Source organism: Mastomys coucha, unplaced genomic scaffold (assembly GCF_008632895.1).
Source record: "Mastomys coucha isolate ucsf_1 unplaced genomic scaffold, UCSF_Mcou_1 pScaffold22, whole genome shotgun sequence".
NCBI classification, from domain to species: domain Eukaryota; kingdom Metazoa; phylum Chordata; class Mammalia; order Rodentia; family Muridae; genus Mastomys; species Mastomys coucha.
In genome coordinates, this window is record NW_022196905.1 from 128,458,928 (window position 1) to 128,509,604 (window position 50,677).

General features: G+C 48.0%; 4 protein-coding genes across 8 annotated transcripts in view; all 4 read right to left on the minus strand.

The window, feature by feature from the left end:
* The window catches only part of Lat2 (linker for activation of T cells family member 2), a 16,182-nt gene extending 10,837 nt beyond the window's left edge, over positions 1-5,345 (minus strand). For all 3 annotated transcript variants that reach the window (XM_031338154.1, XM_031338153.1, XM_031338152.1), the window contains exon 1: positions 5,199-5,345. The gene's annotated coding sequence lies outside the window, so the exon portion shown is untranslated. The remainder of the gene's footprint in view (positions 1-5,198) is intronic.
* A 4,588-nt stretch (positions 5,346-9,933) lies between these two features.
* Positions 9,934-11,563, minus strand: LOC116068511. Its single transcript, XM_031338158.1, has one exon. The coding sequence runs from the start codon at positions 11,545-11,547 to the stop codon at positions 10,618-10,620; it is 930 nt and encodes a 309-aa protein (XP_031194018.1). The 5' UTR covers positions 11,548-11,563; the 3' UTR covers positions 9,934-10,617.
* Eif4h (eukaryotic translation initiation factor 4H) lies at positions 9,934-29,841 on the minus strand. Of its 2 annotated transcripts, XM_031338156.1 has the most exons (7): positions 29,548-29,841; positions 18,362-18,549; positions 15,830-15,894; positions 15,646-15,742; positions 14,728-14,787; positions 12,155-12,292; positions 9,934-11,704 (listed from the first exon to the last, which is right to left on the minus strand). In XM_031338156.1, the coding sequence occupies exons 1-7, from the start codon at positions 29,604-29,606 to the stop codon at positions 11,565-11,567; spliced, it is 747 nt and encodes a 248-aa protein (XP_031194016.1). In that variant the 5' UTR covers positions 29,607-29,841; the 3' UTR covers positions 9,934-11,564. The 2 variants fall into 2 exon arrangements, with proteins under 2 accessions (XP_031194016.1, XP_031194017.1); XM_031338157.1 differs by lacking the exon at positions 14,728-14,787 and having other exon boundaries at positions 29,548-29,840.
* An 18,295-nt stretch (positions 29,842-48,136) lies between these two features.
* Limk1 (LIM domain kinase 1) overlaps positions 48,137-50,677 on the minus strand; it is a 33,109-nt gene continuing 30,568 nt past the window's right edge. For both annotated transcript variants that reach the window (XM_031338159.1, XM_031338160.1), the window contains 3 exons: positions 50,000-50,055; positions 49,587-49,744; positions 48,137-49,478 (listed from right to left, as the gene is read on the minus strand). In XM_031338159.1, coding sequence (XP_031194019.1) covers positions 49,316-49,478; positions 49,587-49,744; positions 50,000-50,055 — 377 coding nt within the window. In that variant the 3' untranslated portion in view covers positions 48,137-49,315. The remainder of the gene's footprint in view (positions 49,479-49,586; positions 49,745-49,999; positions 50,056-50,677) is intronic.

Consider the following 50,677-nt stretch of genomic DNA (forward strand, 5'->3'; position numbering starts at 1 on the left):
ACCACGTGTACACACACACACACACACACACACACACACACACACACACACACACACCCCTCTACCCCTACTCATCTTGTTGCTGTATGCCAATGAACTCATCCTCAGTGGTGCTCCTCTCTGCCCCCAGGAAGACTTAGGTATCTCCTTTTCTCCAGCACCCAAGAACCCAGATCCTAGCGGCAGTGGTGGAGCATGCCTTTTTGTTTGTTTTTCGAGACAGGATTTCTCTGTATAGAACGGCACAGCTAGCGCTAATTCCTGCCCTTGGGAGACAGAGGCAGCTTGAGCTCTGAGTTCAAGGACTGAGTTTCGGGACAGCCAGGGATACACAGAGAAATGTGGTCTCAAACACACAAGCAACAAGAGAACCAAGGATTCTGCCTGTGGTGAGAGCTGGAGGAAGCCAGACAGTGAGGATTCCTCTCAGAGGATGTAACCCTGAGACAGTACACATCAGGGACAGGTCCCCAGCTGTGGCACAGGACTCGAGGACCTTCAGAGTGAGGCTGGCCTTTGGGAGACAAAGAGGTAGGCCTGTGGAGAGGGATATTGAGAGGGATGTCTGGTGTGAGGAGGCTGTGAACCTTAACCCAGGGCTACATCCAAGGCTGTGATTGCCCCAGCCTTGCTGAAGCCCGGTGGTCTGGTGAAGGAGTGGAGGCACAGCTCTCTCTAATGGGCTTATGAAACAGACTATGGCGACTATGAGAAGACTCGGCGCCCTAGCACAGGCAAGGGAAACGGTTGAGGAAACCAGTCCTGTGTAAGGCACACGTGGAATGCGAATAAGTCTGTCTGCACATGGTCCTACCTCAAGCTAGAGAAGGTGTGGCTCAGTGGTAGAGCCCCTTTCTAGAATCTCCCAGGGAGGGGCTGGGGGCGTGGCTCAGTGGTAGAGCCCCTGCCTAGAATCCCCCAGGGAGGGACTGGGGGCGTGGCTCAGTGGTAGAGCCCCTGCCTAGAATCCCCCAGGGAGGGGCTGGGGGCGTGGCTCAGTGGCCTTTGCTTAGGACATTGACTCTGTCTATCAAATAAACTCATGCTGGAGGGCAGTGGTGGCGCACGCCTTTAATCCCAGCACTTGGAAGGCAGAGGCAGGTTGGATCTCTGAGTTCGAGGCCATCCTGGTCTACAGAGTGAGATCCAGGACAGCCAGGGATACACAGAGAAACCCTGTCTCAAACAAAACAAAACAAAACAAAACAAAGCAAAAAGCAGCAACAACAACAACAAAAAAGAAAGAAATGAAATGAAAAGAAAGGAAAGGAAAAGAAACTGATAAACTGAGCATATGGCACATGCGTGTGACGCTAGCACAGTGGTTCTCAACCTGTGGGTCGCGAGCCCTCTGGTCTCAGACGTCCTACATAACAGATATTTATTACAGTTCATAACAGTAGCACAATTACAGTTGTGAAGTAACAGTGAAAATAATTTCATGGTTAGGCATCACCACAACACAAGGAACTGTATTAAAGGGTCACAGCACTAGGAAGACAGAACCACTGCCCTAGGACTTCAAGAAACAGAGCCAGGGGACTGGGAGGTTAAGACTAATTCTGGGTACAAAGCACAACCCCATTTATGTATGTATGCATGTATGTATGCATGTATGTATGCATGTATGTATGCATGTATGTATGCATGTATGTATGTATCTATGTATGTATCTATATATGCATGTATGTATGCATGTATGTATGCATGTATGTGTATTTATGTATGTATCTATATATATGTATGTATGTATGTATCTATGTATGTATGTATCTATCTATCTATGTATGTATCTATCTATGTATGTATCTATCTATGTATGTATGCATGTATGTATGTATGTATGCATGTATGTATGTATGTATGTATGTATGTATCTATCTACCTATCTATATCTTTTTAAGGGAGAGAAGGATGTATGTATTATATAGAGAGGTGGGCAGGAAGGAGGAAGAGGAGGAGATGTGAGCAAGTGATAGAGATGGCAGAAAAAGGAGAGGAGAATCAGTTCACGCTGTCTCGCTCCCATATCCTGTAATCCCAACAATGTGAGGCAGAGACAGATCAGGGGTTCGAGACACTGTCTCAATGGGGGGGAAACAAGAGCAGGAGGAGACTTGGGCATAACACATGGGGGAGCAGGGACTTGCCCACCTCAGCCCACGAATGACCACTAGAGTAAGCTTGGCATTCAAGGCCACGGGAGCTGCCTGCTGAGCATGGTTTCCTCTCCCAGGCCACCTCATGCCTTTGGAAGGAGGACCCTTCTCCAACCAAGAGACCTGGGCTATCAGAGTCCACTTGTTACTAGATCTGTTGTCCAGGGATAAGCAGGACTCCAGAAGGCCTCAGACCTGGGACAGAGTTGGGCAGGGTGTCTATACCCTCTGACCGACCACATAGCAGAGTCTGTCACGAGGCCTGTCATGGAGATGATGAATGTGGCATAGGGTTAGCCGTGTGGGTTGCTTCCATGACTCTTGTCATAGTCATAGTCGCAGTTCTTAGCCATGGGACATGGGGAGGGACTGTCAGCGGCCTGCAGCAAAGACTCAGGGGATACATTATTCTGCCAGGTGACATCTAGAGGCACATGTGTGGATCCCCTCTACTGACCCCAATAGAGTCTGAGGGGTTACATCTTAATAAAGGGCTGTGGGGACTAATGAAGTAGATATGGCTGACCCAGTGGAACAGGCCAGGAATCCTAGCTGCTCAAGAGGCTGAAGCAGGAATATTGTGAATTCCAAGGTCAATCCAATGAGACTCTGCCTCAAAACATAAAGAGGCCCAGGGGCATACTTGGGCATTTGCTTAGAATCCCTCAGTGATGGACTAGGATGTGGCTTAGTGGTAGAGCACCTGCCTAACATCTATCAGTATGCGGCTGTGGGCATGACTCAACAGTAGAGCACCAGCCTGCCTAGAATCACTCAGTAAGGAATATACCCATGCTTAACTAGCAAGGAAGGGCAAAGCATTGGGTTCCATTCCCAGCATGAGGGAAGAAGCTGGGGGACGGGGTGCTGGAGAGATGGCTCAGAGGTCAAGAGCACACACTGCTCTCTCGGGGGACCTAGGTTTGATTCTCAGCACCCGTGTGGCAGCTCACAACCATCTCTAACTCCAGTTCCAGGGGACCCAACCCTCTCCCAGGCTTTGTGTGCACCAGGCATGAATGTGATACACCTATGTCTATGCAAGCAAAACACTCATATGCATACATTATGGCTTGGAGATAGGGAGTCACTGTATAGTCCTGGTGGGTCTGAAACTCACTGTGTAGACCAGGCTGGCCTGGAATTCCCAGAGAATGACCTGCATCGGCCTCCTAGGTGATAGGATTATAGGGTTGTAGCATTAGGTTCCGACTTACATAAATATTTTAAATTAAAAAAAAAATGTTGCTGGAGGAGGGAGGGGGGGAGAAAACACTTCTTCAATGGTAAGATGCCCACGCTCCTGTAGGTAACCCCTCACTGACATCCTGTAAGGAAACCTAATGAAACTCATTGAGCCACTACCCTACCCCACCCCCACTGAGAGAATAACGTGAAATCAGAAGGGATTAGTTGAGAAGAGAGCACAGACCAGGGGAATTGGGAAGGATAAGAGAGGTAATTTGGGGGTGAATATGATCAAGATGCATATTGTATGGAAATGTCACAAGCCTATTAGTATGCATAATTAATACATAGTGATAAAAAAGATTGAATGGGGGGGTTGGTAAGATAGCTCGCAAATAAAAGGAGCTTGCTACCAAGTCTGATGATCTGAGTTCGATCCCCAGGGCCTGTATGGTGATGAGAAGTAACTCTTGCAAGTTATTCTCTGACCTACACTGTGCCAGACATATGGTAATTAAAATGTATTAAAATAATTAAAATATCAGAAAAAAAAAGAGCAGGTGACTGCATGGGGTACTTCCTGGACAGGGTCTGGGGCTTGCTTCTCAGTTGGGGGTCCCTCTGAGCCCAAGTGTCTTCTTCCCAGGGAGCAAAGAGGTTCAGAGAGGTGCATACTGTGTCACAAAGAAACATTGGGAAAGATGGAAACCCAGAGCAAGACAGGTGAATTCATTCCCTCCATCCCATCTGATGCTCGCTCTGCTCTGAGGGACAGCAGGCAGGCTGAGGGTGAGGGGAACAGAGCTGGGCCTGCAAGAGGGGCCGCCCAGCAGTCTCAGAAGGCCCCAAGGGGCCAGGCTGGGCTAGCTGTGGGTGTTGGGGGCCTGCCACAGCTCTGTGGCTCCATGGGCCAAAATAGCTCAAAGGGAAGTGGGCAGTTTTCATATGAACAAGGCTTGCTTCTGAGGGCTGCATCTGAGCTTCTAACCTCAAAGGCCCTTAGTGAGTGATCACTCACCCTTCAGGGAACAGAGGCTGTGAGGGTCTGCTTGGATGAGCCACACAACCCATCTCACACCTGGGATGGCTGTATTCCTGGGGGCGCTACTCTGAGGTCTTAGCCGAATAACCTTTCTGTGGTTTGATCCTTTGAGGCCGGGCCTCACAACGGAGTACCGCCTGGCCTTGAACTCACCGTACCCTCACTTCAGCATTCCTAATGCTGTGATGACAGGAGTAATACTCAGCCTGACTAAATAACCTGGGCCTTCGGCCTTCAAATAAGATGGACAGAAGACTCTGAAGAAACCTACTGGAGGGCCAGGGAGACTGTTCATGTACATATGTGAGTATGGCTATGTATAGAGGCCTGGCAGGCCCTGTCCCTGGCCAACCTGGGCCACCCGTTCAGAGCCAGAACCAAGGAGCCCACCAGCGTTACGAGGGTTATTCGTCAGAAGGTACAAGCTGGCTTGGGCCTGGATAGACTTCTGGGAGTAGCAACTTCCTCCTGGCTGGGACAGGGGCTGGTCACAGTTCCCCAAAGCATCCCATGTCGATCCACAGGCCTGTGGCATTAGCCAACCCTCCGAGGATGGAAAAACCTCACATCTCTGGCTTTTGACTGGCCCTCCCCAGTCATTAGTAGTGACAGAACCCCCTAGGGGCTTAGGAAGCCAACGATAGATAAGTAGGTGCCTGGAGCCCGAGACAGGCTTTCCTTGAGGACCACAGCACCAAGCCAGGGTGGGAGGAAGGTGTCTCGGCTTCCACTCAGTCTATTGCTAAGGGTTTTCTGGGGTGTATCACAAAAGATACCCACTCAGCTGAGCACCCCTGGAAAAGGCTTACCTGAGAGTGAGGGCTCCTCACCATGGCCACTTCATCCTGTGCTGCACACCTGCCCAAGCTGATGCCAACACCACAGACTCTGGTGAGCAGCAGTCAAGGCAGTTGGCTTCCTGTCACTACTGAATCATCCCTCTACATCCGCCTTGGCCAGACTACTAGGGTGGTTAATGACAAAGGGGGTGGAGCAGAGACAGAAAAAGATACAGAGATACAAAGCGAAGTAAGAGCTGGGCATGGTGATGCATGTCGTCAAATGCCTGCACCTGGGAAGCAGAAGCAGGCAGAGCTCTGAGTTTGAGGCCAGCCTGGTCTACATAAGCCAGGACAGTTACAGTGAGATAGTGAGATCCTGTCTCAAAAAAAAAAAAAAAAAAAAAAAAAAAAAAAACTCACCGGGTAATGGCACTTTCCATCAAGCTTGACAACTTGAGTTCTATCACCAAGAACCACGTAGTAGGAGATAACTGATAGTGGCTAGTTGTCCTCTGATGCACATGTACATACATACATGCATGTGCAGCATGCATGTGCACACACCCATGGGGGTGGAGAGGCAGTAAAAAAAGAAAACAGAAACAAACATAGGGGAAATGGGAAGTGAGAGATAGGCAGGCAAAGACCAAAAGCCCAGCACACACAGCATATGCCCAGCACAGAGCATGGAGAAGGGAGGCATACAGTGAGTGACGCGAAGAGAGTCAACCCCAGAGTTCGTATGGACACACAGATGTGGAGAGGACAGATGGAAAGTTTGGAGGGATGTGTACACGCTCGCGAGTGTGCCACAGTTCAGACACTAGAGGTGGGGACACACACAGAGATGTGCAGGTCAGGACAGGATCAGAAAGACAGAGCCAGGTAATGTAGACGGACACTGACAACCACAAGCAAGAGGAAGCTGCAGTCTTTCCATCATCCACAAACATCTGAGAGTGGGGATCAGAGAGACAGGGACTAGAACACTAGAACCCCATAGAACAAATACTAACAGGCAGATAAAAGAGATGAGGGACAGAGGAGACAGGGAGAAAGATGGGCATGAAGATGGCAGATGGAACAAAGGACCACTGTGCCAGAGACAGCTGGATAGACAAGCTCCCTCTGTGTGTGTGTGTTTGTGGGTAGCAGTGGTGGGTGAATGTAGAGGCCAGAAGTCAGTCTTGGTGTCTTCCACTTTTTAGTTTGAGATAGTTTCTGTGTGGCCCTGGCTATCTTGAGACTCACTCTGTAGACCAGGGGGGCCTTGAACTCTGAGATCTATGCTGGCTGTCATCTACTTTTTAAAAACAAAAGTGTCTTTATTAGATTTATTTTTGTATGCATGTATGGGCATACATGCCACGGAGCAATGTGGAAATCAGAAGATAACTTGGAGTTGTTTTTTTTTTTTTTTTTTTTTTTTTTTTGAGACAGGGTTTCTCTGTGTAGCCCTGGCTGTCCTGGAACTCATTCTGTAGACCAGGCTGGCCTCGAACTCAGAAATCTCCCTGCCTCTGGCTCCCAAGTGTTGGGATTAAAGGCGTGTGCCACCACCGCCTGGCCTGGAGTTGGTTCTTATCCCACTATGTGGGTCCCAGAGATAGAACTCCCAATTGTCTGTCTTGGTGGAAAGCACCTCTACCCACTGGACCATCTTGCCACCTCATGGTTTTAATTTTTCTGTCTTTGGGTTTCACTATGTAGTCCTGGCTGGTCTGGTAACTCAGAGATTTACCTGCTTCTTCCCAGGTGTTGGGACCATACCTAGCTTCCACCTTAATTGTTCCCTTTTGGCCTGAGACTCACCAAGTGTTCGTGCCCAGCTTCACGGAGTGCTAGGGATCCAAGCTTAGGTTCCTCAGGCTTTTGAGAGCTTTAGTAACTGAGCCTGCCCTCCTTCCCCAGCCAAGGCTACTTCTCAGTTGGCATTCTCATTGCCTAAGGCTCAGGGGGGCTCCAAGTCGTGGGAAGGAAGGACATCAGCAGGCACCCTTACCCCAGGTGACCAGGACCAACCACCTGCTCAATGCACCCTGGAACTCAGACAAGGTCAACACACACATTCTACCTGCTGGGGACATCAAGGCAGGAGGCAAGATGATCCTACCATGCAATCTGCTTTGTGTTTAGTATAGCAGTAGCCCTGGGCTCCATTAGTCTGGGTGTTTCTTCCAGTCTTTGTGCCCCAAGCCTGCTGCTGCCACCTTGTGGTGAAGCAAAGTAGCACAGGCACTGGAACTATTAACAGGAGACTCTGATCATTGAAATCACACACACACACATCCAATAGCACCCCTCTCTCTCTCATCCAATAGTACCGACTAGAACAGAAGGCTGGGGATAAGTTGGTGCTTGCTTAGGTCCCATTTCTGATACAGAACAGCTAGATGTGGAGGCCCATCCCTATAGTGTTCAAATTTTTCATTTTTAGACTGCCTCTTGGCTATGTAGTCCAGGATGGGCCTTGACCTTGCAACTCTTCTGTCTCAGTCCCTGGAATAGCTAGAATTACTGAAGTACTTGAAGTGTCTTGCAAGCATGTATGTCTGCACAACATTTGTGTGCCTGGGAGGGCATCAGACCTCCAGAACTGAACAAAGCTACACTGCTGTGAACTACTGTGTAGGTTCTGGAAGGTCAGCAAATGCTTTTAACTGATGAGCCAGATCTCAAACCCCGAACCATGGTTTGTTTTTCTGAGACAGGGTTTCTGTGTAGCCCAGGCTGTCCTTGATCCCAGAGCTCTGCCTGCCTCTGCCTCAGAGCACTGGGATTAAAGACATGTGTCTCCACCACACACAGCTTTGGTAGTGAGTTTATTCTTAATTTTAATAGTATAATATACGAGACTTCTGTTCTGGGGGTCTGATCTTCTCCTTCTGACTCCCTCCAGAGGGACAAGCTGGGATAGCCACTGCTCTGCTAATCACTGCATCTCCCAGGGAATCCAAACTAGGGTTCAACAGAATACCACAGCCACCTATCACAGTAAGCATCTGCCTTTATGAGTTGTTATTGGATGTTTGATAGCTGAGGATGCAGGGAATTTAGATGTGGCAAGATTGGAGTTTGCTGTAGTTAAAAACAAAACAAAACCTTTGTTTTCCTTGAGAAACATGTGCAAGCCCATTTCTGGGGACTGAATGCAGGCATGCAGCAAGTGTCCTTACTCACTAAGCCATCTTGCTGTTCTGTCTTCAATTCTGTGTGTCACCTTCATGAAACAGCTGTTTTTTTTTTTTTTGGTATTTTCGAGACAGGGTTTCTCTGTATAGCTCTGGCTGTCTTGGAACTCAGAAATCCACCTGCCTCTGCCTCCCAAGTGCTGGGATTAAAGGCATGCACCACCACCACCTGGCTTGAAAAGGGTTCTTGACCAGGGTTCAAATCCTAGTATCCATGTGAGAACTCACAACCAGCTGTTAACTCTAGCTCTGGGAGATCAAATACCTCACTACTTCACGAGTAAGACATGCACATGGTGCATATACACCTTATATAGGCAAATAGCTCAGGCACACTAAATCCCGGGGCCAGAGAGATGGCTGCTCTCGCAGAGGACTTGGGTTGGATCCCAAGCATCCACAGACACTTCACAACTTTGACTCCAGTTCCTTCCTTCAGTCTTTGCCAGCCCTGAGTGCATGTGGCTGGTGCGTGTGCGCACACACACCACCCAAAGTCAGCTCTAGGATACCCAACATCATCTAGCCACCACGGGCACCCAAAATAATACAAAGATGAATCCTACCCCTGAAGTCATCAATATCCAGACTCTGGAGAGACAATCTGGCTTAACAGAAAGGATCCCAAAGGAAGAACATTTCAGGACGCAGTTTTCTATGAAGTCAGTCTTAAGAACACCACAGAGGCTGGCATGTGGTGGAGTTGTAGTTTTCATGCAGCATACAGGCCTTTTGTTCAATCCACAGGACCAAACAAAACAAAACATGAAATCCCACAAAAGCGGAGAAACCAGGAGCCAATTGTCTGAACTCATCTACATTGTTGATGTACATAGTCTAAACACTGAAAAAGACCCTTTGCATTTAGACATTCTTGCTAGGGCCACAGCGGTAGTAAACTGACCTTATACATTTCTCCCCCACTTTAGAGGTGTGTTATCACTATGTAGGCCACTCTAGTCTTGAACTCAAGAGCTCTGCATGCCTGCCTCCTGCATGCTGGGAATGAAGGTGTGCCATATGCTCAACACGAACGTTTTATGTATAAGGGTGTTTTACCTGCACAGGTACTCATAGGCATGAATGGGGGCACCAGACTTCCTGGACTGGAGTTACAAATGCTTGTAAACTGCCACGTGGGTGCTGGAAACTGAATCTGGGTTCTCTGGAAGAGCAATTGGTACCCTTAACTACTGAACCATCTCTAGCTCCTCAAAGACCCTCTTACCCAAGCTCTAGTATCTTTCTGCCTCCATCTCCCGAGTGCTGGGACTATGGGTATGCACCACATTTTACATGGATGCTAGAGGTGCTTACATAGTAAACACTTGTCCTAGTGCTGAGATGACCAGATAAGCTCCACCTTCTTCTTCAGGTTCTAAGAGTCAGTATTCTGCAAACTAGGCCATGTAACACACCATGGATTACAACTCAGTGGCACATGTTTTTTGTAGCAGGATCATGGTTTGACCATCCGATGGTCAACGTGCCACCCGAACTATTTCTAAATGCTTTTCAGTAGCACCCCCAAAGTTCAAAATTCATAAGTGGCCAAAAAGACAAGCAGTAAGTGTTATGTAAGGTTCTCTTTTATTTAAAAGATCATTCACAAAATACCATATCCATAGACTCACTTTCTGTCATAGAACTGAATGTGTTAAGTGTTTGGAATTCCATTCTTACAGTCAGCTGGGCGCCCAGCAGTGTGGATGGACGTGCCTGTTGTGTCTTTTCCGCATTGGAGATGGATTAGATCGTCTGAAAGCATCAGCTTTGATTACAACCACGCAATGCATGTCTGTCTTAAGTTAGGTGTTGGTGTTACACAAATGGTTCTTATCTCAGAAGCAGAGAAGATGGCAGGCGAGGGAAGGAGCGAGAGTTCTGTAAATTGCCGAGACCTTGCGACAAAGACAATCCCGAGCCAAGGGGTAGGCTGGCAGGAAGCTGCTAGCTAACAAGCAAGCTGAGCGAGCACCTCTCAGCCCCTTTCCCCAAGGCTCTAGTGGCTGGCTGACCCCTACCTGCTCCAACTGGAACAGACGGGAGAGTGGGTGCCAGATCATTATTCACTGTTCACACACAGCTGTTCAAGCTAAAAGCAAAGCCTGACTGATCCCCTTGCTCTCAATGAGTGCTCAACACTGTCTGTGGAGCAGGGGTCTGCCCCACAGAGGAGCAGCCAGCCTAGAGGATTCTAGACACCTAGGTCCTGAGGGTCCAACAGCTGTGCAACCGATCAGAAGTGCCAGACTCTAGGCCTTGAGCTGTGGTGGGGAGCAGCCTCTTGGGCTAAGCGCCCTGGAGCAGACAGACACAAGGGAAAGAGCAGACTCAGTGCAAGCACAGCTGCCCGGTGCAGCTCCAGCACCACCCCTGCTTCCTACAGGCCTCAGCTGCAGGAAGCGGATTGAGCTGCAGCGGGTTGCACCCCCAAGGGACCTCCACGGCCCAGGAAGAGCAGGGAATGAGCTTCCACTTGGTCTTAAGAGCGAGCAGGAGCAAAGCCATGTGACCACTGGCACCCAGGTCGCTGCCAGTGCAGAATGTCCAGATTCCCCTGCACCTCTGGCCTGCCTCACTGTTTGACAGAAGCCTGCTATGCCTGAACAGGCTGCTGGGGAGGTGACAGACCCCCAAACACAGCATCCTCTCAGGACCAGCAGGCAGTTTCCTTGTTCTAAAGCAAGGTGCCTCCAATTCTGCATGCCCATCCCAGCTGCATACCAACAAGTCACCACCAGCCACCTAGTGGCTCCAGCTCTTTCCCAGAAGCCACAGCAACACAGAACTCGACATGCAGGTTGGAGAGAAGCTCTGAGAAAAAGCAGAGGACAGCACGCCTGGAGTGTGGCCAGGGCGCATAAAGGAAAGAAAGAAAGCAAAGGATGAAGCACCTCAGCCCACCTTCCACACGTGAAACGACATCCACGCCACATGGGAAGGAGCAGGGGGAGGCCAGGAGTGAGAGGGGAGAGAAAGAAAACAGAAAGAAAGCACAAAACAGGCACTAGATAGATATAGCAAAGCCAAGAATGTACTAGAAACCACTTGTTAACAGCTGACATGCACTCACAAGCTCTGTGTTTCCGCTGTAAGGAGGACAGTGCCAGGTGGGAATGGGGCCTGCAGGGCAACCGGCTGCCACCAGGCTGTGGTCTTGCTCCAGCTCCCCCACGCCCCATTCCCTCCCAACCTAAGCTCATTCTTGCTCCTTCTGAACCACTTCCTCTCTGGGCCTGGCTCCCCCGAAGATGGCTGAGTTGGGGTTGGCTACTTGATTGAGGGGGGTTGCCACTGTCCGAGGTTTAAGCTGCAGCCGCGGTCTCTGTGCTCGTTCCTCTGGAGACAGAAAATAACACAGGTTATATAAAATGGGCTCTGTGCCTTTATGACAGGATTTCATTTAGCCCAGGCTGGCCTCAAACTTGTTATGTAGCTGAAGATAACACGGAACTCTGGATCCTCCTGCCTTTACTTAGATCTCTCCAAGTACCAAGATTATGGGCCATTACGATCTAACCTCAAAATTGCCTTACAAATTTGATGACTGACAATCGAGGCCAGTCTACTACTCAAGACTAAGATTGCCGGGCGGTGGTGGCGCACGCCTTTAATCCCAGCACTTGGGAGGCAGAGGTAGGTGGAGTTCAAGGCCAGTCTGGTCTACAGAGTCATTTCCAGGACAGCCAGGGCTATACAGAGAAACCCTGTCTCTAAAAAGACTAAGATCAATGCAGACCATGGAGGGTTTAAAGGAAGTAGACAGTGAGTCCCAAGACACTGCCATACCTTCTGTGGGTTCTCTGAAGTCCATGTTGGAGCCACGCAGAGGAGGGCCATCTCGAAAGCGACTCCCCATTGGAGGGCCTGCTCGCCGGTCCCCAGGGCGACTGCCCCCCCTACCCCCTAAGAAGTCATCCCTGTAGCCTAGGAAAGAAGACAGAGTCAAAAACTGTTTACACCGTCACATCAACAGAGATGCACAATGTTCTATGAATTGATTCTTCAATGTAATGTTTGCCTAGTATCTGGAATCTTCAAAATTAAAGTGTACTAAAACCCCCTGCATTTGCGGGGTGATAACACATTTGAGAACTGAACCCAGGCCTTATGCCAGGAAAGCAATCTGTTGTTACGCCATGCCCAGACCCTCACTGGGGGATTCAAGGCAACCACTCCATTCCACTTGTCTTTGCCGCGGTGTGGAGCACACAGTATCAGAGAGGGTGCTCCAGAGCTTATAAACTGCAGCTTATTCAAGAGATGCTGAATTCTGAGCAAACAGAAGGCTTTTCTTAGAGACAGGACTGCTGTCAGATTTGAGACTAGCCAAGATGACATAGGAAGACTGCATTAAAAACTAAAAACATAGGCTGGTGAGATGGCTCAGTGGGTAAGAGCACTGACTGTTCTTCTGAAAGTCTTGAGTTCAAATCCCAACAACCACATGGTGGCTCACAACTACCCATAATGAAATCTGATGCCCTCTTCTAGTGGTCTGAAGACAGCTACAGTGTACTCATTTATAATAATAAATCTAAAAAAACAAAACAAAACTAAACAAAAAAACCCTAAAAACAAAAAAAAACAAAAAATGGTGGTGGTGGCCAGGCTAGAGATGACCTAGCCATCCATTCACCCATCCATCCATCCATTAAGAGCCTGTTATTCTCAGGACTTGCATTCAGTGTCCAGTCCCACAACACACACCAGGTGTCTTCGTAGCTGTCACCTCCAGCTCCAGGGATAAAGATGGTCGCCATGGGCTCGGTGTCATGAGCTTACAATCCCCTAACTGGGGAGACAAGACAGCGGGTCTCTAGGGCTTGTTGGCTCAGCAAGGAAAGGTGCTTGCTGCCAAGCCTGCCAACCTAACGATAATGCCTGCTTCCTACATACTGTAAAGACATTTCCTCTGAAAACTGTCACCTTACATACACATATGCACACACACAGGCTTATGTATATAGGGGAAATGCCTTTAATCCCAGTGCTCAGGAGGAAGATGAACTGTGTTTGGGGCCAGCCTGGGCTATAGTGTGTTCCAGGCAAGCAAAAGATAGATACACGATGGGCTCTTGTCTAAACAAAACAAAACAAAACAAAACAAAACCCAGAATAGTACATATATAGGGCCCAGGCGTCTGCATCCTTTATTTGCATCCCTTTGCAAAGTGGAAATTTTACTCCAACTTACTGCTTTCCAAGTTGTTTTAGGTCAGGGCCTTATTACGTGACTCAAACTGACAGCCCCTGAGATCTTCCACGCCAGTCCTCTGAGCACTGGGATTATAGCTGATAGGTCACTGTAGGACGCCCTGACACTTGAGGAAGCCAAGCACACAACCGGTATACAGATACATAGCAGATGAACACTCACACCCCTAACCCTTCCGCACAGTGGGAAGGTTATGCAGGGACAGCTCATTTGTGGACTTGCAGGCAGCATACCACGAACACCCCTATCTTCAGGGTCAGGGCCAGCACGGGCTGTTGTTCCTGTGGAGAGGTCTGTGTGGTGTGGACTTAGGACCTCTCCACAGGAGCTGCTGCTCGGCTCCTAGTCCTATACTCCTAGCTGCACTGGCATTTTCATCTCTTAAAAAAAAAAAAAAAAAAAAAATCCATTATTCCTTTAGAATACTGTCAGAATCCTCAAGTCAAATCCACACAAGGGTTTTAGAGGGCAACAGTCCTGGCAGTGACTCTGGGACCCAAGGGTGGGAAGACAAGGGTTCCCTCTGCATTCTTGGCTGAAACAAGGTAACTAGGCAAGGCTCTGGCCCTGTCTCCAGGGCCTGAGGCCCTAACACTCCAGGAGCTGCTTCCCTGCCTGGGCTGACCGAGACACACGCTGCACATTCCAGTCAGAGACCAGCTTAGACATAAAACTCCAGACTCACTGCGTGCTATTGTACTTTTATGAATAAGTTCATTTCTGACTGCTACAGGACTTTGCCTTTGCATGCCTAGGTTGGCTGAGGAGGGAATGCTCAAGCAGAGCCTATCTACCCTGAAGTGAAGGAAGCAGAGCTCCATGCCCTTAAAGAGAAACCCCGGCTACCAGAACCCACAGCACTGAGGGCCCTGGGCCCTGAGCCTCTCTGCTATGCTACTTCTAGAAGCACTGCTGATTCTTTTTGTACCACACGTGAAACACAAGAATTGTCCAGGATATAGTCCGAGCAACAGGCTCCAGGGAAAGGGGGGCCTGGCCAGGCCTCTCTCCCCAGTCCTGAGGCGCAGTGTATGCCGGGAGAACTTTTAGAGTCTCACTGGTGGAAAGAATGAAAAGCTGTCTAGGTTGAACACTCCTGAGAGACAAGGGAACGAGGGAAGAGGGGAATGTCAAATACTGATACCAGAGTTGAAGTCATCCCGGGAATCCCATCCACCTCTAGATTCTCGAGAGCCACCCATTCCTGAGGATACACACACACAAAGAGATAAAGTTGAGGTCTGTGCTCATTATTCTTTTCTCATCATGACACAAACTTAATAATTTAACAAGATGGAACCTCAATTGAGAAATTGGCCTGACATGTCCCCTGTGAGCACGTCTAAGGGGACATCTTTTTGATTAATGACATGTGAGGGCCCAGAAAATAGTGGGTAATGCCACCTGTGGGCAGGCGAGCCTGGGTTGTCTAAGGAAGCAAACTGAGCATGCCAGGGAGCAGCATTCCCCAATGTTCTCTGCTTCAGATCCTGCCTTAGCTTCCCTAGATGACGGGCTGTAGCGTTCTTCCTCAAGATGCTTTTAGTCACAAGAGAAACCTATCTAGGACAAGGCCATGTTGTTGTGTGTGCTGGACACTTTCATGTCAACAAGCCAGAGTCACGAGAGGAAGGAACCACAATTATAAAAATGCCTCCGTAAGACTGGGCTGCAGGGCATTTTCTTCATTAGTGATTAATGTGGATGGGTCCATCCCTAGGCTAGTGGTCTGTGGTTCTATTTGAAAGCAAGCTGAGCAAGCCATGGGGAGCAAGCCAGTGAGCAGCACCCCTCCATGGCCTCTGCATCAGCTCCTGCCCAGACGTCCTTCAATGTGAACAGTGATGCCAATGTCAGCCAAGTCAGCCCTTTCTTGCAGGCTACTTTTAGTCATGATGTCTCAGCACAGCGAGAACCCCTAAGCCACTGCACAAACAGGACAGAACCTGAGCTCTCAGGGACCTAGCAGGGCTCTGAGTCAATGCTCAGTAAATGATGTGCAGGGGTGGCAAGCAGTGTGTGCACATGGCAAGTTCCATCCAGTTTTAAAACAGCTAATCACCTCTGTCATCAGGTCCGCCTTTCCTGAATCCAAAGCCACCTTTATCTTGTTTTCTGCCTTCTGCAATGTCCACACGAAGTGACCGGTCACCCAAGAGCTGAGGACAAGAAGAAGACAGTTTATGGGTCAACTGGAACACATATCTCAGGCTGCTGCCTGGGCTAGGGAAGTTGCGGGTACTTACTGCACCATCGTAAGTCAGAGCCTCCTTCAGGGAATCCACCTCATCAAATTCTACATAGCAGAACCCTGGAAGAAAACAGAAGCCACCTCGTACATTTATCCTGGACTCTAGACCTGCTGGAATCTCATTAGCATCACTAAGCACCATAGCTGGTTGTGTCCCATTTGGGTGACAGTAGATCCCAGAACATGCTAGTGTACCCTCCACTCCCAACAAAGCCTAATACAACCCAGGCTGGCCCTCAAACTTGCTAAGTAACTAAGGATAACTAGAACTTCTGATCCCGCTGCCTCCACCTCCCTGCTGGGATTATAGGCACATACCACCAGGCCTGGTTTATAATGCTAGGGATAGAACCCAGAGCCGTGACTGTGCCGGGCAAGCACTCTACCAGCGAAGCCACATTCCAAGCTGGTAATTACATTCCATCAGGTAGAGAATGCTAACTCAATGGGCACTGAAATGCCTTCCTTCTTATATTACTTATTTCCCTTGCAGTGCTGGGGGTGGAGTGCAGAGCCTCATGTATATTTAGGGAAGTGCTCTGCCATAGAGCCAACCATACCCCCAGCCTTAAGATGCTTTTACTATAATTGTAAAACCTTTCTTGGACCACTGCAGAGCTGTGACCTCATTTAATGTAATCCAATTGGGAAGCAGACTCCAGATCCAAATTAATACCTAAAAAGCTTTGAAGAAAGGGTCTTCAAAATCCAGTGTCTACTAAATTCCTACTTACAAAATTTGTTCCAAAGCTAAAAAGTATCCTTAGCAAGAGGATCAAGGTCTCTATGTCAACAAGCTAGGTGTGTGCTTTTAACAACCACATCCCCCGACCCGATTCTGACCCTGCCCTTTGCTGTTGTGTCTAGGTTAACTACTGCAGAGCCACGTGCTCATCATGCTGTACCCTGTGCCCCTCCTCATAGTGTAAAGCCAGATCCCACTTGGAAGCACTAAGTGGTACCCTGCAGAGCTGTGTCAGCTGTTGCTGTTCACTACCTGTTAGAGAATACTAACCCGTGGCTGGCTGATGGGAGTCTCTGTCCCTGCATGGACTCGGTGAGGGGCAACTGGGAGAGTGATCTCCAAGTTCAAGGAGCCAACGACAGAACAGCCACATACCTTACCCTCTAAAGCTCCAACTCAACAAAATAATCCAAGATACAGACCCCAGACATCCCATACAGATGTAGTCTGAAGCTAGGCTGCGCCCATAAGCCTTATGCAAATTTGGTCTGCCAGTGCTTGTTAACATGCTGCCTGAGATCCCCTGACACCTGTGCTTCCTACCCAGTTATACACCATGCCCAGCTGCAGGTCTGAGGCAAAGCCTACGTAGAGTCGAACTCACATACTCTTGCTTCTGGCTTGGCTTCTACTCTGAGCCTCTCTTGGATGTACAGGGTAAGTTGAATGAACCCAGGACCATGTACTTGGGTCTGAGAGGCAGGCTATTCTAATCTACCTTTCCTGCCCTCGGCCCATTCGGACAACACTGTGCAGGCAGTAACTGTATGTGAAATGCACTAGCCTTCCCAAATAGGCTGCTTCCAAAGGGAGCCTGGCACCACTGAGGTTACACTCTGATTTTACCACAATTACCAGGAAGCTACCAATAAAAATGACACAGTGAGAGAGAACCCATTTTATAAAAAAGTTATTTTCAGAACTGGAGAGATGGCTCGCTAGTTAAGAGCATTTGCTGTTCTTGCGGAGGACCAGGATTTAATTCTCAGCACCCTTACAGTAATTCACAACTATCCTTCCTATCTATCTATCCTTCCTATCTATCTATCCTTCCTATCTATCTATCTATCTATCTATCTATCTATCTATCTATCTATCTATCTATCTATCTATCTATCTATCTATCCTTTCTTTCTATCTATCTATCTATCTATCTATCTATCTATCTATCTATCTATCTATCTATCTATCTATCTATCTATCTAAGATCCAGGCAGCCTAATGGGCTCACACATGGCTCCTATGCAAGCATGCAAAACATTCATATACAAATACAATGTAAATAAGTCTTAAAAAGTCATAGCTGGAGGCCGGGTGGTGGTGGCGGCGGCGGCGCACGCCTTTGATCCCAGCACTTGGGAGGCAGAGGCAGGCAGATTTCTGAGTTCGAGGCCAGCCTGGTCTACAGAATGAGTTCCAGGACAGCCAGGGCTACACACACACACACACAAAAAAGTCATTTTCAGGGATGCACCAACACATGGGTTGTATCGCCTTCTCTTCCTAAGACAGCTCCTATACCTACAGAGAAACTGCACGAAATCTGGGCAGGCAAGCCTGGTATATACCATATCCCTCTACACACTACACCAATCGCAAAACACTATTTCCCCAAGGGATCCTCAGAACGGAGTTAAAGGACAATGTTGGTTTCTGCTCTGTGGACCAAGCTAACACAGGACACTCAGCTAGAGCACTGAGCTTTTGGCTCACAGCTCATTTTCATTTATATGCTTCCCCCACCTAACCTACAGCTACCCACAATAAATACCTTAAGCTTACCTTTAAATTTGTCTGTGTCTTTGTCTCTGACTAGCCGCACACTCCGTATGCTGAGATCCTTAAAGATAGCATCTATGTCACCCTGAACTGTGTTAAAAGGGAGATTTCCTACGTAGGCTGTGTAGGGGGGCTCTGTGGGTAGCTCCTTCTGGCTTCGGGACCCATGGCCACCAGCACTGCCGCGGGACCTAAAAGGAGAGATGCAGAAGAGTTTAGGATTCCTGAACCCTAACAGTAACTCACCAATCTATGTCCTCTGTCTCACTGTCTGCCCAGTATCCTTAATTTATCAAAAGTGCCTAACACTGGTGACAGAATTAGCCACATAAACATTGCACAAGATGGTCCAAACACACCACATCACCTATGACATGGACCCCTTACTGGGCTGGAATCTGTATCTCTAATACTATATGGTAAAACTCAGGTCAATACCCTCCATACAAAATCACACAAGAAACATGGAACCACTCAGGAGCATGAAGGCAAGAGAATCAAGAGTTTGAGACTAGCCTAAGCTGCTTAAGACTCTGCTCTGGGGGTGGGAGGAGATAGGCTAAATGGTTCAGTCTAGGTACAGTATTTACCATGTATGCATGAGGACCCAAGTTTATATCTCTGGGGCTTACTGGCCATCCAACCTAGCTGAATAGTAAGTTTCAGGTTCAGTAAGAACCTGTCTCAAAGATAAGCTGAACATGACTGAGGAAGACACCTGACAGTGACCTCTGACCTAATATGTACACAAATGAACCAAAGAGAGCAAGGCATGGTGGTATATGCCAGTAACCAGGAGGCCAAAGCAAGAGCAAAGTTATCCTCAGCCATCCAGCCAGCCAGAAAACAAAACAAAACAAAACAAAAAAAAGACTAGCCAGAAGAGATGTAATATGGGTGCGCGCGTGTGTGTGTAAACAAAGCTTTTGTTTTTTTTTTAAAGATTTATTTATTTGGCTGGGCGGTAGTGGCGCATGCCTTTAATCCCAGCACTTGGGAGGCAGAGGCAGGTGATTTCTGAGTTCAAGGCCAGCCTGGTCTACAGAGTGAGTTCCAGGACAGCCAAGGATATACAGAGAAACCCTGTCTCGAAAAAAAAACCCAAAAAGATCTATTTATTTATTATATGCAAGTACACCATAGCTCTCTTAAGGCACTCCAGGAAAGGGTGACAAATCTCATTATGGATGGTTGTGAGCCACCATGTGGTTGCTGGGATCTGAACTCAGGTTCTTCAGAAAAGCAGTCAGTGCTCTTAACCACTGAGCCATCTCTCCAGCCCAACTTTGGCTGTTTTTTTTTTTTTCCCAGACAGGATCTCATTACATAGCCCTGGCTGTCCTGGAACTCATTATGTAGACTAAGATGACCTCAAACTCAAGAGATCTTGCTACTTCTGCCTTCCCAGTGTGGGAACTAAAGACCATCACTCCAGGTGGGGTGGTGTTGGCGCACGCCTTTAATCCCAGCGCTTGGGAGGCAGAGGCAGGTGGATTTCTGAGTTTGAGGCCAGCCTGGTCTACAGAGTGAGTTCCAGGACAGCCAGGGCTACACAGTGAAACCCTGTCTGGGGGTTGGGGGGGACACCATCACTCCCTCCTGGTTTTTGCTTTTATTTTAGACTTAAATTTATGTATATGAATGTTCTGCCTGCTTGTAGATAAAGTTCTACATGCATGGTAACATGGCAGTCAGGCGGGGACTGGATCCCTGGAATTGGAGGTGCAGATGGTTGAGCTACCATGTGGGTGCTGGAAAGCAAACCAGATCTTCTCTTCATGCCTTTGACATCTCCAAGTCATCTCTCTAGATGCTGTGGTCAATACATCCATGACATGGTCATTTCAAATAACAATTCATAGAATGCCCTAACAAATGCTGGGCATGGTGGCATATATATAGCTTTAATCCTAGAACTTGGGAGGCAGACAGCAGGGCTGGGTTCCAGGACAGTTTGGCCTACAGAGAGGGTTCCAAGACAGCCAGGGCTAAACAGAGAAACCCTGTCTTAAAAAAACACAAAGAGAGAGAATGAATATGTCCAAACAAAGCTGTGTGGGTGGTACATGCCTATGTTAGTCCTTGTCTTTGAGGTATAAAGGAGGATCAAATCATATTCACAGCAAGTATGATCCCATCTCAAAAAACAAAACAAAACAAAAACACTCAAAAAGGAAGTCCTGCAGCCTGACTTAGCAGCAGGACAGGTTCCTGAGGGCTTGTGTGTATGATAGCTCTGTTCATTCAACTCGTTAGTTCTACTCACAGGCTCCCATATCCTCACCCTCAGGTTTACATAGTATGCGATAGTCCCATTGGTTAAACCCCTTGACATTATTCTCATGCTCCCATCTCCCAAAGCGCCTTCTGAATATTTTCAGTAAGTCTCTTTAGGACCGGGCCATGAACACGTGATATGAGTATCTGAAAACTGCTATTTACTAAAACCCTTTAAGTATGGCGCAGCAGATGAGCAGTAGTGACAAAGTGGAGCACTCCTGCAGCCAATGTGGTGCCAGTGCCAACGGCAGGACATCTTACCACACGCTACCAACCCTTGTTATTCTGAATGACCTTCTAATAACCTATCAGGAGGTTCACCTCCCTGTAACGCTGTGTGGGTGGCACATGCAGCAAGGATATGCTAGATACAAGGATGTGACTCACCCACACCATGGCAGGATAGTACAAGCTCTCACCACAGTACTCCCAATACCGTGTGACTTTTAAGCACTGCTTATTTCTGGAAAAGTGAGCTCATGAGTACACAGGTATTATGAATAAGGTTTGCAACAGTGAATACCTATGTGGGAGCAAGACCAAGCTCAGGAGTAAGGTGGCCACAGGGGTGACCTCTCCCTAAGTCTAGGGGGCCTAAAGGGATGCAGTTAAGACAGTAGGACTCAGTTAAAGAGTTGAAGAGATAGCTCTGTGGTTAGGAGCACTGAGTTGAGTCCTGCCAGGTCCTGAGTTCAATTCCCACCGACTACATGGTGGCTCACAACCATCTGTTGTGATCCTCTTCTGTTGCAACTGAAGATACCTACAGTGTACTCATATACATAAAATGTATATGACAGTGGGACTCTTCGGGGCATGATGACCCACACCTTTAATTCCTGGTGGATCTGAGTTCAAAGCCAGCACAGTCTAAGGAGATACAGAAGTTAGGGCTATAGGGAAACCCTGCCTCAAAAAACCAAACTGATGCCGGGCAGTGGTGGCGCACGCCTTTGATCCCAGCACTTGGGAGGCAGAGGCAGGCAGATTTCTGAGTTCGAGGCCAGCCTGGTCTACAGAATGAGTTCCAGGACAGCCAGGGCTACACAGAGAAACCCTGTCAAAAAAAAAAAAGAAAGAAAGAAAGAAAGAAAGAAAGAAAGAAAGAAAGAAAGAAAGAGAGAAAAGGAAAAACCAAACTGGTGGGATTCACTTCAGAGCCACAGGAGGCAAGGGGTTACGCCTGCTTTGGGGAAGGCAAAAAGCTTAGCTGTTAGCCAAGTAGCAAGAAAGAACACCACGTGGAAGTACCACACAGCTGGCTAGGCAGGGTTCAGAGCCCAGATGAACAAGACGGCACCCTGCTCAGAGGCAGCATTGTTAACCACTCAGAAGTCCTTCCTTAGTAGGGCCTGGGCTACGTGGAAAACCTGTCTAGAGGACCTCTGCCAATTGCTTCTCTGTACATCAGTGTTTGTTTTCCTGTTCCCTGCCTGGATGATGATACACAGTATACTTCCATTTTGCCTGTTACTTTATAAATGCTTGAAATATCAGTTTCATAAATGAATTTAATTGACTATAAAACACTTCATAAATACCAAGTGCCATATAAAATTTAATAACAATCACAGAGCACTCAAGGTTTGGCTGCCACACCTGAGGTTATGATCTGAGCCAGGCACTTGGGATAACAGGGAAGAACAGAAACTGGGAATCAAGTAACCAAAGCACAGAGCCCAGCCCCTCCCCAACAAGCTCAAGCCAGGTCTGACACCCACCAGCTCCCAGGCTCTATCACACACCATCACCAAGCCACAGTTCTGTTCAATAACCCAGTGGTGATTAGGAACAGCCTAGTAATCTATGACACAAAGGGAATGTTTCAAAGTAGCGATAATTCAGAAAATCTAACCCTCAGCTGCCAAGTGTGACCCAAATCCTTTAGGCTGTCAAGTTTTTCACCCTAATCAATCAAATGGTGGACTGTCTGGAGGTCAGAGCAAGGATTTGGAAGGCCCTCTAGCAGGAATCTGGAAAAACATCACCATGTTAGAAATCCTCTACATCAGGAACCTGAGCTCAGTTTTGCAGACAGCAGACCGGGGAAGCAGACTCTAAAGGTGGCTAGCAGAGACACAGAGGTTTCAAAGAGACCAGAGGAGGAGTGACCACAGAAGAAACCAATCTGGTCCAGCACTCAGTGAAGGGCCTTTCTACCAAGCTTGAGACCATGGATGCTGCCCTGGGTACCACACACATCCAGAGAAACCAATGCAAGAAGCAGAGATTACTGGAGGCTGGATACAGTCAAGTAAATGAAGCAGAAAATCAAATTGGCCCAACTGGCCTGGTGCCACAGGTCTGTGATCCCAGCCACAGACATAGGAGGTAGAGATTTCAGATGATGCCAGCCCTGGCAAGACTGCAAGACTGTCTCACCCAAAACAAAATACTTCCAAAGTTATTAAAAAAAAAAAGGATGATGTGTGTGTTAAGGCTATAGCTCAGCAGTAGTTATTTGTGCAGTATGGACAAATCCCTAGGCTGCACCATGCCTGTAATCACAGTATTAAAGGCATATAGGAAGGACTCAGAGAATCAGGAGTTCAAGGTCATCTTTGGTTATGCACCAAATCCTAGTCAAGGTAGATAAATATGGAGACCCAGTCTCAGAATTAAAATAAATATGCCACATGTGCTGGCACATCCCGTTACTCCAGCACCAAGGAGGCAGACATAGGCAGATGGGAGTTCAGGTTTCTGTGTGTTGAGAACACAGCCGGGTCTATACAATGAGTTCCTAGCTCAACAGTCTCCTTTGCCCAAGTCTTCATTTACTCTTCTTGGTATCAAATAAACCACACACACAAACTTCTAAGACTGGGTGTTAAGCCATGCGGTGGTGGCACACACAGAGAGGCAGGTGGATTTCTTTGAGGCCAGCCTGGATGACAGCCAAGAAACCCTGATTCAAAAAACAAAAGGACTGGGTGTATGCGTGCCCACCTTCTATCCCAGCCAGGGCTACAGAGGAAGAAGGCCTGTCACAAAAAAATAGAACACACACACACACCTCTCACCTTTCTTCTCTGCCTTTCCTTAAAGACAAGCCCCCCGTTACTCTTGCTAGCCCTGTATGGGTTCTGGCGATCCACACATTCCACACTTACCACCTTACAGTCTACACTCATCCTGATGCTGGGTTTTGCACAAACCTAGACAGTACCCAAACTGGATAATGCTCACTCCACCATGCAGCTGGAGGGTTGGGGGATGGAGAGGAAGCCAGGCCTATGGCACACTCCTGCAATCCGAGAGCTTGAGTTTAGAGCAGGATGATCAGAAGCTCAAGGACTTGCTCACACCAGTCTCAGATGAATCATTTTAAGAGGGAGGTCGGGAGGAGAAAGAAGACCTGTGTCTATCAACAAGAGTAGGACCACCTCCCACTGTTGAAGGATTGGAAACCCTGCTACTAGACTGATTTCAGATATTATATACATTTTGGGGGGCACTGCACAAGAAAACGTGACATCTCCAACTATAGAACATCACTAAATTTCCAAATCCCAAATGCATCTGGGATGCATTGCTCAAGCCTTTAATCCAAGCACTTGGGAGGCAGAGGCAGACCCCTGTGAGTTTGAGGCCAGTCTACATCGTGTGTTTCAGGGCAGCCAGGGCTAAAATAAAACAACAACAAAAAAGCCCAACCAAATGTATGTTCCAGTTAACACTTTGGGAAGAATCCATTCAACTTACAGAAGTGTTCTGAATGGTACGGAGTAAGGCTAGCACTGAGAGGCCTGGTGCACCTCCCCCCATGTCCTTCCTCAGGTGTCAACGGCAGCAGCACGTTCCATGGCAGCTCTAGCGCCTGTGGCTTTCTTTTGTTTTCTGTTTCCTCTGCCGCATAGGTCCCTGTACCCCAGGCTGGCTTCAAGCTATGCGGCAGAGGAGATGCTTGTGCCTCTCCCTTCCAGTCCCGGGATTACAGACTACCCACCAGGAGATTTACCTGGTGCTGAGGATGGGACCTAGAGCTTCATACAAGCCAGGTGCACACTCCTTAATGAGCTGTACCCCAGCTCCCACACAAAAATTCCTTATCAGTTATTTGTAAGTACTCATTTATGTCACCGATAATTACACTAATTATAAAGAAAATTCAAGGCCGATGATGGAGCAGCTGGCTAAGAGCATTTGTTGCTCTTGCAGAGAACCAGGGCTCCTTTTTCAGCATCCACAGCTATGATAATGGGGTTCCAGGGAATTGGACATTTTCTTCTGATCTGACAGCAGACACATGCACATGCAGACAAATCATCCCTAACACATAAAATCAATCTAGTAGAGGCACTTGGGAGACAGAGCCAAGCAGTCACTGTGAATTGAGGCCTATCTGTTTGGTCTACATATTAAGTTTCAAGCTAGCCATGGCTACAAAATGAGATCCTTTCTCAAGAAAGTAAAAGCTGTCCTGGAGACTAGGCTGGCTTCAAACTTAAAGAGATCCACCTGCCTATGCCTTCCAAATGCAAGGTTTAAAGACATATACCACCATGCCCAGCCAAGGAATTAACTTTTTTTTTCCTCTAGGCCTTTTTGCTTGTTTTAGAGCCAGAGTCAAACTATGTTGTCCAAAGTCACTCTTCTACTTCAGAATCAAAAGTGATTAGGACAGAGAGCTCATGCCACCACATCAAGCTTAGGAATATTTAAATTTGTACTTTCAACAATCCCAAATCAGGCAGTGGCAGCACACGCCTGTAATCCCAGCACTTGGGAGGCAGAGGCAGGTGGATTTCTGAGTTTGGGGCCAGCCTGGTCTACAGAGTGAGTGTCTGGGGGGGTTGGGGGGGGGGGAACCAACCAACCAAACAAAAAACAATCCCAGTTCCTGTGGCCGAGATTAGTTCCTATCTAATTCTCCTGCTTGATGGCTTGTAATTAAGCACCCAGAAGCCTTTGTTGCAAATGTAAAATGTTACAAAAATGTTTCAAATGTAAAACCAGAGCTGGAGAGATGGCTCAGCAGTTAACAGCACTGACTGCTCTTCCAGAGGTCCTGAATTCAAATCCCAGCAACCACATGGTGATTTACAACTATCCATAGGGGGATCTGATACCCTCTCCTGATATGTGGACATATATACAGCAGCACCCATACATTAAATACATTTTAAAAATAATAAAATAAAATGTAAAACCAAGGGTTGGCGAGATAGCTCAGTGAGTAAGAGCACTAACTACTCTTCCGAAGGTCCTGAGTTCAAATCCCAGCAAACACATGGTGGCTCACAACCATCTGTAATGAGATCTGACACCCTCTTCTGGTGCGTCTGAATACGGCTGCAGTGTACCTATTTATAATAAATCTTTGGGCCTGAGCAAGCAGAGGTCCTAAAATTCAATTCCAAACAACCACACGCAGGCTCACAACCATCTGTACACTACATTGTACTCACATACATAAAATAAAAAAATAAATCTTAAAAAAAAAAAAAAGGGTAAAACCAGTACTTGTATTTTATATGGTCAATGACCAACAAAACAACCAGAAACTGTGGGCTGGAGATGGAGAGCTGAGAGGGTTATGAGTACCTCTAACAAAGGACTTTGATTCCAAGCAACCACATTTGTCTGTAATTTCCCTTCTAAGAGATCTGGTACCTTCTTTCTGACCTCTGTAGGTACACACATGATGCACAGACATACACTTTGGCAAAGTACCCATATACATAAAATTAAAAACCCAAGCTAGAACAACAACAAAAGTAGAATCCCTGAAAGACAATTTAGGAGCTGGCCTGACAGTACTCACCCACCATTCCTGGAGGAATAATGGTACTGAAGAGCAAGAGGCAAGTATCTGGCTAGCTCTGTCTACACATCCCAGGCTAGCCAGGGATCCGCAGGAGCTCCAGAGCACTGCCGAGTTTGAGGCCAACTGGGCCACATAATGAGACTGTCCTGAGGCCTTAATGAAAGCTTTTGGAGAACGTGTAACTCTGAAAGTCAGGCTTAGGCCATGGCTATTGCCCTCATGTTCTGGACCGGGGAAAAGTACCTCACACAAATGGTTAAGTACAAGATGAGCTTCCCAATCATGCTGAAGGCACCTATAAGGTTTACATATTGCACAACAGAAAGATGACTGCTCATGTGAACATTACTAGTACAGCAATTCAAAGATCAATCAAAGATATCTACTACCTCTTCTACCACACTAAATTTTCAGAGAGTGGTGAAGAGGACCTGGTTCCATACTCAGCTGAGCGGTGAGGGGAGGGAGAGAGACTAAAAAACAAAAAAATCCACCCAAAACATGTCGGCAGAGGTGGATCTGTTCTTCTGTAAGACATAAAGTAGACTCAGTGACAATCTCTTTTTCACTTGGAATACTCCTGCCTCAGGCTTCAGAGAAACCCTGTCTCAAAAAAACCAAAAAACCAAACATCCCCTCAAACACAAGAAAAAAAGAAAAAAAGGGGAGCACCTGTGTGTGCTGAGACATACCCATAACCAAAGCACCAGAGCGGCAGAGACAGGAGCGAGTTAGCTCAGGGCCATCCTACCTAGCGAGTGTGCCACAACCCAGGCCACAAAAGACCCCACCAAAAACAGAATAGAAAAGGGGGGTATGGACAGGGGGGACTCAGGAGCAGGAGGATCTCCGAGTTCCCAGCCTGGTCTACATAGCAAGTTCCAAGACAGGCAGGATTCTATAGAAACTGTCTCAAAATGCCCACACCCGAGGGCCTGAGAGATGGCTCAGCTCTTACCAAGAGCATCAGCTGTTCTACCAAAGCACATACAGGGTGGCTTATAACTCACCCCAGACATCTCTTTGGACACCAGGAAAGGAGACACATGCAGGCAAACACTCATACCAATAAATAAGTAAATAAATACAAAGAAATTGAGACATTCTTCCATGTGAACAAGCCAGCTGAAAAGCCTGGTACGGTGGTGCAGGTCTTTAAATCCAGTGCTTGAAGGTAGAGGCAGGCAGATCTGCTTTCCAAGGGCAGCCAACGCTACCTACATAGTGAGATGGTATCCCCGAAAGAGAAACAAAGCCAGCCTGAAAATTTCAGTTCAAAGAGGTAAGGGGACTTTCAAAACAGCTTTGTTAAGAGGCAGGCATTGGTGGCCTTTAATCCCAGCACTTGGGAGGCAGAGACAGGTGGATTTCTGAGTTCGAGGTCTACAGAATTAGTTCCAGGACAGCCAGGGCTATACAGAGAAACCCTATCTTGAAAAACCAAGAAAGAGTGTTAAGAATCTCAAATTAGCTTTGAGAAAACAACTGGGCAAATGGCTAACATTTTCATCTGCCTGTATTTCAAATGAGTTTACTTTCTAATGTAGTCCAGACTGTCTCAACCTCTACAGTATGAAGATTAGAGTAGGAAAAAAGAACCCGAGAATATTTACCTTTTTCAAACTAGTACAGAAAAACAACAATCCAACCCAAACTGAGCATGGCAGCTCATGCCTCTAGCCCCACCCCTGGGAAGGCAGAGGTGGGTTGAGTTTGCCTGGTCTGCATGGCTGGCCAGAATTACATACACACTGAGACCCTATCTTAAAAAAAAAAAAAATCCAACAGGATGTTAGTAAATCCCATACCTAGAAAGCTACCCCCAAGGGCATTCATGTTAACATTTCATCCAACATCTATTTGTATTTTTACTAGCAAATAAAATACTCGTGGCTACACCTTCCCCCAGCTTCCTCCTTATGAAAGCATGAACAGTACCAGGTACAAGACTGCAACCAGACAAGACCGTGACTCATTTCCAAACCTGGGAATTTAAGGGTGATCATTCTTCACTTGACAAAAGACACTTTGGGGGCAGCCACATGGAAAACCTAACACCTCAGGAGAACTACTGTGATATTTTCCGGGCAAGTCACCTTTTCGGTAGAAAAGGATAAAGGCCAAGTGTGTCCTTGACAAATAAACAAGACGATTAAATTGACTGTCCCATAAAACTCCTATAAGCGTCTTAAAAAAAAAAAAAAGCAAGTGGCTAACGTTTATTTCTATTGTTTGGCAGGAGACTGAACCCCAAGACATGCTAGACAATCGCTCTATGACTGAGCCACAACCCCAGCTGGTAACGTATTATTTAAAAGGGAACAAAATATCCGGTTGCTGGATTTTTTTTTTTTTTTTTTGGAATTATGCGCCAGAAGCTTTCTATTCATCAGTAAAGGATTTGGGAAGGTGGGAGAATTGGTTGTAGAGTCTGTTGTCTGTATTTGACCAGAATCCGAACGAAGCGAAAGCGAATTCTCCAGGTCAGAAAAAGAAACTAGGAAGAAATCAATTTCCGCCGGCCGACACGTAGTATCTGTCAATAAGGCATTATAAACGCCAGGGAGGCAGAGAGAAAGGGACACGCACACTCCCCACCACTACGGTGTTATTTGTTTTGGTTGAGGTCCGCGCTCCCTGCCTCCATCGGTGGATCCGACGGTCCCAGGATCCAGACGAGAATAGGAAGGGAAATCGCCCTTCTCGCGGCCCGCGGGGCCCGCCAGGCAGCTGGGCAGCAGGGACCCTGGAGAGGGGCAGGCCGCCGCCGCTCGCTTCCGTGCTGCAGCCCAGCCCGAAGCGCGCTGGGGGATCAAGCTGGACGCGGGCGCTGGTTTCCCCGGGAAACCCTCCGGCGTCGCTGTGGTCTAACTCTCGGACCGAGGCCCTGCCACGGGCCGCGCCGGGGCCGGCGAGGAGCCGAGGGAAGGCTGTGCGCCGCGAGGAAGCAAGAGACCGGCAGCCTAACCGTCGCCAGCCGCTCCCGGAGCGCGCCATTTCCAGGCCTCTCCTCGGGCCTGGTCAGGCCGCTTCCCGCCGCCCGTCTCGAGTGAGCGCGGCAAGGCCGTCCCCTTCGAACCTCCCAGCACTCGGCCCGGCGGAGCCGCCAGCCCGCCAAACCGCGCCCCGCCCGCCTCACCCTCTACCGCCGCCGAAGCTGCTGTAGGCCCGATCGTCGTAGGTATCGAAGTCCGCCATTTGCCGTCTCCGCTCCTTGAGGAACCAGCGGGCCAGCGAGGAAGGACCCCGCAATATAACTCCTCCTCCCCCCTCCCGCCCCGCTACCGGGGCTGTCCGCCGCGCTGCCTGATCGCAAATCGCACGCACGCATGCGCGCGCCGCCGCGCCCGGCCTTGGGCCGACGGGGCCCGCTGCTGGCCCCGGCGCGCTCTGCGGCCCACGTGGTGCGGCGGCCAGGCCCCGGAGCGCCGCGCGCACGCTCTGCCCTCCGAGGCCCATTGTGTGCTAGCTTGATGGTTTCACGCGTGGTTGCCTCTTACTGGCCCTGCCCCGCCCTACCCTGTAGTTACCTACCTCTCTGGCATGGTCTGTCACCATGCACGCTGCTTTCTAATTATCACTGGATTCAGTTTGGGTTTTGTGGAGCTCATGCTGGCCTGGAGCTGGAGCGCTGGAGCTGAGGATGACCTTGAACCCCTAGTTTTGCTGTCTCCACTTCCCAAGGGCTGGGATGATAGAGTGCCACTATGTTGGGCTCTCTGGTATCACCTGAGATTTTGCCCCACTTCTTCAGGACAAATGGTCGCTGGGTAAAAAACGAAGACAACCTGTTCTAGGTAGAGATCCCCAGAAGACCAAGAGCAGAAGGCTTGTAAGTGAGAATGGTGTGTGTGTGTACAAGATGAAGGGAAATATCTTTGTTTGGTAAATATCTGTAATCCCTACTCTAGGGAGACAGAGACTGGTCTCAGAAAGCCAAAATAAAATAAATCTCATTAAGATTAAGAAGACAGCCAGGCGGTGGTGGCGCACCCCTTTTAATCCCAGCACTTGGGAGGCAGAGACAGGTGGATTCTGAGTTCCAGGCCAGCCTGGTCTACAGAGTGAGTTCCAGGATAGCCAGGGCTACACAGAGAGACCCTGTCTTGAAAAAACAAACAAACAAAGATTAAGAAGACAAAGCAAATTGTATTCTCTGCCTGGGTATTGGGGAGGGGTGGTGAAGATGAGGGTATAGGCTGTTTGTAGGTGAACTAATAAGAGATTAGATATGTTTTACTTTTGCAGAAGTCTCTTGCTCTGAAAAAAGAAATTTTAAGGGCGGGCAGTTGAGTTCAGTGAGTGAGGATGTGTGTTACCAAGCTTGATCTGAGTTTGATCTCCAGAACTCACATGGTGGAAGGAGAGGACTGTCTTCACAGGTTACCCTCTGACCTTCACACAAGAACTGGGGTGTGATCTCTCTTTTCATGTTTTGCACTCTTTTATGCACGTGGGGACTAGGTACATAGACCGTTTTTAAAAAAAAAAAAAAAAAATCAACCAAAGACAGCTCCTAAGAAGTGACTCCTAGCCCGGCTGTGGTGGAGCACGTCTTTAATCCTAGCACTTGGGAGGCAGAGGCAGGTGGATTTCTGAGTTCAAGGCCAACCTGGTCTACAGAGTGAGTTCTAGGACAACCAGGGTTACACAGAGAAACCCTGTCTTAAAGAACCAAGAAGAAGGAGAAGAATCTCTGCACTTTACAGCACATGAACATTTTTGTACCCCTGACACATAAGGACACGACGTTAAAAAAACCAAAAAAAAAAAAAAAAAAAAAAAAAAAAAAAAAAAAAAAAAACAAAACCCAGGGGCTGGAGAGGTTAATAACTTTGTCTACTGTTCCAGAGGACTTAATTTCAATCCCTAGCACCCACATGGCAGCTTAAAATTGTAACTCAACTTCAGGGGGATCTCACAACCTCTTCTAGCTTCTGAGAGTATCAGGCACATGTGAGGTACACAGACATACATGCAGGGAAGACACCCATACATACGAAATAAAATTAACCATAAGAAGCCCAGCCAGAAGCCTGATCAGCATTCCATCTTCTCGAAGCAGCCACATGGTGAGAATGAATGATCCAGGAGCTTTCTATGGCTTCTGATGGAGATTACAATATTCTTGGATGTGCGGAGGCATAGTAGTTACAATTTAAAAGAACCCTGTAGAAGTCACCGGCCTGGGAAAGGTGGCATGAGGTTATCAGTTTGGAGGCTCGGAGGGCAACTGGTTTAGGTTTGAGGCTAGCCTGGACTACAGATTGAATTTTAGTCAGCATGGGCTACAGAGGGGAGCTCTGTCTCAACAAACTGAGGTAAATAAAGTAATAATTATTAGTGCCATGTGGATTTAATTTTCTACATATAATTGCTTAGAGCATGAGGTAGGGTGCTGGAGGCTAACTCAGGTGTTCCTCTGCTGGGGAGCAGAACACCTTGCAGGAGTGGATTTTCTCTTTTTTTTCCGTTTGGGACCTTGGGATCTGACTCATGTCCCTGTGTACACTGAACCGTCCTGCCTGTCCTCAGAGTATTTTTTTTTTCCTCCATCAATATTGGGTGTTGACGGCCGGGTGGCGGTGGCGCACGCCTTTAATCCCAGCACTTGGGAGGCAGAGGCAGGTGGATTTCTGAGTTTGAGGCCAGCCTGGTCTACAGAGTGAGTTCCAGGACAGCCAGAACTACACAGAGAAACCCTGTCTCAAAAAAAAAAAAAAAAAAAAAAATGAGTGTTGAACCAAGAACCTTAGACTTTGGGGAATATTCTACCCCTGAGGTCCATCTTCAGCCTTTTATTATTATCTTTTCTGCTTGTTTGTTATTATTTGCTTTTTCTGACCTAGGGCTGAAGCCTAGGCTGGGCTAGAACTCTAAGTAGCCAAAGACCTTGATTTTGTTTTTGTTTTTGTTTTTTGTTTTGTTTTATTTTTCAAGACAACGTTTCTCTGTGTAGCCCTGGCTGTCCTAGAACTCACTCTGTAGACCAGGCTGGCCTCAAACTCAAGAGATCCCATTTGCCTCTGCCTGCAGAGGGCTGGGGTTAAAAACATGCAGCACCACCAATGCTGGGTTGACCATGAAATTCTGATCCTCCTCCTGTCATCTCCTGAGTGCTGGAATTACAAGTACGAGCCACCACATCTAGTATTTATCTATTATTTTATCTATTACATTCATCCATTTATTGTGTGTGAGGGGGAGTAGTGCAAATGCCAAAGTGCACATATGATTAAAGGATAATTTTCAGAACTCAGGTTTTTTTTTCCTTCTTATGGTGTGCATCTGGGGGACTGAACTCAAGTCAGGCTTGGTGACAAGTGCCTTTACCTGCTTGAGCCATCTTACTGGTCTTGGCTTTTATTGTTGTTTGCTTTGTTTGTTTTGATACAGGGTTCTGTGTAGCCCTGGCTGTCCTGGAACTCATTCTGTAGACCAGGCTGGCCTTGAACTCAGAGATCTGCCTGCCTTCACCTCCCAAGTGCTGGGATTAACAGCATATGCCACCACTGGCTGGCTTATTGTATTTTAAAAAAAAAAATTGCAATTTTTATTACTTTTTAAAAATTTACTGGTGTGTGTGTGTGTGTGTGTGTGTGTGTGTGTGTGAGAGAGAGAGAGAGAGAGAGAGAGAGAGAGAGAACACAGGCCATGTATGTATGGAGGGAGGGAGAGAGAGAGAGAGAGAGAGAGAGAGAACACAGGCCATGTATGTATGGAGAGAGAGAGAGAGAGAGAGAGAGAGAGAGAGAGAGAGAGAGAGAGAGAGAGAGAACACGGGCCATGTATGTATGGAGGGCAGAGGGCAGAGGTAGCTTTCAGGAGTCCATCCTTTCACACTACTGAGACAGACTCTCTTTTTGCTGTTGTGAAGCTGCTCCAAACTAGCTAGCCTTCTCTGCCTCTCATCTCACCCCAGCAATGCTGGGATTACAGATTCGTGCCATCTGCCTTTTTACATGGATTCCAGGGATGGAACCCAGGTCATCCATCAGGTTTGGTGGAAAACGCCTTTACCCAGTGAGTCATGTCTCAGGCCCTCAGGTATAGTTTGCTTATCAGTTATTGTCTGGTGAAGCTAGCTACTATAATCTTCACTGCACAGTGATGGGTCTGCCCACACTGAACCATGCAGCCGATTCCCTATGGCCCTACGGGCTTAGGATGAAGCCCGAGAAACTCCCGTCACCTGAGGATGCTGTCCCCATGGTAACTTGTTTGTGGAGATGCTGTAAGTGAATCAACCTAACCGTGTTTCAAAGACCAAAGTGGGATGTGACGTGGTAGAGTGCAAATCAAGCATACTGGGGAAGCCTTGGGATAAGCCTGTGCCCCAGCATTCAGGAGGTGTGGTAAGATGATATGAACTTGGAGGCTAGCCTGGGCTATGTGAGACCCTGTGTCAAAGGTCATAGTGGAACAAACTACTCTGGGGTACATAGTAACTCCTGTTATTGGTCATGGTGTAGCTATTGCCTCTGAACCCCTCAAGCTCCTGAAACATGGAAATTCTGCAGGCCAGCCCTGCTTCCCAGGTTATGTTCAGTTGGAACAGCAGTCACAATTGCTGGGGAGAAAAGACTCTGGACCAGATGAGCTGCCTGTGTGTGTTTCAGGGAGCTCCAGAGATGTAGCTTTTGTGAGTCATCCATGCTGAGGAGGGAGTGGATATTTGTGACACGGCTCCTTTTAGGTCACCCCGTGCTCCATTAAGTAACCCCTCATTATAGCCAATATTCTTGGAAACTTTATTCATTTTTTTTTACGTGTATGGATATTTTGCCTGAATGCTTTGTCTGTGTGCCATGTGTGTGCAGTGACCTCAGAGGTCAGAAGAGGGTGTTGGATGCCTCAGGGCTGGAGTTACAGATATGTGTGAGCCGCCATGGGGGTCCTCTGGAAGGCATGCACTGACATGCCTCACTTTCTAGCCTGATGCAGGAGATTTCAATACCATCAGGTTCTCCTGGCTGGGCAGCAAATGATCTTAACTGATGTGCCATCTCTCCAGTTCCCTTCTAAAGCATTTTTAAAAGTTTCAATAACATTTGTGTGTGGGGGGGGGCAGGTACAGAGTTTAGACAAGGACCTGTCCTGCTCTGTCACTTTTCAGCTTATTCTCTTGAGACAAGCTCTTTCACTTCACCTGGAGCTAGGCTGTCACCAAGTCCCAGAGATCCTTCTGCCTCTGCTGCCCCTCGGGCCCCCAATGGTAGAGCTACAGGCATGCTCTGACATGCCTGGCTTTTAAGCTGGATGCAGGCGATTTGATCATCAGTCGGGTCCTCCTGACTGGACAGCAAGTGTTCTTATCCACTGGAACATTTCTCCAGCCCACTTTGTCCTTATTTTAGAGTGTGCATATAAACAGACGTTTCCTGTGAAAAGTGCTTTGGTGTTCGGCCAACAGCATTCTCTTACATCTTGTTTACCAAGTCTCTTGATTGCATTGAGAGAATGAGCAACACACACCCCGAGGCATGTGTAAGTGCTCTCTGTGGAAGATGGGGACATTCACCAGTGACTGGTTTTTCAGATTGCATTCCTGTCAATGAGCACTGCGTGAGTCTACCCCAGCAAGTGGTTCAGTTTCTTAACTCTGTGTGGCATGGCTGTGACATTACTTTTTAGTATTTATTTCTGCTGGTCTTTTTGTGTGTGTCAGAGAGAGAGAGAGAGAGAGAGAGAGAGAGAGAGAGAGAGAGAGAGAGAGAGAGAACTACAACATCCACATGGAGGTCAAAGGACAATTTATGAGAATTGGTTCTCTCCTTCTACCATGTAGGAACAAAGTTAGGTCTCCAAGCTTGGAATCAAACACTTTTCCCTGCTGAGCCTCTCACTGGTCCTTTGCAGTATTTCAAAATTCTGAAATTTTTGTATTTTGTTGGTGTAGATGCTATTTGTTAACTAAAACAATCTGAAATATGACTTATTTTATCTTCAAGACAGCCCCTTCTACAAATCTAGTGATTCACCGGGTGGTGGTGGCACACGCCTTTAATCCCAGCACTTGGGAGGCCAAGCCAGGTGAATCTCTGAGTTTGAGGCCAGCCTGGTCTATAGATCAAATTCTAGGCCAGCCAGGGATACACAGAGAAACCCTGTAGTGTTCCCAACACTCCTGAGGTAGAAAGTAGAATTAGGAGGATCAGAAGTTCAAGACCATCCTTGATTACATAGTAAATCTGAGGCTAGCCTGGGCTACATCACATCTGATTTTAAAAAACAAGCCAGGTGATGGCACATGCCTTCATCCCAGCCTTTGGGAGGCAGAGCCAGGAAGATCTCTGAGGCCTGGCTGGGAATGTCACTAAGTTGTCTAACCTTGAACTTTGTTAGTAGCTCAGGCTGGCTTCAAAAGTCCTCCCATTTCAGCCTCTCCAGTTCTGGAAGGACAGGTGTGCACAACCAGATGTGCCCAGCCCTCGACCTTCATGGGTTTACTGGGCCACTATGTGTAATGGTGGGGACCTCAGAGGCAACAATTAGGTCCAGGCTCCACCCTCAGGGTGATTCTGTGAGGCTGTGGGCCAAGAAAACCACCCATGTGCCCTATCTTAAGATCTCTGACTACATACAACAAACAACCAGCCCCCCTAACAGCAAGAAAACCACCCCAAAGCCCCCCAGACATTAAAGGGCCTCGAAGCCTGACAACTTGAGTTGATCCTTGGAACCTTCTGGGTTGGAGGAAAGTTGAGACTTCCACAACATCTCCTCTGACTGCCGCATGTGCACTGTGGCTTATGTGCTACTACTCCCATAAGCAAACAAATAAAATGTAATTAAAGACATTACATTTCTTTTTTTGTTTGTTTGTTTGTTTTTTTGAGACAGGGTTTCTCTGTGTAGCCCTGGCAGTCCTGGAACTCACTCTGTAGACCAGGCTGGCCTTGAACTCAGAAATCCACCTGCCTCTGCCTCCCAAGTGCTGGGATTAAAGGCATGCGCCACCACTGCCCGGCATTACATTTCATTTTTAAGATAAGGTCTCTTTTATGAAGACCTGGCTGTCCTGGGACTCACTAGGTAGATTGGGTTGGTCTTGAACTCACAGAGATCCACTGGCCTGGAACTCACAGAGTCACCTGTCTCTGCCTCCTGATGTTAGCCAGTTCATAAAAATGCTTGTCTTGAAAGCCTGAAGATCTGAGTTCAACCCCCTTTTTAAAAAGGGAGCTGTGGGGTGTGTGCTGTAAGCCCAGCACTGGGGAGACAAAGACAGGGGTATCCCCGGGGCCTGCCTGGCCTACTTGGTAAGACCCAGGACAGTGAGAGATCTGGTCACACAAAGTAAATGGGGACGGGGGAGATGGCTTAGTGGTTATGAGTGCCTACTGCTCTTACAGAGGACACAAACTGGGCGGCTCACAACAACCTGCAACTCTAGCTCCAGGAGATTCAGCACCTTCTTCTGGCTTCTCTATATACTGCACTTACATGTGCATACCCACAAAGAGACACATAAGTGAAAAAGAAATCTTATAATGTTTTTTTCAATTAAAAATTATTTATTTATTTACTCTATTTATATGAATACTCTACCTGCCTATACACCTTCATGCCAGAAGAGGGCATCGGATCCCATTACAGATGGTTGCGAGCCACTATGTGCTTGCTGGGGATTGAACTCAGGACCTGTGAAAGAGCATACGGTGCTCTTAACTGCTGAGCCATCTCTCTAGGCCAATTTTTATAGATTTTTTTTATTTCATGTGCATTGCTGTTTTACCTGCATTTATGATTGTATGGGGTTGTCAGATCCTAAGGAACTGGATGGGAATTGAACCCAGGTCCTCCAGCCAGTGCTTTAACCACAAAGTCATCTCTGCACCCCAAACTAAATCTTAAAAACTACAAAGGTGGATAGTCCCCAGGGAAAGACACCTGAGGCCAACTTCTAACATCCACACATATGAAGCTGCATGCACACACAGACACAATTTCAGGGGCCATTTGTAGTGACTAGGCTGCATATCTCTTTAGAGAGCAGGGATGCTGGCCATCTCAGGTCACGGAATTGGCTCTGGGTGGGATGACCTGCATTCCAGCCCTGCCCTTGTCCATCCCTTACAGGTTCCTGAGGGAGGTCAAGGTGGCAGGATATGGTGGCCTAGATTCCTTGGAACCCAAAGCTGCCATCTGAGTGGGTCAGCCAGCCTGCAGGGCACACCCTACGGGAGCTTGGAGCTATGTATTATCTGTCTAGAGGGCAGGAGAAGGATCAATAACACTTTGATCGACGGGACTTCAGACTTTTTTCTTTTTTTTTTCTTTTTCCTCTGGTCAGGGTGGACCTTCTACTCTTGATTCTTTACTTCTGCCTCCCAGGTGCTGAGGTTATGGGCCTGCACATCCATACCTGGCTTGACCCCAACATTTAAAAAAAAAACCTATTATTTATTTATGTATACACACACACGTTTTGCAGAGCACATGTGAAACTTAGAGAAAAAAACCTGAGGGAATTGATTCTCTCCTTCCACCATGTAGAAGGTGGTCTTGGCTTTTATTGTTGTGTGGTTTGTTTGTTTTGATACGGGGTTCTGTGTAGCCCTGGCTGTCCTGGAACTCAGAAATTCGCCTCTGCCTCCCAAGTGCTGGGATTAAAGGCATGCCCCACCACCGCCCTGCTCCTCTTTTTTTTTTTCTTTAGCTTTAAATTTTGAGCAGGATACCAAGTAGCCCAGCTGGCCTTGAACTCCTTATTTCCCTGCCTCTATCTCCTAAATGCTGGGATTATTGGGCTGTGCCTCTATACCAGGCAAATTTTATTTCCTCCCTCCCACCTTCCACCTCCCGCCCCCACCCTCATCCCGCCCTTTGTTTTGTAAGTCAAGTCTCATATTTTACCATGGGCTTCAAATTCCCATTCTGCAAGTGTTCTCACCCAGCCTTCTGTGGGGGTAGGGGTGGGGCAGGGACGGCGGCTTCCTGGACTCTGGTGATCTGGTCCAAGCTGGGATGTACTGCTCTGGATGATGGATACCAGTGGACCTTAGCTGGATCAGGGGCATTGAGTCCTGTAACCACTGGAGGCCAGGGTCATGGAGGGGCAGCAGATGCAGTTTTCTTAGAAAACAGGAAACAGTTGTGCGTTGGTGGCACACGCCTTTAATCCCAGCACTTGGGAGGCAGAGGCAGGTGGATTTCTGAGTTCGAGGCCAGCCTGGTCTACAGAGTGAGTTCCAGGACAGGCAGAGCTACACAGAGAAACCCTGTCTGAAAAAACAAAACAAACAAACAAACAAAAATGTACCTAGAGGGCCAGGGCAGTGGTGGCACACACTTTTAATCCCATACTGAGGCAGAGGCAGGTAGATCTCTGGGTTTGAGGCCAGAGTTTGTTCTAGGAGAGCTAAGGCTACTCACATTAGTCTTGACTCAAAGACAGAACAAAAACTTTTTTTGAGGGGCTGTAGATGGGTTCAGCTCTCCTAGAGGACGCAGGTTCCATTCCCAGCTGCCACCATGACCTCTGATATCCATCTTTAACTCCAGCTCCAAGGGATCTGATGCCCTCTTCTGGCTCTGAGGGCATTGCAGGCACTTACATGCAGGCAAAACACACACAAAATAAAGTAATCTTTAAAAGAAAAACAAACTTTTTTTTAGTGACACAGTGTCCCACTATGTAGCCCTGGATAGCCTGGAGTTTGCTATGTAGACCAGGCTGGCCTCAGACTCAGAGATTCATCTACCTCAACCTCTGGAGGAAGTGGTTGGGATTAATGGTATGCCTTTTTATAAACTTCATATTACTTTTTGTTATTGGGAGAGGCACACTTTGCCACACCATGCACATGAGCGTTAGAGGAGCTGGTTCTCTCTATCACGTGTGTCTCAGGGTCAAAGGGCTTGGCAGCAAGCTCCTTTACACACTGAACCACCTCGCTCAACCAAGTTACCCATTACTGCATTCACTCAGACAATCCATAAATATTCCAATTCCATTCCTTATGCCAAGTTATATAAATCATGAATCCCTCAGGATAATGGAGTCAGAATCCCTAGGAGCGAGGAGAGTGTTCTCTGTTCAGCCGGTGTTTCACAACCTCCAGAAAAAGATGCTTATGGGCATGATGGTGTCCACCTGTAATCTCAGTGGTCCGGAAGCTGAGGCAGGAGGGTCCTGTCTTCTAGGTCCATGTGGGCTACAGTATGAGTCCCTGTCTTAAGATGAACAAACCAACCACCCAGGATCCAGTGTGTTTTATGGCTTGTGCTCACGTCTCAGATGCTACAACCCTGCTGGCCTGTGTGTTGTAAAGTGTTGGGCATGTGGCCAAAGGCTTGCTGTTTGTAGAGCAATTCAAGGGATTCCTGGAAAACAAGAAGGAAGCTTGCTGTCTCTTCTCTCCATCTTCCAAGATCGCCTAAGTGCTTGCTAGCGTGAGAAGTTGGGTGGGAGGGAGTGGTAGGACAAATAGGCTTTCCAAAGTGAGCTTGTGAAGTTGTCTTTGATCTTGAACCATTGCGACTGTGCCAATGTAAGTAGGATGCCGATAGCCAGAGCATCTGAGAGCAGCTGGTTAGCATCCATAGCTGCTTGAGATGAGGCATGGATGGAACCCAGTGCTAGAAATCTGTCAGGATAGCTTGGGCTGGCCCTTCCTCCCTCCCTCCCTCCCTTCCTCCCTCCCTCCCTCCTCCCCTCCCTCCCTCCCTCCCTCCTCCCCTCCCTCTCTCTCCCTCTCCTCCACTTCCTCCCTACTTTTAGTTTACACAAAGTAGGCTATTACTAGGAAATAATCTGAGCAGTCCTGTTCATAGAGAGCAATCATGATGACCCCCTCCCTGCCTCCTTCGAGTACTATCAGAGGGGATGGAAGTGACATTCTCTCTCTCTCTAAGATTTATTTATTTTTATGTATATGAGTACACTGTAGATATCTTCAGACACACCAGAAGAGGACATCGGATGGATGCCATTGCAGATGGTTGTGAGCCACTGTGCTGGGAACTGAACTTAGGACCTCTGGAAGAGCAGTCACTGTTCCTAACCACTGTGCCATCTCTCCAGCCCCTGGAGGTGCCATTCTCAACCCCCTCCAATCTCCGTCCCTGATTGAAGCAAGATCTCTGAGGGCTGATTGGGCTCCAAGTCCAGGGGCTTGGTCCTGTTTCCTCCTGTGGTCCAGAGTTTAATACACAGGGCAGTGATGCCAAGGGCCTTGCATCACTGGACCACATCCTGGGCAGCCTCCGTGGCTGGGTAAGGAGAGCACTCACCTCCATCAATATCTTCCTTTGTTCTACCAGTCATTCTGCACATGGTTTTCTTGCCAGAAAGATAGTAACATGGACAAAGGTACCTCTGCAGGAGGCAAGAATGTAGCAGACACTAAATACACTCTCTCCTTCGGCTCCTTGAGGGCCAAGGCTGATTGGTGACTTTGTCTTTTCTTTCTCTGTGTAAGGTGCCACTTCTGTTTATCCCTTTCAGACTCCTACACCGGATATTCAGATATTCCATTCTTTCTACTCTTTGTATCCTTTCTACACACACACACAACCAAACAAAAACCAGGGTCTTACTCTGTGACCTTGGTTGGCCTAGAACTTGGTATGTAAACACCTTGAACTCACACTTTCACACCTGACTCTGTTCCTTTCTTTCAGTTCTTCTTTAAAAATGTTATCTTATGTGGATGAGTGTTTTGCCTGCTTGTATATCTGCGCATGCCTGTTACCCACAGAGGTCAGATGAGGGTATCAGATCCCTTGGAGCTGGAGTTACAGATAGTTGTGAGCTGCCATGTGGGTGCTGAGAACTGAACCATGGTCCTCTGCAAGAGCAGCAGGGGTTCTTAGGCACTGAGTCATCTCTCCAGACCCCCTTCTATCTCTCTCTCCCTCCCTCCCCCTTCTGTGTGTGTGTGTGTGTGTGTGTGTGTGTGTGTGTCTACATGGAGATCAGAGGATTAGTTTGGGGAGTTAATTCTCTCCTTACACTGTGAGTCCTGGGGATTGAACTCAGGTCAGCAGGGTAAGCCATTTTACTCACGGAACTGTTTTGCTCGCTTTCCTTTCCTGTCATTTTGTCCTCCCCCTCCCTTTTTTTTTTCTTATTTTTCCCTGTGCCCCTCATACTGAAAATTGAACCTAGCATCTCCTCAGGAATGCAAAGTAGGAGCCTACCCATGAGCCACGCCCCCAGCCCCTCACTGGGGGATTCTAGGCAGAGGCTCTACCACTGAGCCATGCCCCCAGCCCCTCCCTGGGGGATTCTAGGCAGGGGCTCTACCACTGAGCCACACCCCCAGCCCCTCACTGGAGGATTCTAGGCATCTACCACTGAGCCACGCCCCTCATTGTGGGCTTTTAGGCAAATGCTCTATCATTGAGTCAGTGAGAGTCTAGGTAAGAGCTCTACTGCTGAGTACAGCCTTCATCCTCTCTTTACATTTTGAAGAAAAGTCTCACCAAGTTATGTAGGTTGGTCTTGAAACCACTCTGTACCCACAGAAGGAGCTTTGAACTTGTGATCCTCCTGCCTCAGCTTCCTGAGTGGCTAAGATAACAAGACTTCACCACCAAGCCTGGTTTGTGCAGGATACTACTGTTAGGCAGAGCTAGACAAGGAAAATACTGAGCTTGGTGCTCATTAGTTCAAGTCATAGACAAGGAAAGGAAGTTTCACACTAACCATCAGTTATCTACTAGCATGTAACTAGTCATTCTAGGGAGAGATGGCTCAGCAATTAGAAGCACTGGCTACTACTGCAAAGGATCCTGTATCAGTTCCTAGCACCTACATGGTGGTTCTGCCTGTAACTTCAGTTACAGGTGATCCAACGCCCTCGTCTAGCTTTTCTGGACAGGCATACAAAGCATGCACACAGGTGTATGTGCAGGCAGAACACCTGTATACATAAAAAATAAATCTTTAAAAGTTTCTTTCAAGCCGGGCAGTGGTGTTGCATGCCTTTAATCCCAGCACTTGGGAGGCAGAGGCAGGCAGATTTCTGAGTTCAAGGCCAGCCTGGTCTACTGAGTGAGTTCCAGGACAGCCAGGGCTATACAGAGAAACCCTGTTTCAAAAAACAAAAACAAACAAAAAAAAACCCAACAACAAAAAAGAGTTACAGACAAGCTACTTGATGTGGTCACAATCCACCACAGGCTGAGGAGCCTCTATCACTTGCCTGGCAAATTGGGTTCTATGAGACGTCTCCTTCCTTCTTTTCTTCATTTCTTCCTCCTTCTTGTGTTGGTTTCGAGACAGGGTTTCTCTGTGTAGCCCTGTTTGTCCTGGAACTCAGTCTGTAGACCAGGCTAGCCTGGAACTCAAAGATCCGCCTGCTTCTGCCTCCCGAGGGCTGGGATTAAAGGCGTGTGCCACCACTGCCCTGGCTATGCTTGCTAATCTTGTGTTAATTTGACGTAGTTTAGAGTAATAAGAGAGGAGGGAACTCCAATTGAGAAAATGCCTTCATTAAAGTGGGCTGTAGGCAAGCCTGTAGTGCATTTTTCTTTTCCCTCTTATTACTTATTAATTTACTTATATTTCATGTGCATTGGTGTTTTGCCTGCACTCATGTCTCTGTGAGTGTTGGATCTCTCAGAACTGGAGTTAGACAGTTGTAAGCCTCCATGTAGGTGCTGGGAGTTAAACCCAGGCCCTCTGGAAGGGCAGCTGATATATATATTTTAAAGATTTATTTATTTAATGTATATGGGTATACAGTAGCTGTACAGATGGTTGTGAGCCATCATGTGGTTGCTGGGAATTGAACTCAGGACCTCTGCTTGCTTCAGCCCAAAGATTTATTTATAAGTACACTGTAGCTGTCTTCAGACACACCAGAAGAGGGCTTCAGATCTCATTATGGGTGGTTGTGAGTCACCATGTGGTTGCTGGGATTTGAACTCAGGACCTTTGGAAGAGCAGTTGGTGCTCTTACCTGCTGAGCCATCTCACCAGCCCCCAAGCATTTTCTTAATCAGCAATTGATGTGTTTCACCATAGCAATAGTAACCCAAAGAAAGACACCAAGCATTTGGTCACAGCCATAATTTAACGTGATTAGAACATGTGACATGTAGCCTAGGATGGAAGTGATGGGCAGTGACTTCAAAGGCAGCATCATACAAAGCATGAAGGGAATCAGTGAGGTGGCTCAGCATGTAATGGTTCAGGCCACCAAGTCTGACAACTTGAGTTGGATCCCTGGGACCCATTATGAAGAGAACCAACTCTTGAAAGTTGTCTCTCAGGCAGTGGTGACGCACGCCTTTAATTCCAGCACTTGGGAGGCAGAGGCAGGCAGATTTCTGAGTTAGAGTCCAGCCTGGTCTACAGAGTGAGTTCCAGGACAGTCAGGGCTACACAGAGAAACCTTGTCTCGAAAAGCCAAAACAAAACAAAACAAAAAACAATAACAAAAAAGAAAGTTGTCTCTGACCTCCACATGAATATCATGGCATAGGTATGTCATATACACCTATACCCTCACACCCATTAAAAAAATAAAAATTTATATGCCAGGTGGTGGACTCAGACAACTTTAATCCCAGCACTTGGGAGGCAGAGGCAGGTGGGTCTCTGAGTCCGAGGCCAGCCTGGTCTACAGAGTGAGTTCCAGGACAGTCATGGCTATGGCTATGCAGAGAAAACCTGGTTTCTACACACGTGCACACACACACACGCACACACAGTCTGGAGAGATGGCTCAAGAGTTAAGAGCTTCTTGTTTTCACAGGGTGCCCAGACTACATTCCCAACACCCATGTTGGACACTCACAACCATCTTTAACTCTAGCTCCAGAGGATCTGAAAAATCTGTCCTTTGTGGGCATCTGGACATGTAAACAGCCCCTACCCTCCAACACACAGAATTAGAAATAACTCTAAAAGAAACTTTTCTACAGGGGCTGGAGAGATGGCTCAGTGGTTAAGAGCACCGACTGCTCTTCCAAAGGTCCTGAATTAAATTCTCAGCAACCACATGGTGGTTCACAGCCATCTGACACGCTCTTCTGGAATGTCTAAAGACAGCTACTTACATATAATAAATAAATCTTTTTAAAAAATGAGGTTGGTGAGATGGCTCAGTGGGTAAGAGCAGTGACTGCTCTTCTGAAGGTCCTGAGTTCGGATCCCAGCAACCACACGGTGGCTCACAACCACCCGTAATGAGATCTGACGCCCTCTTCTGGTGCGTCTGAAGACAGCTACAGTATATTACACCAGAGGGAGCGGGGCCAGAGTGAGCAGGGCCAGCAGAGGTCAATTCCCAGCAGCCACACACTTGATAGCTCATGGCCATCTGTACAGCTAGTGTACTCATACACATAAAAATAAAATAAATCTTTAAAAAAGAAACCTTTGTACATATACACATACATATACATATATACTGTTTGTATGTGTTCATAAAGGTGTATATGTGCCGTCACCTAAGAATGGCAGTTAGAGAGAGGACAACTTGCACCGTCTTCCAATTTGTTTGAGGCAGTGTCTCACTTGTTCTTCCGTATGGTCCTCGAAATGGAATTCTCCTGTCTCCACTTCTCATCTTGGTGTAGGAATGCTGGGACTATATGCATGAATGCATGCATGCATGAATGCATGCATGCATCTATGCATGCACACACTCTCTCCCCTGTATTCAGGATTTGAATTCACATCTTCATGCTTTTAGAGCAAGCACTTCACCAATGAGCCACTTCCCAAGCCCTACTTTTTAGCCTTTTATCATGACTCAATGTTTTTCCCTATAGATAGGGAATTTAATCATTCCCTGTATTAAATGCCCTATGTCTGAGGCACTTAAGATTTTTTTGAGACAGTTTCATTACCTAGGTCTGACTACCACCCTGGAACTTCTTAAGTAAAGTAGCAGGCTGGCCTCAGATTCACAGAGACCCGCCTGCCTCTGCTCCCTGAGCACTAGCATTATGGGTATACACCATCACAATGGGCTGTTTTTGAGAGTATTACTGTGTAGTCCTAGTTGGCCTGGTGCTTGTTACACCACCCAGACTGGCCTCATACTTGTAAAAATCCTCCTGCCTCTGGCTCCCAAGTGCTAGGATTATAGGCAAGTGACACCACATCTGGTTTATGTATATGGATGTTTTGCCTGCATGCGTGTGTGCTTGGTACTTTTAGAAGCCAGAAGAGTGTGTCAGGTACCCTGGGACTGGAGTTAGATGGCTGGGAAATCAAACCTGGGTCCTCCAGCCATCTTTCCAGATATCCCCCCACACTCCATGTTCGGTTTTAAGTATGTTTTAAGATTTGTGTGTATGTGTGTGTGTGTGTGTGTGTGTGTGTGTGTGTGTGTGCGCGCGCGCATGCGCATATGGGTGTTTTGCGAGTATGTATGTCTGTGTACCACTTGTGCCACGCACACTTTGCGTGACGGCGGTATTTGAGGCGTAAACTTCAAGGAAAGTCAGTCTCTTGCCTCTGCATTGTCGCCTGGCACCCCAAACTCAGAGGTAGCCCAGATATGTCCTCGTACTTGTGTGCTAGGGGCCCACAAAGATATCATTTCTTAACAGCTAGAAAAAGAAAATTCGGACATTGCTCTCTGACCTTCACCAAGGTTCCAACGTCCTAGTCAAACCCTGGCTTGGAATGTTAAGCTATTCTAACTAATTGCCTCCAGCACTGTGGGTAGGGCACTGAAGCTCATGGAACAAGAGACTTATCCCAGGACAAGGTCAAGTAAAATCCTCATTCTCAGTCATGTACTACAGCTGAACCACTCCTAGGAATTAGCAAGAGACTGTCTCTACTTCCCCAAAAGATTAGCATAGTGGGTGTTTTACCTAAAATGGGCGGGACCTTAATCTGAGAGTGTGTGTGTGTGTGTGTGTGTGTGTGTGTGGGAGAGTCTACAGCATTGAGCATTCTAGATTGAGCATTCTAGATGCAGCAGTCTGCATTCAACATTTAGACTCGCTTGCACTCGGATCAGAACCAACTTTGGTGGACTAGGACTTAAGATTCATGCAGTCCGTAGCCCCCCCAGGCCCAGAGTGCTTGGGCCCGGGGGGTACAGCACCAGTCGAGATTCAAGAGATTGAACATTCGAGATTCGAGCATTCAACATTGAAGATTCGAGATTCAAGCCTCTACCCTCCTGGCTGGCGCACCCTCAGCCTCCCGGGACTCTGGCCAGGACCATGCAGCCCGAACATACTCGGAGCCCAGGGGTGCTGCACCAGTCCAGAGGAGATGGCTGCTGTTTTAGACCTAGTGTGTTTTAGGTGGCCTCAGATGTATCTCGACTACTGAGCTGCCAGATTTTTCATTTCTCTTTTGCAATGATCGTAAAAGCCTCATGTCATTTTTGAGAAATACACTCAGACCTTACACCACTCGTGTCGAGTGTTTGTCAAAAAGCCGAATACCGTGCACACCTGGCCAGAACCCCTCGTCCCGCAAGGGACCCCATAAGAAATCCCAGTCCGTGGCACACTTGGGTACCTGAATTCCAGGGAATGGAGCTACAGATGGTTATGAGTTGTTATATGGGTGCTAGGAATCAAACCCAGGCCCTCTGGAACAGCATTCAATGCTCTTACCTGCTGAGCCATCTCACCAGCCCTCAGCCCAGGCTTTCTTAAACAACAGAGTCATACTGCCCTGGCTGACCTCAAACTCCATGTAGCTGAAGACTGTCTTTAACTCCTGAACCTGTGACTCACAGGCTGGGATTACATGCATGTACTAGCATGATGGTTCATTAGGGAGGTCAAACCTAGGGCTTTCTGCATGCTAAGCATACACTCTACCAATTGAACTACATCCCGACATTTTTTCCCACCTCACTACACCTGCTTTTTTTCCACATAGGGTCTCCATCTCTAGTTGAAATCGGCCTTAGATTCAGACAGCCTGCAATCCTCCTACCTCAGCTGCCTAGTCCTGGCATTACAGGCATGTACCAGTGCACCCAGGTCCAGCCTAGCTTCTGAAGTTTGTGTGTGTACTCCCACACCTTGCCTGGATCCTCTCTAGCAGGCTTCTAGAAAAATATTTGAAAACTTTGCTTTGCCTATATGTATAGGCATATGGTGTGTGCAGAGGGTGTTGAACCACCCAGAACTGAAGTTACAGGTATAAGCTATTACATGGGTGTTAGGAATTGAACCTAGTAGTTATTGCAAGAACTACTTTTTTTTTTTTTTTTTTTTTGAGACAGGGTTTCTCTGTGTGGCTCTGGCTGTCCTGGAACTCACTCTGTAGACCAGGCTGGCCTCAAACTCAGAAATCCACCCGCCTCTGCCTCTGCTGGGATTGAAGGCGTGCGCCACCACGGCCTGGCCAGTATCTACTGTCAGTTGAACCACCTCTCCATCCTCTAAAGATTTACTTCGTTATGTGTATGTGTCTGCATATATGCACACAAGTGCAGTGGCTACAGAGGCCAGAAGAGGGTAGCTGACCCTATGGTGCCCATAAGCTACCTGTCAAGGACCCCAGGAACTGAATTCCAGTCCCTTTCAAGAGCCACTGATCTATGTCTCAACCCACCCCATATTAGGATCCCCAGGCCCCACATTAGGCAGGGTTTCTCTGTGCCATCCTGGAATTCACTCTGTAGCCCTGACCTAGAATTCACAGGTATACGCCTGCCTCTGTCTCTGAGTGCTCAAAAGGTGTGTGCTATCACACCTGGCCCCACATTAGGCTTTTTAAAGACGATCTCTTCTTGCTTGCTCCATTGGAGCCCTCAGACACACACGAGGATTCGAGCCCTGCATGGGGAGCACAGAATTGATTTTATTGTTCCGAGTTTGGGTTCATTCCTGTCATGGTCACTGGGCTGAGGCAAGTAGGCCTTGCCTCTTTCAGTCTTGGTCCCACGGGGGTCTGCTCAGATTCTCTTCCATGTTCAAAGTGCACTGAGAAAGCTTCACAGTTTTAATATGTCCTAGATGGTCAACTGAAGCAGAGTGAAGAAATGGCCCTCCCACCCCCACCCACCTAGAACAAAACAAAACGACAAAACAAAACCATCCCCCAAGCCCCCAGCAGCTGCTGTTACAGCCGTTATGAAAAAATAATACAAACTCTTCTTAAAAAATAGATCACACAGAAAGAACTCAGAGGGCAGACGCACCCGGGGAGGGGGTGGGGCTGCTCCAGCCATGGGGAGAGGCCCCGGAAGGGTGCTGAGATGACCCTGGAGGGCTGGGGTGCTGGTGGGTGGCTGCCTCATTCCCTCTATCCAGCCTCTGTAGTGTGGGCTGGACCCTCCCTGTCAGCTGGATCCCAGGCATCATCTGCCCTCTCCCCTGAGGGATCCTGGCTCATCCTGAGGACTGGTACCTATTTCTCACTAAAGTGGCTTTGATCAAGAAATGAGATGGACACCGAGCAAGAGCGAGGGCCACTGCCTGGCCACATGGGACTGGACCTCTCTCTCCCTGCTTTGGGATTTAGATCCCTGTCAATACCTGATGCTACCTAGATTCCCCCAAGGGGATCCTGGACTCCCCTTGGGCTCCCGGCACAGAGCCTCTCCCTTGGCATTAGAGGGGCTTACTTCTAAAGCTGCCTTCTAGCCCAGCCTTGCTGGGGAAGAGCTGCCAGCGGGTGCAGTGTGCTGATGGCTGCAGGCATGGAATGGGCCCGGCTTCCTGACCCTCTAGCTCATGCAAGACAAGTGAGGGGTTCACCCCTCGGAATGGGAAGTAAGGCAGGGCAATGTGACCGACCATGTATGTGCAGCCTGGTGACTTGGGGGCCAGAGGCAGAGAGAGGCTGGGGGGGCACCCTGCATGAGGGGAAAAGGCAGGTCAGGGCCTGGGTCTAGGGGGATGGGTATGGGCACCGCTGCCCTGGCTGAGGGCTCCATGCCTAGGCCACCCCCTGCTGAGGAATCTGGTGAGGGTATATTCTCCAGAGGCGGGGATGCAGATGGTAGGGCCCACTGGGTTCAGTCAGGGACCTCAGGGTGGGCAGGCAGTGAGCTCTCGCCCCGTCGGTAGGTCTCCCAGAAGCCCCGCTCCAGTTGTTCCAGTTGTGGGCCCAGTGGCAGGTGACCAGCCAGGTGCATGCGAAGTGTTTCTAGCCATTGTTCCAGCTTTACAAAAGATGGCCTGGGGTGACAGGTGAGCATCAGGGGACACTGAGCCTGGTTCTCCCAAAGACCCACCTATCCCAAGGCTGCTTCAGGCCAGAGGCCTATTGCCCCACCCCCAACTCACCTCTTCTCGGGATCCAGGTCACAGCAGCGCACAGTGATGGGGAAGAAACTTGGGGGACAGTTTGGTGGACAGTAGCGGTCCAGGAAACCCCTTACATTGAGGCCAAAGTCCATAGTGCGGGGCAGATAGTCAGGGTCTGCATTCACACGCCCGATAATCTGTTCAGTACAGAGCCCACTGGTTAGGGTGGGACCCGAGCCTAGGGGTGCTGGAAGCCTGCCGAATGCTCTGAGGACAGTTAGATAGGAATGGCCAGGGACTAAACTGTACTCCACTGATGCTGTGCTCTGGCTTTGGGGAGCCATGCTCTCAGGGCCTGAGACCCCTGAGAACATCCAGGCAGGAGCATGGGGGGGGTTGGAGCGTGGAGAGGAGCCACTGGGTCTGGGCACAAGGGCTGCTATGTGACCTACCTCACAGAGGACAATTCCAAAGGAAAACACGTCCACCTTTTCATCATAACTGCGACCTAAACAGAGAGCAAGGATCAGCAGGGAGGGCGGACTAGGGGCGGTGAGAGACAGGGAAAGCACATTCTACTGAGGTCCAAGAGCACTTCAGTGGCACAGCTGGCAGGCAGCTCAAGTAGTGTGCATGAAGCCCTGGGTTCCATCGCTAGCAAGGCATAAAAGGAGACATTCCTGCTTCTGCCTGGGGCCCATGCACTATCTGAAACACCTCTTTTCTTTTTATTTTAATGTTTTAGATTTCTTACCTTTTGTGTATTTTTTTTTTTTTTTGGTTAAAGATTTATTTATTTATTATATGTAAGTACACAGTAGCTGTCTTCAGACACACCAGAAGAGGGCATCAGATCTCATCATGGATGGTTGTGAGCCACCATGTGGTTGCCGGGATTTGAACTCAGGACCTTCAGAGTTGGCGTTCTTAACTGCTGAGCCATCTCTCCAGCCCATGTATTAATGTTTTATCTACATGTGTGTGCTTGGTGCCTGTGGAGGTCAGAAGGCATGAGATCCTCTGGAAATGGAGTCATGGATAGTTAGGAGCCGCCACGTGGGTACTGGGAACTGAACCTTCTCTGTAGAATGGCAGAGTGGTTAACAGCTGAGCCACCACAGACTGTCTTT

Excerpts from the sequence above, each read along its gene's own strand:
- LOC116068511 (XM_031338158.1), bottom strand. The coding sequence starts at position 11,547 with ATGGGGCGTGGGGGAGCTGGAGCAAGACCACAGCCTGGTGGCAGCCGG.
- Eif4h (XM_031338156.1), bottom strand. The coding sequence starts at position 29,606 with ATGGCGGACTTCGATACCTACGACGATCGGGCCTACAGCAGCTTCGGC. Across the intron at positions 18,550-29,547 it reads AGCTTCGGCGGCGGTAGAGG|GTCCCGCGGCAGTGCTGGTG; the intron begins GTGAGGCGGGCG and ends CTCTCCTTTTAG. Across the intron at positions 15,895-18,361 it reads AGACACAGACAAATTTAAAG|GGTTCTGCTATGTAGAATTT; the intron begins GTAAGCTTAAGG and ends GTTTTCTTCCAG.